Source organism: Watersipora subatra, unplaced genomic scaffold, assembly GCF_963576615.1.
Source record: "Watersipora subatra unplaced genomic scaffold, tzWatSuba1.1 SCAFFOLD_135, whole genome shotgun sequence".
Taxonomy (NCBI): Eukaryota; Metazoa; Bryozoa; class Gymnolaemata; order Cheilostomatida; family Watersiporidae; genus Watersipora; species Watersipora subatra.
This window is the reverse complement of record NW_027045387.1, coordinates 100,765-172,853: the sequence shown is the minus strand read 5'-3', so window position 1 is coordinate 172,853 and position 72,089 is coordinate 100,765. Positions and strand designations below refer to the sequence as shown.

Sequence of the window (72,089 nt, the reverse complement as noted above, 5' to 3'; positions counted from 1 at the left end):
ACCGGATACATGTATGTACAAGTAAATGCAACGGATTTGATTCGTTTACCAATCAATGTTCTATTGAGAGTTCACAATAGCAGCTTGAGAGAGGTCCCAAATATTGACAGCTTGATAGTTCCAACTGTACCTTCAAATTTCGAGTTAAAAAGCCGTCCTTGAAGATTTTAGTAACCTCTTGACAGACTTTGAAGATCTTGTTGTGATTCAACAGAATTAACCTTGGCAAACCTGCAATATTTGGAGCAAAGTTTGAAGAAAAATGATGATAATTCCGAAGACAGTCACGCAGACACGGACAGACACACATCCAAAATCATGCTAACAACTGCGAAGACACATACACATAGCACGAGGACAGGTGCGCAGACTCGCATAGACACACACATACATGTTCACACATACAAACAAAACGCATACACATCCAGGCGCACACACACACACGCATAGAAACACACGGATTTACACATGTATACACACATGCACACACACACACGCACACATACGTGTATGCAAACACACATTAAATGGTTTTAAATGTATGTTTTACTTTCAGGTATAAAACTTGTTTATAAAATGCACTGTAACTTCTTGACAGATTAAAACAGCTTGGCGTGATAGAATAAAGTTCCACACATTAAACCTCGCGATATTGCGCCATTTGAAAAGATGTTTGCAGAACATTGATGGTAATTCTAATAATGGCCACGCAGACACAGAGACGGACAAATACATTCATATACTTGCTCAGAACAGACAACTGCCGTAAACGTGCAAAGGCATACATACAGACACGGACAGCGACACACACACACGCGCGCACACCCAAAATCAGATAGACAAACATACAAAGATGTACAGACACAGCTGTGCACAGAAATACACAAGCTCACACGCAGAGACACACACAGAAACACACTTGGGCGATTAAACAGACACACACTTGCACACACACATAGTCAGACTCACATACGGTCACACACACACAGTCATGCGCAAACACGCTTGCACACACCAAACTCCCACCAACATGCATGCACAAACAAACACACTTATGTAACAGGATACATGTATGTACCACTAAATGCATCGGATTTGATTCGTTTATCAATCGCCAAATGTTCTATTGATAGTTCACCGTAGCAGCTTGAAAACGGTCCCAAATAGTGACAGTTTGATAGTTCCAACTGTACCTTCAACCTTCGAGTTGAAAGGCCGTCCTTGAAGATTATGGTAACATCTTGACAAACTTGAAAATCTTGTTGTTATTGAACAAAATTCACCTTGGCGTACCTGCAACATTTGGAGCAAATTTTGAAAAAAAATAATGATAATTCCGATGACAGTCACCCAGACACAGACAGACACACAATCAAAAACCTGCTAAAAACTGCGAAAACACATACACATAGCACGGGGACAGGTGCGCAGACTTGCATAGACACACACATACATGTTCACACATACAAACAAAACGCATACACATCCAGGCGCACACACACACGCATAGAAACACACGGATACACACATGTATACACACATGCACACACACACGCACACATACGTGTATGCAAACACACATTAAATGGTTTTAAATGTATGTTTTACTTTCAGGTATAAAACTTGTTTATAAAACGCACTGTAACTTCTTGACAGATTAAAACAGCTTGGCGTGATAGAATAAAGTTCCACACATTAAACCTCGCGATATTGCGCCATTTGAAAAGATGTTTGCAGAACATTGATGGTAATTCTAATAATGGCCACGCAGACACAGAGACGGACAAATACATTCATATACTTGCTCAGAACAGACAACTGCCATAAACGTGCAAAGGCATACATACAGACACGGACAGCGACACACACACACACACGCGCGCACACCCAAAATCAGATACACAAACATACAAAGATGTACAGACACAGCTGTGCACAGAAATACACAAGCTCACACGCAGAGACACACACAGAAACACACTTGGGCGATTAAACAGACACACACTTGCACACACACATAGTCAGACTCACATACGGTCACGCACACACAGTCATGCGCAAACACGCTTGCACACACCAAACTCCCACCAACATGCATGCACAAACAAACACACTTATGTAACAGGATACATGTATGTACCACTAAATGCATCGGATTTGATTCGTTTATCAATCGCCAAATGTTCTATTGATAGTTCACCGTAGCAGCTTGAAAACGGTCCCAAATAGTGACAGTTTGATAGTTCCAACTGTACCTTCAACCTTCGAGTTGAAAGGCCGTCCTTGAAGATTATGGTAACATCTTGACAAACTTGAAAATCTTGTTGTTATTGAACAAAATTCACCTTGGCGTACCTGCAACATTTGGAGCAAATTTTGAAAAAAAATAATGATAATTCCGATGACAGTCACCCAGACACAGACAGACACACAATCAAAAACCTGCTAAAAACTGCGAAAACACATACACATAGCACGGGGACAGGTGCGCAGACTTGCATAGACACACACATACATGTTCACACATACAAACAAAACGCATACACATCCAGGCGCACACACACACGCATAGAAACACATGGATACACACATGTATACACACATGCACACACACACGCACACATACGTGTATGCAAACACACATTAAATGGTTTTAAATGTATGTTTTTCTTTCAGGTATAAAACTTGTTTATAAAGTGCACTGTAACTTCTTGACAAACAGCTTGGCGTGATAGAATAAAGTTCCCCACATTAAACCTCGCGATATTGCGCCATTTGAAAAGATGTTTGCAGAACATTGATGGTAATTCTAATAATAGCCACGCAGACACAGAGACGGACAAATACATTCATATACTTGCTCAGAACAGACACCTGCCATAAACGTGCAAAGGCATACACACAGACACGGACAGCGACACACACACACACACGCGCAAACACACCCAAACTCAGATACACAAGCATAGAAAAATGTACAGACACGGCTGTGCACAGAAATACACAAACTCACACGCCGAGACACACACAGAAACACACTTGGGCGATTAAACGAACACACACTTGCACACACACATAGTCAGACTCACATACGGTCACGCATAGCAGTCATGCGCAAACACGCTTGCACACACCAAACTCCCACCAACATGCATGCACATACAAACACACTTATGTAACCGGATACATGTATGTACAAGTAAATGCAACGGATTTGATTCGTTTACCAATCAATGTTCTATTGAGAGTTCACAATAGCAGCTTGAGAGAGGTCCCAAATATTGACAGCTTGATAGTTCCAACTGTAACTTCAAATTTCGAGTTAAAAAGCCATCCTTGAAGATTTTAGTAACCTCTTGACAGACTTTGAAGATCTTGTTGTGATTCAACAAAATTAACCTTGGCAAACCTGCAATATTTGGAGCAAAGTTTGAAGAAAAATGATGATAATTCCGAAGACAGTCACGCAGACACGGACAGACACACATCCAAAATCATGCTAACAACTGCAAAGACACATACACATAGCACGAGGACAGATGCGCAGACCTGCATAGACGCATGTATACATGTTCAAACACACGAACAAAACGCATACACATACAAGCGCACACACACACGTGGACGCACATGCATACACACACGCACACACACAGGTATTCAAACACACATTAAATAGTGTTAAATGTATCTTTTACTTGCGGGTATAAAACTTGTTTTTAAAGTGCACGGTAACCTCTTGACAGATTAAAACAGCTTCGCGTGATTGAATAAAGTTCCCCACATTAAATCTCGCGAAATTGCCGCATTTCGAAAAATGTTTGCAGAGCTTTGATGGTAACTCTAATAATAGTCACGCAGACACAGAGACGGACAAATACATTCATATACTTGCTCAGAACAGACACAGACATAAACGTGCAAAGGCATACATACAGACACGGACAGCGACACACACACACACACGCGTGCACACCCAAACTCAGATACACAAACATACAAAGATGTACAGACACAGCTGTGCACAGAAATACACAAGCTCACACGCAGAGACACACACACAGAAACACACTTGGGCGATTAAACAGACACACACTTGCACACACACATAGTCAGACTCACATACGGTCACGCACACACAGTCATGCGCAAACACGCTTGCACACACCAAACTCCCACCAACATGCATGCACAAACAAACACACTTATGTAACAGGATACATGTATGTACCACTAAATGCATCGGATTTGATTCGTTTATCAATCGCCAAATGTTCTATTGATAGTTCACCGTAGCAGCTTGATAACGGTCCCAAATAGTGACAGTTTGATAGTTCCAACTGTACCTTCAACCTTCGAGTTGAAAGGCCGTCCTTGAAGATTATGGTAACATCTTGACAAACTTGAAAATCTTGTTGTTATTGAACAAAATTCACCTTGGCGTACCTGCAACATTTGGAGCAAATTTTGAAAAAAAATAATGATAATTCCGATGACAGTCACCCAGACAAAGACAGACACACATTCAAAAACCTGCTAACAACTGCGAAGACACATACACATAGCACGAGGACAGGTGCGCAGACTCGCATAGACACACACATACATGTTCACACATACAAACAAAACGCATACACATCCAGGCGCACAACCACACGCATAGAAACACATGGATACACACATGTATACACACATGCACACACACACACGCACACATACGTGTATGCAAACACACATTAAATGGTTTTAAATGTATGTTTTACTTTCAGGTATAAAACTTGTTTATAAAGTGCACTGTAACTTCTTGACAGATTAAAACAGCTTGGCGTGATAGAATAAAGTTCCCCACATTAAACCTCACGATATTGCGCCATTTGAAAAGATGTTTGCAGAACATTGATGGTAATTCTAATAATAGCCACGCAGACACAGAGACGGACAAATACATTCATATACTTATTCAGAACAGACACAGACATGAACGCGCAAAGATATACACACAGACACAGACAGCGACACACACACACACACACGCGTGCAAACACACCCAAACTCAGATACACAAACATACAAAGATGTACAGACACAGCTGTGCACAGAAATACACAAACTCACATGCAGAGACCCACACAGAAACACACTCAGGCGATCAAACAGACACTTGCACGCACGCATAGCCGCACACACATACAGTCACACACACGCAGTCTTGCGCAAACACACTTGCACACACCAAACTCTCACCAACACGCATGCACATACACACGCGCTTATGTAACCAGATACATGTATGTACCATTAAATTCAACGGATTTGATTTGATTATCAATCGCCAAATGTTCTTTTGAGAGTTCATTGTGGCAGCTTGATAGCTGTCCAAAATAGGAACAGTTTGATAGTTCCAACTGTACCTTCAACTTTCGAGTGAGAAGCCGTCCTTGAAGATTATAGTAACCTCTTGACACACTTTGAAATTCTTGTTGTTAATGAACAAAATTCACCTTGGCGTACCTGCAACATTTGGAGCAAAGTTTTACAAAAAATAATGATAATTCTGATGACAGTCACGCAGACACAGACAGACACACATCCAAAAGAATGCTAACAACTGCGAAGACACATATGCATAGCACAAGGACAGATGCGCAGACTTGCATAGACACACACATGCATGTTCACACATACAAACAAAACTCATACACATACAGGCGCGCACACACACACACACGTGGACACACATGCATACACGCATGCACACACACAGGTCTTCAAACACACATTAAATAGTGTTAAATGTATCTTTTACTTGCACGTATAAAACTTGTTTTTAAAGTGCACGGTAACCTCTTGACAGATTAAAACAGCTTGGCGTGATTGAATAAAGTTCCCCATATTAAATCTCGTGATATTGCACCATTTGGAAAAATGTTTCCAGAGCTTTGATGGTAACTCTAATAATAGTCACGCAGACACAGAGACGGACAAATACATTCATATACTTGCTCAGAACAGACACCTGCCATAAACGTGCAAAGGCATACACACAGACACGGACAGCGACACACACACACACGCGCGCAAACACACCCAAACTCAGATACACAAGCATAGAAAAATGTACAGACACGGCTGTGCACAGAAATACACAAACTCACACGCAGAGACACACACAGAAACACACTTGGGCGATTAAACGAACACACACTTGCACACACACATAGTCAGACTCACATACGGTCACGCATAGCAGTCATGCGCAAACACGCTTGCACACACCAAACTCCCACCAACATGCATGCACATACAAACACACTTATGTAACCGGATACATGTATGTACAAGTAAATGCAACGGATTTGATTCGTTTACCAATCAATGTTCTATTGAGAGTTCACAATAGCAGCTTGAGAGAGGTCCCAAATATTGACAGCTTGATAGTTCCAACTGTACCTTCAAATTTCGAGTTAAAAAGCCGTCCTTGAAGATTTTAGTAACCTCTTGACAGACTTTGAAGATCTTGTTGTGATTCAACAGAATTAACCTTGGCAAACCTGCAATATTTGGAGCAAAGTTTGAAGAAAAATGATGATAATTCCGAAGACAGTCACGCAGACACGGACAGACACACATCCAAAATCATGCTAACAACTGCGAAGACACATACACATAGCACGAGGACAGGTGCGCAGACTCGCATAGACACACACATACATGTTCACACATACAAACAAAACGCATACACATCCAGGCGCACACACACACACGCATAGAAACACACGGATTTACACATGTATACACACATGCACACACACACGCACACATACGTGTATGCAAACACACATTAAATGGTTTTAAATGTATGTTTTACTTTCAGGTATAAAACTTGTTTATAAAATGCACTGTAACTTCTTGACAGATTAAAACAGCTTGGCGTGATAGAATAAAGTTCCACACATTAAACCTCGCGATATTGCGCCATTTGAAAAGATGTTTGCAGAACATTGATGGTAATTCTAATAATAGCCACGCAGACACAGAGACGGACAAATACATTCATATACTTGCTCAGAACAGACACCTGCCATAAACGTGCAAAGGCATACACACAGACACGGACAGCGACACACACACACACACGCGCAAACACACCCAAACTCAGATACACAAGCATAGAAAAATGTACAGACACGGCTGTGCACAGAAATACACAAACTCACACGCCGAGACACACACAGAAACACACTTGGGCGATTAAACGAACACACACTTGCACACACACATAGTCAGACTCACATACGGTCACGCATAGCAGTCATGCGCAAACACGCTTGCACACACCAAACTCCCACCAACATGCATGCACATACAAACACACTTATGTAACCGGATACATGTATGTACAAGTAAATGCAACGGATTTGATTCGTTTACCAATCAATGTTCTATTGAGAGTTCACAATAGCAGCTTGAGAGAGGTCCCAAATATTGACAGCTTGATAGTTCCAACTGTAACTTCAAATTTCGAGTTAAAAAGCCATCCTTGAAGATTTTAGTAACCTCTTGACAGACTTTGAAGATCTTGTTGTGATTCAACAAAATTAACCTTGGCAAACCTGCAATATTTGGAGCAAAGTTTGAAGAAAAATGATGATAATTCCGAAGACAGTCACGCAGACACGGACAGACACACATCCATAATCATGCTAACAACTGCAAAGACACATACACATAGCACGAGGACAGATGCGCAGACCTGCATAGACGCATGTATACATGTTCAAACACACGAACAAAACGCATACACATACAAGCGCACACACACACGTGGACGCACATGCATACACACACGCACACACACAGGTATTCAAACACACATTAAATAGTGTTAAATGTATCTTTTACTTGCGGGTATAAAACTTGTTTTTAAAGTGCACGGTAACCTCTTGACAGATTAAAACAGCTTCGCGTGATTGAATAAAGTTCCCCACATTAAATCTCGCGAAATTGCCGCATTTCGAAAAATGTTTGCAGAGCTTTGATGGTAACTCTAATAATAGTCACGCAGACACAGAGACGGACAAATACATTCATATACTTGCTCAGAACAGACACAGACATAAACGTGCAAAGGCATACATACAGACACGGACAGCGACACACACACACACACGCGTGCACACCCAAACTCAGATACACAAACATACAAAGATGTACAGACACAGCTGTGCACAGAAATACACAAGCTCACACGCAGAGACACACACACAGAAACACACTTGGGCGATTAAACAGACACACACTTGCACACACACATAGTCAGACTCACATACGGTCACGCACACACAGTCATGCGCAAACACGCTTGCACACACCAAACTCCCACCAACATGCATGCACAAACAAACACACTTATGTAACAGGATACATGTATGTACCACTAAATGCATCGGATTTGATTCGTTTATCAATCGCCAAATGTTCTATTGATAGTTCACCGTAGCAGCTTGATAACGGTCCCAAATAGTGACAGTTTGATAGTTCCAACTGTACCTTCAACCTTCGAGTTGAAAGGCCGTCCTTGAAGATTATGGTAACATCTTGACAAACTTGAAAATCTTGTTGTTATTGAACAAAATTCACCTTGGCGTACCTGCAACATTTGGAGCAAATTTTGAAAAAAAATAATGATAATTCCGATGACAGTCACCCAGACACAGACAGACACACATTCAAAAACCTGCTAACAACTGCGAAGACACATACACATAGCACGAGGACAGGTGCGCAGACTCGCATAGACACACACATACATGTTCACACATACAAACAAAACGCATACACATCCAGGCGCACACACACACGCATAGAAACACATGGATACACACATGTATACACACATGCACACACACACACGCACACATACGTGTATGCAAACACACATTAAATGGTTTTAAATGTATGTTTTACTTTCAGGTATAAAACTTGTTTATAAAGTGCACTGTAACTTCTTGACAGATTAAAACAGCTTGGCGTGATAGAATAAAGTTCCCCACATTAAACCTCACGATATTGCGCCATTTGAAAAGATGTTTGCAGAACATTGATGGTAATTCTAATAATAGCCACGCAGACACAGAGACGGACAAATACATTCATATACTTATTCAGAACAGACACAGACATGAACGCGCAAAGATATACACACAGACACAGACAGCGACACACACACACACACACACACACACACACACACACACACACACACACACACACACACGCGTGCAAACACACCCAAACTCAGATACACAAACATACAAAGATGTACAGACACAGCTGTGCACAGAAATACACAAACTCACATGCAGAGACCCACACAGAAACACACTCAGGCGATCAAACAGACACTTGCACGCACGCATAGCCGCACACACATACAGTCACACACACGCAGTCTTGCGCAAACACACTTGCACACACCAAACTCTCACCAACACGCATGCACATACACACGCGCTTATGTAACCAGATACATGTATGTACCATTAAATTCAACGGATTTGATTTGATTATCAATCGCCAAATGTTCTTTTGAGAGTTCATTGTGGCAGCTTGATAGCTGTCCAAAATAGGAACAGTTTGATAGTTCCAACTGTACCTTCAACTTTCGAGTGAGAAGCCGTCCTTGAAGATTATAGTAACCTCTTGACACACTTTGAAATTCTTGTTGTTAATGAACAAAATTCACCTTGGCGTACCTGCAACATTTGGAGCAAAGTTTTACAAAAAATAATGATAATTCTGATGACAGTCACGCAGACACAGACAGACACACATCCAAAAGAATGCTAACAACTGCGAAGACACATATGCATAGCACAAGGACAGATGCGCAGACTTGCATAGACACACACATGCATGTTCACACATACAAACAAAACTCATACACATACAGGCGCGCACACACACACACACGTGGACACACATGCATACACGCATGCACACACACAGGTCTTCAAACACACATTAAATAGTGTTAAATGTATCTTTTACTTGCACGTATAAAACTTGTTTTTAAAGTGCACGGTAACCTCTTGACAGATTAAAACAGCTTGGCGTGATTGAATAAAGTTCCCCATATTAAATCTCGTGATATTGCACCATTTGGAAAAATGTTTCCAGAGCTTTGATGGTAACTCTAATAATAGTCACGCAGACACAGAGACGGACAAATACATTCATATACTTGCTCAGAACAGACACCTGCCATAAACGTGCAAAGGCATACACACAGACACGGACAGCGACACACACACACACGCGCGCAAACACACCCAAACTCAGATACACAAGCATAGAAAAATGTACAGACACGGCTGTGCACAGAAATACACAAACTCACACGCAGAGACACACACAGAAACACACTTGGGCGATTAAACGAACACACACTTGCACACACACATAGTCAGACTCACATACGGTCACGCATAGCAGTCATGCGCAAACACGCTTGCACACACCAAACTCCCACCAACATGCATGCACATACAAACACACTTATGTAACCGGATACATGTATGTACAAGTAAATGCAACGGATTTGATTCGTTTACCAATCAATGTTCTATTGAGAGTTCACAATAGCAGCTTGAGAGAGGTCCCAAATATTGACAGCTTGATAGTTCCAACTGTACCTTCAAATTTCGAGTTAAAAAGCCGTCCTTGAAGATTTTAGTAACCTCTTGACAGACTTTGAAGATCTTGTTGTGATTCAACAGAATTAACCTTGGCAAACCTGCAATATTTGGAGCAAAGTTTGAAGAAAAATGATGATAATTCCGAAGACAGTCACGCAGACACGGACAGACACACATCCAAAATCATGCTAACAACTGCGAAGACACATACACATAGCACGAGGACAGGTGCGCAGACTCGCATAGACACACACATACATGTTCACACATACAAACAAAACGCATACACATCCAGGCGCACACACACACACGCATAGAAACACACGGATTTACACATGTATACACACATGCACACACACACACGCACACATACGTGTATGCAAACACACATTAAATGGTTTTAAATGTATGTTTTACTTTCAGGTATAAAACTTGTTTATAAAATGCACTGTAACTTCTTGACAGATTAAAACAGCTTGGCGTGATAGAATAAAGTTCCACACATTAAACCTCGCGATATTGCGCCATTTGAAAAGATGTTTGCAGAACATTGATGGTAATTCTAATAATGGCCACGCAGACACAGAGACGGACAAATACATTCATATACTTGCTCAGAACAGACAACTGCCGTAAACGTGCAAAGGCATACATACAGACACGGACAGCGACACACACACACGCGCGCACACCCAAAATCAGATAGACAAACATACAAAGATGTACAGACACAGCTGTGCACAGAAATACACAAGCTCACACGCAGAGACACACACAGAAACACACTTGGGCGATTAAACAGACACACACTTGCACACACACATAGTCAGACTCACATACGGTCACACACACACAGTCATGCGCAAACACGCTTGCACACACCAAACTCCCACCAACATGCATGCACAAACAAACACACTTATGTAACAGGATACATGTATGTACCACTAAATGCATCGGATTTGATTCGTTTATCAATCGCCAAATGTTCTATTGATAGTTCACCGTAGCAGCTTGAAAACGGTCCCAAATAGTGACAGTTTGATAGTTCCAACTGTACCTTCAACCTTCGAGTTGAAAGGCCGTCCTTGAAGATTATGGTAACATCTTGACAAACTTGAAAATCTTGTTGTTATTGAACAAAATTCACCTTGGCGTACCTGCAACATTTGGAGCAAATTTTGAAAAAAAATAATGATAATTCCGATGACAGTCACCCAGACACAGACAGACACACAATCAAAAACCTGCTAAAAACTGCGAAAACACATACACATAGCACGGGGACAGGTGCGCAGACTTGCATAGACACACACATACATGTTCACACATACAAACAAAACGCATACACATCCAGGCGCACACACACACGCATAGAAACACATGGATACACACATGTATACACACATGCACACACACACGCACACATACGTGTATGCAAACACACATTAAATGGTTTTAAATGTATGTTTTTCTTTCAGGTATAAAACTTGTTTATAAAGTGCACTGTAACTTCTTGACAGATTAAAACAGCTTGGCGTGATAGAATAAAGTTCCCCACATTAAACCTCGCGATATTGCGCCATTTGAAAAGATGTTTGCAGAACATTGATGGTAATTCTAATAATAGCCACGCAGACACAGAGACGGACAAATACATTCATATACTTGCTCAGAACAGACACCTGCCATAAACGTGCAAAGGCATACACACAGACACGGACAGCGACACACACACACACGCGCAAACACACCCAAACTCAGATACACAAGCATAGAAAAATGTACAGACACGGCTGTGCACAGAAATACACAAACTCACACGCCGAGACACACACAGAAACACACTTGGGCGATTAAACGAACACACACTTGCACACACACATAGTCAGACTCACATACGGTCACGCATAGCAGTCATGCGCAAACACGCTTGCACACACCAAACTCCCACCAACATGCATGCACATATAAACACACTTATGTAACCGGATACATGTATGTACAAGTAAATGCAACGGATTTGATTCGTTTACCAATCAATGTTCTATTGAGAGTTCACAATAGCAGCTTGAGAGAGGTCCCAAATATTGACAGCTTGATAGTTCCAACTGTAACTTCAAATTTCGAGTTAAAAAGCCATCCTTGAAGATTTTAGTAACCTCTTGACAGACTTTGAAGATCTTGTTGTGATTCAACAAAATTAACCTTGGCAAACCTGCAATATTTGGAGCAAAGTTTGAAGAAAAATGATGATAATTCCGAAGACAGTCACGCAGACACGGACAGACACACATCCAAAATCATGCTAACAACTGCAAAGACACATACACATAGCACGAGGACAGATGCGCAGACCTGCATAGACGCATGTATACATGTTCAAACACACGAACAAAACGCATACACATACAAGCGCACACACACACGTGGACGCACATCCATACACACACGCACACACACAGGTATTCAAACACACATTAAATAGTGTTAAATGTATCTTTTACTTGCGGGTATAAAACTTGTTTTTAAAGTGCACGGTAACCTCTTGACAGATTAAAACAGCTTCGCGTGATTGAATAAAGTTCCCCACATTAAATCTCGCGAAATTGCCGCATTTCGAAAAATGTTTGCAGAGCTTTGATGGTAACTCTAATAATAGTCACGCAGACACAGAGACGGACAAATACATTCATATACTTGCTCAGAACAGACACAGACATAAACGTGCAAAGGCATACATACAGACACGGACAGCGACACACACACACACACGCGTGCACACCCAAACTCAGATACACAAACATACAAAGATGTACAGACACAGCTGTGCACAGAAATACACAAGCTCACACGCAGAGACACACACACAGAAACACACTTGGGCGATTAAACAGACACACACTTGCACACACACATAGTCAGACTCACATACGGTCACGCACACACAGTCATGCGCAAACACGCTTGCACACACCAAACTCCCACCAACATGCATGCACAAACAAACACACTTATGTAACAGGATACATGTATGTACCACTAAATGCATCGGATTTGATTCGTTTATCAATCGCCAAATGTTCTATTGATAGTTCACCGTAGCAGCTTGATAACGGTCCCAAATAGTGACAGTTTGATAGTTCCAACTGTACCTTCAACCTTCGAGTTGAAAGGCCGTCCTTGAAGATTATGGTAACATCTTGACAAACTTGAAAATCTTGTTGTTATTGAACAAAATTCACCTTGGCGTACCTGCAACATTTGGAGCAAATTTTGAAAAAAAATAATGATAATTCCGATGACAGTCACCCAGACACAGACAGACACACATTCAAAAACCTGCTAACAACTGCGAAGACACATACACATAGCACGAGGACAGGTGCGCAGACTCGCATAGACACACACATACATGTTCACACATACAAACAAAACGCATACACATCCAGGCGCACACACACACGCATAGAAACACATGGATACACACATGTATACACACATGCACACACACACACGCACACATACGTGTATGCAAACACACATTAAATGGTTTTAAATGTATGTTTTACTTTCAGGTATAAAACTTGTTTATAAAGTGCACTGTAACTTCTTGACAGATTAAAACAGCTTGGCGTGATAGAATAAAGTTCCCCACATTAAACCTCACGATATTGCGCCATTTGAAAAGATGTTTGCAGAACATTGATGGTAATTCTAATAATAGCCACGCAGACACAGAGACGGACAAATACATTCATATACTTATTCAGAACAGACACAGACATGAACGCGCAAAGATATACACACAGACACAGACAGCGACACACACACACACACACACACACACACACACACACACACACACACACACACGCGTGCAAACACACCCAAACTCAGATACACAAACATACAAAGATGTACAGACACAGCTGTGCACAGAAATACACAAACTCACATGCAGAGACCCACACAGAAACACACTCAGGCGATCAAACAGACACTTGCACGCACGCATAGCCGCACACACATACAGTCACACACACGCAGTCTTGCGCAAACACACTTGCACACACCAAACTCTCACCAACACGCATGCACATACACACGCGCTTATGTAACCAGATACATGTATGTACCATTAAATTCAACGGATTTGATTTGATTATCAATCGCCAAATGTTCTTTTGAGAGTTCATTGTGGCAGCTTGATAGCTGTCCAAAATAGGAACAGTTTGATAGTTCCAACTGTACCTTCAACTTTCGAGTGAGAAGCCGTCCTTGAAGATTATAGTAACCTCTTGACACACTTTGAAATTCTTGTTGTTAATGAACAAAATTCACCTTGGCGTACCTGCAACATTTGGAGCAAAGTTTTACAAAAAATAATGATAATTCTGATGACAGTCACGCAGACACAGACAGACACACATCCAAAAGAATGCTAACAACTGCGAAGACACATATGCATAGCACAAGGACAGATGCGCAGACTTGCATAGACACACACATGCATGTTCACACATACAAACAAAACTCATACACATACAGGCGCGCACACACACACACACGTGGACACACATGCATACACGCATGCACACACACAGGTCTTCAAACACACATTAAATAGTGTTAAATGTATCTTTTACTTGCACGTATAAAACTTGTTTTTAAAGTGCACGGTAACCTCTTGACAGATTAAAACAGCTTGGCGTGATTGAATAAAGTTCCCCATATTAAATCTCGTGATATTGCACCATTTGGAAAAATGTTTCCAGAGCTTTGATGGTAACTCTAATAATAGTCACGCAGACACAGAGACGGACAAATACATTCATATACTTGCTCAGAACAGACACCTGCCATAAACGTGCAAAGGCATACACACAGACACGGACAGCGACACACACACACACGCGCGCAAACACACCCAAACTCAGATACACAAGCATAGAAAAATGTACAGACACGGCTGTGCACAGAAATACACAAACTCACACGCAGAGACACACACAGAAACACACTTGGGCGATTAAACGAACACACACTTGCACACACACATAGTCAGACTCACATACGGTCACGCATAGCAGTCATGCGCAAACACGCTTGCACACACCAAACTCCCACCAACATGCATGCACATACAAACACACTTATGTAACCGGATACATGTATGTACAAGTAAATGCAACGGATTTGATTCGTTTACCAATCAATGTTCTATTGAGAGTTCACAATAGCAGCTTGAGAGAGGTCCCAAATATTGACAGCTTGATAGTTCCAACTGTACCTTCAAATTTCGAGTTAAAAAGCCGTCCTTGAAGATTTTAGTAACCTCTTGACAGACTTTGAAGATCTTGTTGTGATTCAACAGAATTAACCTTGGCAAACCTGCAATATTTGGAGCAAAGTTTGAAGAAAAATGATGATAATTCCGAAGACAGTCACGCAGACACGGACAGACACACATCCAAAATCATGCTAACAACTGCGAAGACACATACACATAGCACGAGGACAGGTGCGCAGACTCGCATAGACACACACATACATGTTCACACATACAAACAAAACGCATACACATCCAGGCGCACACACACACACGCATAGAAACACACGGATTTACACATGTATACACACATGCACACACACACACGCACACATACGTGTATGCAAACACACATTAAATGGTTTTAAATGTATGTTTTACTTTCAGGTATAAAACTTGTTTATAAAATGCACTGTAACTTCTTGACAGATTAAAACAGCTTGGCGTGATAGAATAAAGTTCCACACATTAAACCTCGCGATATTGCGCCATTTGAAAAGATGTTTGCAGAACATTGATGGTAATTCTAATAATGGCCACGCAGACACAGAGACGGACAAATACATTCATATACTTGCTCAGAACAGACAACTGCCGTAAACGTGCAAAGGCATACATACAGACACGGACAGCGACACACACACACGCGCGCACACCCAAAATCAGATACACAAACATACAAAGATGTACAGACACAGCTGTGCACAGAAATACACAAGCTCACACGCAGAGACACACACAGAAACACACTTGGGCGATTAAACAGACACACACTTGCACACACACATAGTCAGACTCACATACGGTCACACACACACAGTCATGCGCAAACACGCTTGCACACACCAAACTCCCACCAACATGCATGCACAAACAAACACACTTATGTAACAGGATACATGTATGTACCACTAAATGCATCGGATTTGATTCGTTTATCAATCGCCAAATGTTCTATTGATAGTTCACCGTAGCAGCTTGAAAACGGTCCCAAATAGTGACAGTTTGATAGTTCCAACTGTACCTTCAACCTTCGAGTTGAAAGGCCGTCCTTGAAGATTATGGTAACATCTTGACAAACTTGAAAATCTTGTTGTTATTGAACAAAATTCACCTTGGCGTACCTGCAACATTTGGAGCAAATTTTGAAAAAAAATAATGATAATTCCGATGACAGTCACCCAGACACAGACAGACACACAATCAAAAACCTGCTAAAAACTGCGAAAACACATACACATAGCACGGGGACAGGTGCGCAGACTTGCATAGACACACACATACATGTTCACACATACAAACAAAACGCATACACATCCAGGCGCACACACACACGCATAGAAACACATGGATACACACATGTATACACACATGCACACACACACGCACACATACGTGTATGCAAACACACATTAAATGGTTTTAAATGTATGTTTTTCTTTCAGGTATAAAACTTGTTTATAAAGTGCACTGTAACTTCTTGACAGATTAAAACAGCTTGGCGTGATAGAATAAAGTTCCCCACATTAAACCTCGCGATATTGCGCCATTTGAAAAGATGTTTGCAGAACATTGATGGTAATTCTAATAATAGCCACGCAGACACAGAGACGGACAAATACATTCATATACTTGCTCAGAACAGACACCTGCCATAAACGTGCAAAGGCATACACACAGACACGGACAGCGACACACACACACACGCGCAAACACACCCAAACTCAGATACACAAGCATAGAAAAATGTACAGACACGGCTGTGCACAGAAATACACAAACTCACACGCCGAGACACACACAGAAACACACTTGGGCGATTAAACGAACACACACTTGCACACACACATAGTCAGACTCACATACGGTCACGCATAGCAGTCATGCGCAAACACGCTTGCACACACCAAACTCCCACCAACATGCATGCACATACAAACACACTTATGTAACCGGATACATGTATGTACAAGTAAATGCAACGGATTTGATTCGTTTACCAATCAATGTTCTATTGAGAGTTCACAATAGCAGCTTGAGAGAGGTCCCAAATATTGACAGCTTGATAGTTCCAACTGTAACTTCAAATTTCGAGTTAAAAAGCCATCCTTGAAGATTTTAGTAACCTCTTGACAGACTTTGAAGATCTTGTTGTGATTCAACAAAATTAACCTTGGCAAACCTGCAATATTTGGAGCAAAGTTTGAAGAAAAATGATGATAATTCCGAAGACAGTCACGCAGACACGGACAGACACACATCCAAAATCATGCTAACAACTGCAAAGACACATACACATAGCACGAGGACAGATGCGCAGACCTGCATAGACGCATGTATACATGTTCAAACACACGAACAAAACGCATACACATACAAGCGCACACACACACGTGGACGCACATGCATACACACACGCACACACACAGGTATTCAAACACACATTAAATAGTGTTAAATGTATCTTTTACTTGCGGGTATAAAACTTGTTTTTAAAGTGCACGGTAACCTCTTGACAGATTAAAACAGCTTCGCGTGATTGAATAAAGTTCCCCACATTAAATCTCGCGAAATTGCCGCATTTCGAAAAATGTTTGCAGAGCTTTGATGGTAACTCTAATAATAGTCACGCAGACACAGAGACGGACAAATACATTCATATACTTGCTCAGAACAGACACAGACATAAACGTGCAAAGGCATACATACAGACACGGACAGCGACACACACACACACACGCGTGCACACCCAAACTCAGATACACAAACATACAAAGATGTACAGACACAGCTGTGCACAAAAATACACAAGCTCACACGCAGAGACACACACACAGAAACACACTTGGGCGATTAAACAGACACACACTTGCACACACACATAGTCAGACTCACATACGGTCACGCACACACAGTCATGCGCAAACACGCTTGCACACACCAAACTCCCACCAACATGCATGCACAAACAAACACACTTATGTAACAGGATACATGTATGTACCACTAAATGCATCGGATTTGATTCGTTTATCAATCGCCAAATGTTCTATTGATAGTTCACCGTAGCAGCTTGATAACGGTCCCAAATAGTGACAGTTTGATAGTTCCAACTGTACCTTCAACCTTCGAGTTGAAAGGCCGTCCTTGAAGATTATGGTAACATCTTGACAAACTTGAAAATCTTGTTGTTATTGAACAAAATTCACCTTGGCGTACCTGCAACATTTGGAGCAAATTTTGAAAAAAAATAATGATAATTCCGATGACAGTCACCCAGACACAGACAGACACACATTCAAAAACCTGCTAACAACTGCGAAGACACATACACATAGCACGAGGACAGGTGCGCAGACTCGCATAGACACACACATACATGTTCACACATACAAACAAAACGCATACACATCCAGGCGCACACACACACGCATAGAAACACATGGATACACACATGTATACACACATGCACACACACACACGCACACATACGTGTATGCAAACACACATTAAATGGTTTTAAATGTATGTTTTACTTTCAGGTATAAAACTTGTTTATAAAGTGCACTGTAACTTCTTGACAGATTAAAACAGCTTGGCGTGATAGAATAAAGTTCCCCACATTAAACCTCACGATATTGCGCCATTTGAAAAGATGTTTGCAGAACATTGATGGTAATTCTAATAATAGCCACGCAGACACAGAGACGGACAAATACATTCATATACTTATTCAGAACAGACACAGACATGAACGCGCAAAGATATACACACAGACACAGACAGCGACACACACACACACACACACACACACACACACACACACACACACACACACACACACACACACACACACACACACACACACACACACACACACACACACACACACACACACACACACACACGCGTGCAAACACACCCAAACTCAGATACACAAACATACAAAGATGTACAGACACAGCTGTGCACAGAAATACACAAACTCACATGCAGAGACCCACACAGAAACACACTCAGGCGATCAAACAGACACTTGCACGCACGCATAGCCGCACACACATACAGTCACACACACGCAGTCTTGCGCAAACACACTTGCACACACCAAACTCTCACCAACACGCATGCACATACACACGCGCTTATGTAACCAGATACATGTATGTACCATTAAATTCAACGGATTTGATTTGATTATCAATCGCCAAATGTTCTTTTGAGAGTTCATTGTGGCAGCTTGATAGCTGTCCAAAATAGGAACAGTTTGATAGTTCCAACTGTACCTTCAACTTTCGAGTGAGAAGCCGTCCTTGAAGATTATAGTAACCTCTTGACACACTTTGAAATTCTTGTTGTTAATGAACAAAATTCACCTTGGCGTACCTGCAACATTTGGAGCAAAGTTTTACAAAAAATAATGATAATTCTGATGACAGTCACGCAGACACAGACAGACACACATCCAAAAGAATGCTAACAACTGCGAAGACACATATGCATAGCACAAGGACAGATGCGCAGACTTGCATAGACACACACATGCATGTTCACACATACAAACAAAACTCATACACATACAGGCGCGCACACACACACACACGTGGACACACATGCATACACGCATGCACACACACAGGTCTTCAAACACACATTAAATAGTGTTAAATGTATCTTTTACTTGCACGTATAAAACTTGTTTTTAAAGTGCACGGTAACCTCTTGACAGATTAAAACAGCTTGGCGTGATTGAATAAAGTTCCCCATATTAAATCTCGTGATATTGCACCATTTGGAAAAATGTTTCCAGAGCTTTGATGGTAACTCTAATAATAGTCACGCAGACACAGAGACGGACAAATACATTCATATACTTGCTCAGAACAGACACCTGCCATAAACGTGCAAAGGCATACACACAGACACGGACAGCGACACACACACACACGCGCGCAAACACACCCAAACTCAGATACACAAGCATAGAAAAATGTACAGACACGGCTGTGCACAGAAATACACAAACTCACACGCAGAGACACACACAGAAACACACTTGGGCGATTAAACGAACACACACTTGCACACACACATAGTCAGACTCACATACGGTCACGCATAGCAGTCATGCGCAAACACGCTTGCACACACCAAACTCCCACCAACATGCATGCACATACAAACACACTTATGTAACCGGATACATGTATGTACAAGTAAATGCAACGGATTTGATTCGTTTACCAATCAATGTTCTATTGAGAGTTCACAATAGCAGCTTGAGAGAGGTCCCAAATATTGACAGCTTGATAGTTCCAACTGTACCTTCAAATTTCGAGTTAAAAAGCCGTCCTTGAAGATTTTAGTAACCTCTTGACAGACTTTGAAGATCTTGTTGTGATTCAACAGAATTAACCTTGGCAAACCTGCAATATTTGGAGCAAAGTTTGAAGAAAAATGATGATAATTCCGAAGACAGTCACGCAGACACGGACAGACACACATCCAAAATCATGCTAACAACTGCGAAGACACATACACATAGCACGAGGACAGGTGCGCAGACTCGCATAGACACACACATACATGTTCACACATACAAACAAAACGCATACACATCCAGGCGCACACACACACACGCATAGAAACACACGGATTTACACATGTATACACACATGCACACACACACACGCACACATACGTGTATGCAAACACACATTAAATGGTTTTAAATGTATGTTTTACTTTCAGGTATAAAACTTGTTTATAAAATGCACTGTAACTTCTTGACAGATTAAAACAGCTTGGCGTGATAGAATAAAGTTCCACACATTAAACCTCGCGATATTGCGCCATTTGAAAAGATGTTTGCAGAACATTGATGGTAATTCTAATAATGGCCACGCAGACACAGAGACGGACAAATACATTCATATACTTGCTCAGAACAGACAACTGCCGTAAACGTGCAAAGGCATACATACAGACACGGACAGCGACACACACACACGCGCGCACACCCAAAATCAGATACACAAACATACAAAGATGTACAGACACAGCTGTGCACAGAAATACACAAGCTCACACGCAGAGACACACACAGAAACACACTTGGGCGATTAAACAGACACACACTTGCACACACACATAGTCAGACTCACATACGGTCACACACACACAGTCATGCGCAAACACGCTTGCACACACCAAACTCCCACCAACATGCATGCACAAACAAACACACTTATGTAACAGGATACATGTATGTACCACTAAATGCATCGGATTTGATTTGTTTATCAATCGCCAAATGTTCTATTGATAGTTCACCGTAGCAGCTTGAAAACGGTCCCAAATAGTGACAGTTTGATAGTTCCAACTGTACCTTCAACCTTCGAGTTGAAAGGCCGTCCTTGAAGATTATGGTAACATCTTGACAAACTTGAAAATCTTGTTGTTATTGAACAAAATTCACCTTGGCGTACCTGCAACATTTGGAGCAAATTTTGAAAAAAAATAATGATAATTCCGATGACAGTCACCCAGACACAGACAGACACACAATCAAAAACCTGCTAAAAACTGCGAAAACACATACACATAGCACGGGGACAGGTGCGCAGACTTGCATAGACACACACATACATGTTCACACATACAAACAAAACGCATACACATCCAGGCGCACACACACACGCATAGAAACACATGGATACACACATGTATACACACATGCACACACACACGCACACATACGTGTATGCAAACACACATTAAATGGTTTTAAATGTATGTTTTTCTTTCAGGTATAAAACTTGTTTATAAAGTGCACTGTAACTTCTTGACAGATTAAAACAGCTTGGCGTGATAGAATAAAGTTCCCCACATTAAACCTCGCGATATTGCGCCATTTGAAAAGATGTTTGCAGAACATTGATGGTAATTCTAATAATAGCCACGCAGACACAGAGACGGACAAATACATTCATATACTTGCTCAGAACAGACACCTGCCATAAACGTGCAAAGGCATACACACAGACACGGACAGCGACACACACACACACGCGCAAACACACCCAAACTCAGATACACAAGCATAGAAAAATGTACAGACACGGCTGTGCACAGAAATACACAAACTCACACGCCGAGACACACACAGAAACACACTTGGGCGATTAAACGAACACACACTTGCACACACACATAGTCAGACTCACATACGGTCACGCATAGCAGTCATGCGCAAACACGCTTGCACACACCAAACTCCCACCAACATGCATGCACATACAAACACACTTATGTAACCGGATACATGTATGTACAAGTAAATGCAACGGATTTGATTCGTTTACCAATCAATGTTCTATTGAGAGTTCACAATAGCAGCTTGAGAGAGGTCCCAAATATTGACAGCTTGATAGTTCCAACTGTAACTTCAAATTTCGAGTTAAAAAGCCATCCTTGAAGATTTTAGTAACCTCTTGACAGACTTTGAAGATCTTGTTGTGATTCAACAAAATTAACCTTGGCAAACCTGCAATATTTGGAGCAAAGTTTGAAGAAAAATGATGATAATTCCGAAGACAGTCACGCAGACACGGACAGACACACATCCAAAATCATGCTAACAACTGCAAAGACACATACACATAGCACGAGGACAGATGCGCAGACCTGCATAGACGCATGTATACATGTTCAAACACACGAACAAAACGCATACACATACAAGCGCACACACACACGTGGACGCACATGCATACACACACGCACACACACAGGTATTCAAACACACATTAAATAGTGTTAAATGTATCTTTTACTTGCGGGTATAAAACTTGTTTTTAAAGTGCACGGTAACCTCTTGACAGATTAAAACAGCTTCGCGTGATTGAATAAAGTTCCCCACATTAAATCTCGCGAAATTGCCGCATTTCGAAAAATGTTTGCAGAGCTTTGATGGTAACTCTAATAATAGTCACGCAGACACAGAGACGGACAAATACATTCATATACTTGCTCAGAACAGACACAGACATAAACGTGCAAAGGCATACATACAGACACGGACAGCGACACACACACACACACGCGTGCACACCCAAACTCAGATACACAAACATACAAAGATGTACAGACACAGCTGTGCACAAAAATACACAAGCTCACACGCAGAGACACACACACAGAAACACACTTGGGCGATTAAACAGACACACACTTGCACACACACATAGTCAGACTCACATACGGTCACGCACACACAGTCATGCGCAAACACGCTTGCACACACCAAACTCCCACCAACATGCATGCACAAACAAACACACTTATGTAACAGGATACATGTATGTACCACTAAATGCATCGGATTTGATTCGTTTATCAATCGCCAAATGTTCTATTGATAGTTCACCGTAGCAGCTTGATAACGGTCCCAAATAGTGACAGTTTGATAGTTCCAACTGTACCTTCAACCTTCGAGTTGAAAGGCCGTCCTTGAAGATTATGGTAACATCTTGACAAACTTGAAAATCTTGTTGTTATTGAACAAAATTCACCTTGGCGTACCTGCAACATTTGGAGCAAATTTTGAAAAAAAATAATGATAATTCCGATGACAGTCACCCAGACACAGACAGACACACATTCAAAAACCTGCTAACAACTGCGAAGACACATACACATAGCACGAGGACAGGTGCGCAGACTCGCATAGACACACACATACATGTTCACACATACAAACAAAACGCATACACATCCAGGCGCACACACACACGCATAGAAACACATGGATACACACATGTATACACACATGCACACACACACACGCACACATACGTGTATGCAAACACACATTAAATGGTTTTAAATGTATGTTTTACTTTCAGGTATAAAACTTGTTTATAAAGTGCACTGTAACTTCTTGACAGATTAAAACAGCTTGGCGTGATAGAATAAAGTTCCCCACATTAAACCTCACGATATTGCGCCATTTGAAAAGATGTTTGCAGAACATTGATGGTAATTCTAATAATAGCCACGCAGACACAGAGACGGACAAATACATTCATATACTTATTCAGAACAGACACAGACATGAACGCGCAAAGATATACACACAGACACAGACAGCGACACACACACACACACACACACACACACACACGCGTGCAAACACACCCAAACTCAGATACACAAACATACAAAGATGTACAGACACAGCTGTGCACAAAAATACACAAACTCACATGCAGAGACCCACACAGAAACACACTCAGGCGATCAAACAGACACTTGCACGCACGCATAGCCGCACACACATACAGTCACACACACGCAGTCTTGCGCAAACACACTTGCACACACCAAACTCTCACCAACACGCATGCACATACACACGCGCTTATGTAACCAGATACATGTATGTACCATTAAATTCAACGGATTTGATTTGATTATCAATCGCCAAATGTTCTTTTGAGAGTTCATTGTGGCAGCTTGATAGCTGTCCAAAATAGGAACAGTTTGATAGTTCCAACTGTACCTTCAACTTTCGAGTGAGAAGCCGTCCTTGAAGATTATAGTAACCTCTTGACACACTTTGAAATTCTTGCTGTTAATGAACAAAATTCACCTTGGCGTACCTGCAACATTTGGAGCAAAGTTTTACAAAAAATAATGATAATTCTGATGACAGTCACGCAGACACAGACAGACACACATCCAAAAGAATGCTAACAACTGCGAAGACACATATGCATAGCACAAGGACAGATGCGCAGACTTGCATAGACACACACATGCATGTTCACACATACAAACAAAACTCATACACATACAGGCGCGCACACACACACACACGTGGACACACATGCATACACGCATGCACACACACAGGTCTTCAAACACACATTAAATAGTGTTAAATGTATCTTTTACTTGCACGTATAAAACTTGTTTTTAAAGTGCACGGTAACCTCTTGACAGATTAAAACAGCTTGGCGTGATTGAATAAAGTTCCCCATATTAAATCTCGTGATATTGCACCATTTGGAAAAATGTTTCCAGAGCTTTGATGGTAACTCTAATAATAGTCACGCAGACACAGAGACGGACAAATACATTCATATACTTGCTCAGAACAGACACCTGCCATAAACGTGCAAAGGCATACACACAGACACGGACAGCGACACACACACACACGCGCGCAAACACACCCAAACTCAGATACACAAGCATAGAAAAATGTACAGACACGGCTGTGCACAGAAATACACAAACTCACACGCAGAGACACACACAGAAACACACTTGGGCGATTAAACGAACACACACTTGCACACACACATAGTCAGACTCACATACGGTCACGCATAGCAGTCATGCGCAAACACGCTTGCACACACCAAACTCCCACCAACATGCATGCACATACAAACACACTTATGTAACCGGATACATGTATGTACAAGTAAATGCAACGGATTTGATTCGTTTACCAATCAATGTTCTATTGAGAGTTCACAATAGCAGCTTGAGAGAGGTCCCAAATATTGACAGCTTGATAGTTCCAACTGTACCTTCAAATTTCGAGTTAAAAAGCCGTCCTTGAAGATTTTAGTAACTTCTTGACAGACTTTGAAGATCTTGTTGTGATTCAACAAAATTAACCTTGACAAACCTGCAATATTTGGAGCAAAGTTTGAAGAAAAATGATGATAATTCCGAAGACAGTCACGCAGACACGGACAGACACACATCCAAAATCATGCTAACAACTGCGAAGACACATACACATAGCACGAGGACAGATGCGCAGACCTGCATAGACGCATGTATACATGTTCAAACACACGAACAAAACGCATACACATACAAGCGCACACACACACACACGTGGACGCACATGCATACACACACGCACACACACAGGTATTCAAACACACATCACAGTTGTAGCTTTCATCGCAATGGAAGCTACAAGTAGAATAGGTATGACATAATCCACAGCGGTAGTTTTCATTGCAATGGAAACTACGAGTACAATAGGTATGACATGACCCACAGTTGTAACTTTCAATGCAAGGGAAGCTACAAGTAGAATAGGTATGACATGATCTACGGTTGTAGCTTTCATTGCAATCGAAGCTACGTGTACAATGGTTATGACACGACCCACAGCTGTAGCTTTCACTGCTATGGAAGCTACAAATACAATAGATATGACATGACCCACAGTTGTAACTTTCCTTGCAACGGAACCAACGAGTACAATAGGTATGACATAGTCCACAGTTGGCGAATTCATTGCAATGGAAGGTACTAATACCATTAACTAGTCTGAAAACTGACCTATAGCTAGCAGGTTAACTAGTCTGAAAACTGACCTTTAGTGAGCAGGTTAACTAGTCCGAAAACTGACCTTTAGTGAGCTGGTTAACTAGTCTGAAAACTGACCTTTAATGAGCAGGTTAACTAGTCTGACAACTGACCTTTAGTGAGCAGGCTAACTAGTCTAAAAACTGACCTTTAGCGAGCAGGTTAACTAGTCTGAAAACTGACCTTTAGTGAGCAGGCTAACTAGTCTAAAAACTGACCTTTAGCGAGCAGGTTAACTAGTCTGAAAACTGACCTTTAGCAAGCAGGTTAACTAGTCTAAAAACTGACCTTTAGCGAGCAGGTTAACTAGTCTGAAAACTGACTTTTAGTGAGCAGGTTAATTAGTCTGAAAACTGACATATAGTGAACAGATTAACTAGTCTGAAAACTGACCTTTAGCAAGCAGGTTAACTAGTCTGTCGTGTTTAGCTGATGAATTGCTCGGTGCTGCCTTTTCAAGCCCGATGAACCTGCTGACCAGTGGGTATAGCTGAAAGAACAGAGACAATATTGACAGCAAAATAAGAACATAAAACCTTCTCAAACATCGTGTTTAAACATTCCCTACATCCATGATTTGTAATATACTGTACAGGTTGTAGTTATTGCTGGTAGGGCTAAAAACCTCCTCGCCAAGCAATGGTTTTGATAAATTTACCATCATGGTAAAAATGTTGTTCAATTGTATCATTAGGCTATGTGTGATCAAAACTTCACTAAGGTCTAAGGTTGTATCTATCATTTAGCACAGCCAAAGTTAATGGAACTCATGCTATCTATACTAACTGTGTACATGGAATATTCAAGTACAGTTGATATAAGGTTGTCAAGGGGAACCGGCGTCCCAGTGATAAGTGAAAATTTGCTAAACAAAAGCTTATGTTTTAAAGTATATGTAAGAGCCAAAATTTTAACACCAAAACACTTACACTGCTTTCTAAACATATTGTATTGCTTTCTTATATAATAAGTAATTTGAAGTTATATTGATTGACCTACAGTTTATATTTCAACCCCAGTCCCAGTATTTAAAACCACAGAATACACTTACATAGTATGAACGTAGTTTGGACTTCATCTGACCTGAATATTCATACTTGTGTTAACTCGGTTCGTTGTGAGAAGGAAGTCACATGTTTATAATTCATGAGATTGATGTGTCTTATGTATTTTACTTTTTAAATGGTTTTTAATTAATTTTCTCTCGATTTTAACAAAAATTTTCTACTGTGAAGTACTGAATCCGTGAATGGTGAGCCAGGAAGTAGTGATGGATTACTGTATAGTTACAAATGTTAGTACTGAAGTGTAATTGTGCAAAGCAAGGAGTGTAAATGATAACCCAACTGACTAAGTAACCCCATGCAATAAGAACATGGAAAGCATGTAATTGTGCAAAGCAAGGAGTGTGGATGATAACCCTACTGACTAAGTAACCCCATGCAATAAGAACATGGAGAGCATGTAACTGTACAAAGCAAGGAGTGTAGATGATAACCCTACTGACTAAGTAACCCCATGCAATAAGAACATGGAGAGCATGTAATTGTACAAAGCAAGGAGTGTAGATGATAACCCCACTGACTAAGTAACCCCATACAATAAGAACATGGAGAGCATGTAACTGTACAGAGCAAGGAGTGTAGATGATAACCCCACTGACTAAGTAACCCCATGCAATAAGACCATGGAGAGCATGTAATTGTACAAAGTAAGGAGTGTAGATGATAACCCCACTGACTAAGTAACCCCATGCAATAAGAACATGGAGAGCATGTAATTGTACAAAGCAAGGAGTGTAGATGATAACCCCACTGACTAAGTAACCCCATGCAATAAGAACATGGAGAGCATGTAACTGTACAAAGCAAGGAGTGTAGATGATAACCCCACTGACTAAGTAACCCCATGCAATAAGAACATGGAAAGCATCTAACTGTACAAAGCAAGGAGTGAAGATGATAACCCTACTGACTAAGTAACCCCATGCAATAAGAACATGGAGATCATGTAACTGTACAAAGCAAGGAGTGTAGATGATAACCCCACTGACTAAGTAACCCCATGCAATAAGAACATGGAGAGCATGTAACTGTACAAAGCAAGGAGTGTAGATAATAACCCCACTGACTAAGTAACCCCATGCAATAAAACAACATGGAGAGCCGACCTCATTAAAGCAGTTGATACGGGCGCTGGAAGGGTTCCAATTCTTGTAGGCCTGATCAGAGGAAATGGAGGGAAGAGTCAATAGAAAGCACAAGTTGTCATACTCCTTACTATCAGAACAAAGATGCTCTAACTCAGTGAGGCAGCTGACGACCTCGTCCAATGTGGAGTCATGGTTCTGTATGAACAAAATGAAAAAATAATGATTGCTAGCCAACCACAGGGATGATGATGGAATGACAGCCAAGGAAGACATTAGCCAATCACAGATGTCAGAAACAGACTGTGTTTAATCGAAAATACAAAAACTGAAGAAACTAAACATCCAAACAAAGTAGCATCAGAACTAAAAGTGTTTTTTAGAAAACAGTGAGTCAATGAGTGACAACTTCATGGCACGTGTAGTTGTAACTATAATTATATGTATTCTCACATGTAATGGCCTGTCAAACACACTCACATGTAATGTGAGTGTCAGACAAACTCACATGTATTGGCCTGTCAAACACTCCCACATGTAATGGCCTGTCAGACACCCTCACATGTAATGGCCTGTCAGACACACTCACATGTAATGGCCTGTCAGACAAACTCACGTGTAATGGCCTGTCAGACACTCCCACGTGAAATGGCCTGTCAGACACTCTCACATGTAATGGCCTGTCAGACACACTCACATTTAATGGCCTGTCAGACACACTCACATGTAATGGCCTGTCAGATACTCTCACATGTAATGGCCTGTCAGACACTCTCACATGTAATGACCTGTCAGATACTATCACATGTAATGGCCTGTCAGGACAACTTACCTGTAACGGTCCAGGATCCAACTTTATGCAAAGGAGTTCCAGGAATTTATGCTTGTAAATGAGGTAAAGGCAGCGTTTTTGTCAAAGCCCTCCACCCCATGGAGCGGCAGAAGGAACTCAAGCACGTCATCCCAGTGACCATCAAGAATCAGCTGCCGGAGAAAAAGTCCATCTTTTGAGAAAACACCTACAAATATCACAAATTAATATGAGAGCAGAATCAAAGCACCTGAGAATCAGAGCGTTTCCATGATTTGAATAGATTTGGAGTTGCTTCCACTCCAAATCACAAGAACAGACGAATCCAAACCTATTCCAGACCATTTCGCTTCGATAAATTTATGTGAAGGTATTTGCCGTGGGAGTACTATTCAGTATCACAGAAATGCTGACTGCTGATGGATCGGATTTGATAATACTCAGCTAAGCTCTCCCCAGTAGAGGTAAAAAATATTTCAGCGTACTTCACACAGCTATGCGGGTATCGGCTACAAAAACATTCTACTGCTTCTCCATACTATTTCATCTGGACCTGTTACTTTCATATTAATATTTACATGCGAATGATGGGTTGCTCATATGAAGATGATGAAATAATTTCTTATTTTGATCTGGCGATTGGCTACTCATGAATTGAAAAGTGACCCTGATATGAAAAAAGTTAGAAAAACTCTAACAAGTTTTATTTTGAGGAATACATCGCTCATCTTGGAATGATCTAAATAGTGCAACTCCGAATTGATGAAATGGTAGGGCAATTCCTAACCCATTCAAAGCATGAAAACACAGAAGAATCGTGAATGAGACATCTCATTCCTGTTCAAAGAGATGGTCACCTAGACGATGAAAAATCAGTAACAATAAAAACAACCTCCTTAGTTATGCGAAAGATTTACACTAACATAGTCAAACATAGGACATAAAAGGTTAACTTGTTCTGATAATTTCTTGAAAACTAAATAAACTGAAGTATTGTTACAACTTTTCTTGCCCACAAATCAACTTACTAGTGGTACGTCTACTAGTATGCGCATGAAAGTTCAACATGAATTTCATAATTAGAAATTCCCTGTCATACAGCCCACGACCAAAATGATATTGGAAAAAAGAAAGGGTACTGATGGTTGAGAAATGCAATATTGGCAATCAAATGGCACTGCAGTGCAATAGGATAACTGCAATGGTAGCTGTAATGTACTGGGCATTATTATGTACAACAGACAACAACAATAAAAGGAAAATATTATATATATCTCTCCTCTGCAATAGGAGAAATGCAATATTAGAAGTAAAATGCACTGATATTATTAGAATAACCAATATTATTAATATAGTAATACAGTAATAATAGAAAACCAATGCACGATTTTGTTTACATTTCAAAACGTCATAGCAACCAATATCAAGAAGTTGTGATATTTATCTAGATTTTTAGAATATCTATTTAACAAAATTATTTAGAAAAAATAATAACAGTAACATACTGCCCAACATCGGTCACTATACACTTCGATCTTGTAAATTCGAATGATTATTCTTATAATTAAATCTTATAAAATCGAATAATTATTTTTATAATTAAATATTGTAATAATCTTATAAGAATCGTTAGAGAAATATCATTGTCATTTCCTTTACTTTCACTGCTTCGAACATCAGTTGGAATACCAAAGTAATCATTGTAAGTGTCCAAAATGTCAGTTACTTTGAAATCGGCAAAAAAACTATTACTTTTCAGTACTTCTACGTTAGTTATAGAAACCTTCAGCAATTGGACAATGCCATAGACTGGTGAAATGTGCACGTTTTTCTCGTAAAATGCACACGACTTAATAGTTCTACTCTCTATCGCGCGGCCTTGTCGGCGTTTCGTTGTCCGGTCTTAACTTTGATGAAAAAAAGCTTGTCAAAGTTTTAATGACGATTTTAGGCTAAATTAATCTGTCCATTTATGTATAATCCGATCAGATGGGTTAGTTTTAGGATATTGTCTACAAATTTCAAAGACTTGGCAATATATTTAAAAAGGTTTATACGTGTTTTGTATCGTTATTATACTTAATCGACTCCTTTGAAAAATGGTTAAATTGTTGATGAGATTTCGGTACAAAGGTTTGCGGCGGCTGTTCATAAATAATTTTCGTGAGTTGTGTGCACATACGCATTTATCATAAAGCTCTCAAACAATCGCTTCGCTCGTGGTTGGTCGTGGGATAAGTGGTATTGATACAGTGGCTGGGTTGCCTTCCGCACAATGTGCAGTGCTAGATGTTATGAGAGTGTTGCTAAGGTGTATTTCGCAGTGCAAGGTGTAGTAGGAATGTTAGTAGTACACCATACATACATCCTAAGCACAATTTTTGTGAAAACTCATCACAAAATCAAATATTGAGTTGACTTTGACACAACCACAGCACGATGGCGAGATGTGAATGCTGTCAAAGTTGAGTACGAGTGGGCAAACAAATTGATCACAATTAGCTATATGGTTGAAATGCAAAAATCTATTTCGTTTTTAACATATTATGTTATAGAGAATACAACACAAAAACCTCAATTGCATCGATCAGAATTGTGATAATGCCAGACTGACTTCCTATTATGAAAGGATGTGAGAGTAGGAGTATCCTACATGAACTGGCTAAACACAGTATGTGAAAAATGGTACACAATGCAGTATAGAGGCTTGGAAAGTCAGGATTGTCAGCTGGTCCACAGTATCAACTTCATACTAATCAGCAGTTGCAGTACACAAGCAGTTTCATGTTATGAAGAATGTGCATTCAGAGCATGCGTGCGTGAAGTGGTGGTTGTCAGGTAATGCTTCATAAAAGTGAATGCCCAATATATAGCAATGGGCAATGTGAAACAGGAGCACAGTAGCAGTGGATGTCTACTGTGAATTAGAAAGTTGTAATGTATTGCAAAATTATTGCGTACTGCACTTCGTTGACGCAGTTCCGTTCTAATGCATCGTAACCCTGTACTCTGGTGTACAAGAGAGTTTGTGATAAATTTCCTTCTCACACTGTAATGTACGATAAACTGGGTTGACAAAACTACCTTTCAACCTCAAGAGAAGAATGCACCACATTTTCTTTTCTCATCCAAGGCTAGCTAATCGCTTGGTGCACATCAAGGATATTCCAGAAAAAGTATTTTTTCCACATGACAGGACAAGCAGATGCCCAAGTGTTCTATGTACCCTGTTTAATTTATAGATATAATTTAAATTATTTGTGACCATGTTCTATGAGCTTGGCATCTAACCAAGCTAATCTTACATTTAACTAAAAAGTTGTTTAAGTTACTGCATTATTGTACAACATCGTCTAAGTGACCGTCTCTTCGCGCAGGAATGAGAGATCTCGTGGATCTCAGGTGTTGCATGAGAAGTAAGAAGAGTTGGCTAGCCATTTAAAAAATCTAGACAACAGATTTTAAGATTTATCTACTGAAAAAGTATGTGAACTAGCTTACAAATACAGCATGGCTAATGACTTGAGTATTCCACCAAGCTGGTCAAGAAACAAGAAAGCAGGTGAGCCGGTGTTTAAAATGTAGCAACATGTGTCTACTTGGATTAGATCTACGCTAAAAACATCCAAAGTAACTGTGACTAAGAACAAGACAAAGAAAAACTAAGAAAAAAGAGCAAACAGATTCTTCATCAGAGGAAGAAGAGTTAGCCCAATAATTATTGTGTTCTGATGAAGAAAGTCCAGATAAAGATGAAAGTAAAGATGTACCTCCTACTAGGGACAATATTAACATCAATAATCATGTTTTAGTTTGGTACGGAATTGGCTAAGGTTGACTTGCAACAAAATTCACATTACAGTTATTTGGTATCAAAAGACCGTATCAAATATAGATGATCGCTACTTTAGAGTTTTGTTTCGACTTGAACTAATCATCTAGTCGTAATCTGATCATGTGACCCATACTTCGTGAATAATTTTTGCAACATATTTTGATTATCACAGGTGACCAACAGGCTCGTCATGTTTACCAGACAATGATATGTACTCCTTCGAGCTAAGGTTAAAAAATTAAATAAATTCTCACGGTAGGTTATAAGTTATCAGTGCTGAAAGTGACGGCATTACAATGACGATGAAATAGACATGTGAGGACAATAGACATGGTTTCATTGAATGCATGAAGTATATTTGTGAAAATATTTCGACGAATGAGGTTGCGTGAAAGTGTAAACAGAAGCCATCTGGTACAACTACGTCCCATTTGAGCCGTTTTGGAAAGAGATTCTAATTTATGGCGGTCTCGTAATGACCGCGATTAACTGTTCGTTTTTGAGCTTTTAAGAGTTTGTAAATCCATTTCCACCTATTTTGCAACTACAACACAGCAGAGTAAGACATGGTGAATGTTTTGATAGCAAATAACTGTAATGTGAATTTTGCTGCAAGTCAATCTTTAATGTTTATTATGCAGGAAGAGTCATGAAATGTAATGAAAACTCAGTTACCATCAGTTTCATAAGAAAAGCTGGAAACTGCTTTGTTTATCCAGAGGAGGAAGACGTGTAGGATGTTGACTTTGAATCTATAGTTATATTTTTTGGGCAGCCAGTAAACACTGGTGGGACTCTGAGGGTTAGAAATCGAACTACATTCAGAGTAGATTTATCTGCTTACACTGTAAGATAAACTATTCTCAATAACACTGCTGATAGAGACTGTAGGCGACACACTTTTTACTACATTATTTCACGATAATGCTCATACGACTTGCTCCCACATTTTATGTTATAAACTATGTATAATTAGTTCACCATGTTCTGTCTTAGTCATAAGTCAAATTTAGTTAGCCAATTGTCACACTCAATGTTTTAAAACAGTTAAAAGATATCAAATATATATTATGTGCAATCAAATCACATATTTATTGCTATGGCTCACTTTGCCCCATTGGGTGGCTCACCTTGCCTCGGTAGTGGAGCAAAGTGAGCCAGGTGTAAAATGTTGCAAAAACAATAAAATCTCGCGATTGATCCAAAGTGAATCATTACAATTCAAATACAATAATAACAACATGTTAAATTTTTATAGACCAAGTTTAAGCTCAATTCAAGCAGTCACTTATATTTTATTTGAGAAACAAACCGAAATTGGCTTACTGTGCCCCGTCTTCCCCTACAAAACGATAGTGATGAGTGATTACGTTATCTCACGGTGCACAAGACCAAAAACTGTACTAGTTATTGTGTAATAAGCCAAAACGGTCAAATGGTGTAGATGTTGGAGTGTCTGTCTACTGAGCTAAATGTGGTGAGTTCAAATCCCATCTGGTGAAATCCTTTTTTCATAATCTACCTGTCTCTTCAGACAGCCAGACAAGGCTTTGATCATACCGCATTAAGATTATACGGCATACAATTATTATACAATATTATGTAATTATCATACAAGTATTATATAATATTGTGTAATTATCATACAATTATTGTACAATATTATTTATATATTATATAATATTATGTAATTATCATACAACTATTATATAATATTATTCAATTATCATACAATTATTATATAATAGTTACATTATTATACAATTATTACATAATATTACTCAATTATCATACGACTATTATAAAATAATGTAATTATCGTACAATTATAATATAATATTATGTAATTATCGTATAATTATTATATAATACTATGCGATTATCATACAATTATTATATAATATTATGTCATTATCATACAATTATTATATAATACTATGTAATTATCATACAATTATTATATAATTACCACACTGTAATAGCGCGAAGGTCAGAAAAGAATACTATTACTTGAATTTTAACTTAGTTTTCAGCAAACTTGTTGGTGGAAGGTCTGACGGAGAGACAAGCCTATGAATGGTTTTAGACATGGTTTATGACAACGAGGTATCCCTTTCAACCAGAACCATATTCAGGACATACCATTAATGATTCCCGACTCTCTCTCTCCAAACATATGAGGGCAATATCAACCTGTTTATTTGCTAGGTACTCCTCTATTATCTTGATGATTTCCTTGTCGCCGAGCTCAACCGTATGAGAGAGTGTCATGATGAGGGAAGATTAAACTCTCACGAATCGGAAAATTAAAAAATTAGCGCTGTTTCTACATCGAGGCAGCACCATCCTGTAGAGATAGAAGTAACAGTCTGTGTAATAATTTAGTGAGAAGACACTCAGACTTTAGAAAGTCAAGGTAGAAACACTGAAGAAAGATTGTCAGAGGTCGATAACACCTAGGAAAAAATGTTTTTAAATATTTCAGTGTCTTTGGCTGTCATTCATACTCTGTGTAAAACTGCTAGTAGCTTGACTTCACCAACTTACACGTGGTTTGTGCGTATATTTTTTATATGGCTGTTGAATGCAAGAAATATAAGAATTTCTCAAACTAAAACATGTAGACTATTACAATCAACAAGCAACAGACATATCTTTCAAAATAGGAGGTAGATGCTACCTATTCAGACTTGAGATTGGCAAAAATTGTAGCCGAGCCCTTTCAAGTCAGTACCTGAGCCTGTTTCATACTTTGTATCGAACAGATGTCACAGCAAACATAGTACCGTGTATCAAGCCCTTTGCAAAACCAAGCTGAGTTTCAGTAAAGCGATTAAAACTTGTACATGAAAATGTTTCACCCTCGTACATCGTACAGAACTAACGCAAAGGAGATACCAGATATAGAGAAAAACACTGATTCTGGAAAGTGAGAGAATGACCACTATATAGAGTGAATAGAAGATATGAGCTACGAGATCGTACAACAAAAGCGGATGACAAATTATATTTATGATGATGAGAGAGAGTACGAATAAAAATAGCTTACAGCGCCCAGCTTAACATGAATATATATATCAAAACATAAAACAATCAAAAAACTTGATAACATAAAACCTACAAAAAGAATGTTTGGATCCTTAATAATTATAAGCAACTTACATGAAATAATAAGCAAATATATAAATAATTATACTCAATACAGTTGACTATCGCAATGATACAGCAACCACAATATATTTCCTGAATGACCTTCTACTAACTTAATGTAAATTATGTAAATTTACATATACATATATACATGTACTTTACAGCTTGATCTTATGGCATATATACAGCTAGATAAACGACTATGAATATACGGATTCCGAATAATTATAAGCAACTTACATGAATTAATAAGCAAATATATATAATTATATTCAATACAGTTGACTATCGCAATGATACAGCAACCACAATATATTTCCCGAACGACCTTCTAATAACTTTACATATACATATATACATGTACTTTACAGCTTGATGCTATGGCATATACAAGGCTAGATATTTAAAAGTGACTATGAATATACGGATTCCGAATGATTATAGGCAACTTACATGAAAGGACAAACAAGCCAGTATGCAATCCAGCTAAATACTGTTAAAATGAAATGATTCAACTCCAGCACCATGGTGACCATTGCACGAGTATATAACTATAGAAACCTACGAGAATACGATTATGAACCCCGGGGTGACTAGATCACAACTGATCGAGGGATAATTGACATTCCTCAAACTGGGACAAATTTGCCAAACGATGGAAAGCCATCCAATAACTGTCGCACAATAAGACTAGCTACTAACTAGCCGCGACGAGACACTGCATTAAGAGACCGCCACACAAAATGTACTCAGTGGAAAAACCAAAAACATGACACAGAGGCGTGTAACCAATGTTATTGAACTGAGATGAGGATCACTGCTGGGAAAAACTGATAAAGACCGAGGGCTACGCACAAAGCAACCAATAAATGGCAGATTATTAGGACGGATTCGGCATGAATTTTTAAGCTAGGGTCTGGCTTCACCTGACGGCTAATATGTGTCAGGGTTTAAAACGATATATGACCAATCAGCAAATATGAAAACCTAGAGCAATTGCTATGCTGCCGGAAATATCAAGTATGGGATTTGTCCAACCATCACAGCTGATGCGATGTGAATGTATGGGACATCAATTGAATTGGGAATTCTCTGGCCATTGTAATGAAGAGCTTAGGAATGAAAACATAAAATTACAACTAAATAATGGATATTATTTATCAACACCACTTAATATAAAAGAGAGTAACTGGCTACAACAAATACTAACAGGTATTCAACGAAGTCAGCAACTCTACAGAGTGTCAAGCACAAGGAGAGGGATATCAACAATATAACAGGAGGCAGCCAGAATTAGGACTGTTGAAACATTGTAGCAGTCAGCATACACCAGATCAGCAACAAATAACATCTGTCAATTTATTTTAGCTTCAATTATATTAAGTTTATATGTTTTTCTGCCCTGTACTTCAGTCTCTTACAGCTAGGAGCCTTAACTGTCAAAAAAAGACTCTCTTTGGCATGTTCTCCATCTGGTGTTGACGCAATTTCTATGATTGATTTCTTCCAATTCTGAAGTTCATAATTTTCAATTGACATTTTCTAATTATCGAATCTTTTAATGTCCTTTGGCGTCTTGCTGCTTGTACGTATTATATGCTTATCCTGTGGTCTGGCTACATTCCCTATCGGTATCTTGTTTTCACAGTATTTCCATACAACAACCTTCTCTAGTACTTGAACCAGTAATGATCAATTCAGTTCCCACAAGCTAAGCAAAAGTGTGTAAACTGAATAATATAGTCAAAATAGATTAAAATGACAAAGCACATTCAACACTGATGTCGTGTGTGGATTTGTGTTAGTTTTTAGTTATACATAACGTAAATTCTCCATATCCACCCATGGGTTTTTAAGCAAGAGTTGCATAAATCAGTTATGTAGGCTAAGTATCGGTATCGGTATCGGTATAAATAGATCCTGCAGATATTCATATGAATATATTGTGCAGGCCTCAAGTTTGTACAATCAAAAGTATAGACTAAAATTACAACCTCAAAAACAAAAAATAATAAAGCTTATTGTATGACATATATATCTCCGAGTTTCATATCTCGTATAGTTCTCGGAAGGAAGCTATTATGGTACTTGTTGTTATTTGCGGTTAAATTCATGGGCTGCGAGTAAGGCTACAAAGCTCAAATAAAAATAAGTGTTTTTTATTTGAGCTTTGTAGAAACATGGTTACTCTACAGTCAATGTGATGGAAATAAATACATAGTCGCAGATTACCTGCTTTTTCCTGTACTATGGTGGTACTTTTCGGTTGTAAACAACAATTGCAAACGAAATGCGCGCTTCAGCGACCAATCCATTGGTCATGACCCTAGCATTAAGCTATTCTAGGCGTAAGGTGCCGGTGCGTATATCGATATATCATTGATATTCGTACGTTATTGGCTAATAGCCTATAAGCTGCCACGATTACTTATGTTTACGGTGAAAATAACTACATGTATGGACGATTGTTTGCATGAGTGTAAGGATATTACGCTATGCGTTAAAGTCTATCAAAACAATTATTTATTGGAAGGGGTCAGGTATAATTGCAGTGGCTCAAAACCTGGTCAGTTTCTGGGTCGTTTTGTAGGGGTGGAGCTTAATCCGGAAATACAAAAGCTTTAAAGTTAGTCGAACCACTGCAAACGTTTAGTTGTTGATAAATCGAGTAGTTATCTATTTGTTTAACAAAATATCACGTAAGCATCTTTTCCAAGCAAATTTTTAATTACAAATATGAGTTCTTTTAGCAAAATAACATAGAGTATTTACATAGCTGTTTATCGTAGTTTTTTCTTGTTAAGAATGTTGTATAATCGAGCTGGTGGGCCGCGGGCTACGCTAATGCCCGAGGTCATGGTAGTTACAGGTAGTTACGAGGTTACGGGAAGTACGAGAGGTTACAGGAAGTACGAGAGGTTACAGGAGTATAAAGGCGTGGGGAGATTGGGAGAGGCTTCCTTCTTTACATCAACCGCATGTGAGTACACACCGTTTATATAACATGGCGCAGTTGACGAAGCTCTGATTTTTTTTCCTTTTTTGTTGTCATTAGCGATAATTTTTCTGGTTGCGGGTAAGTTAAACGGTTGTATAGACCCTTTCACGGGCGTGTAGGTGAGGTAACGTGAGGTAGGGTAGTGTTGTGAGGTGTAGTAGCAGTGTTGTTGAGGTGCAATTATTTATTAGGGTAGTGTTGTGAGGTGTAGTAGCAGTGTTGTTGAGGTGCAATTATTTATTAGGGTAGTGTTGTGAGGTGTAGTAGCAGTGTTGTTGAGGTGCAATTATTTATTACATATTCGGAGGTGGGAGTTACACTAATTATACGAGTGGGGTAGAGTGTATTCGTGGCGAGGGAGATATTGTATCGGGTAGAGATGGAGAGTGGGTTTCCGAAGCTGGTGTTTGGAGAGCACGGTGATGGGTCGTGGGAGAGATTCATAGAGGAGATGAATTTATGTATAGAGAGTGCTGTAGAGAGAAGAGGTTACGAAGGTGAAGGTGAAAATAGGCGCCCTATTATGAGAGGTAGAGCTAGGTTAGTGCCACTATTGAGAGCTATTGGGCACAGTGGTAGAGAAGTATTGAGAGGTGCAGGGTTTGACGTAGATGGCGTTAATTCTACTTATGAAGAGGCAGTGGAGGTTTTACAGGGTTATTATGGTAGACAGGAGAGTATGTTCGTAAAGGGGCATAAGTTCCTTACGGCTAGGCAGACACTTGGGGAAAGTGATAGAGAGTTTTTACAACGGGTAGAGAGTTTGAGCAGATATGCAGAGGTGACTAACGATAATGATAGGGTAAGGTTTGCCCTTATTGTGGCGGTTAACGGGTTGAGAAATAGAGAAGTAAGCAGAGAGTTAATGAAGAATGCCAATCTTACTTGGGCGTTATTGCAGGAGGCATTGAGGGCTCGAGAAATGGCCGACAGCTCTGATAGATTTTTGAGAGGTGAGGGTAGAAGTACCGATTTAAAGAGTGAGGTTAAGAGAGAAGTAGCAAAGATATCAGAGTTTGATAGCCGAGGGCAGTACAGGAGTAATGATAGAGATAGAAGTTATGATTCAGCAGGTAGATCTTCCCCTAGGGGTAGCCCGAGGAGTAGTAGAGAGTATTATGGTAGTGAAGAGCAAGGTGCTAGTAGATATGGGACAAGAGGCAGGGAGTATAACAAGGACGGTGACAGTAGAAAGTATAGAGACAATAGCAGGGAGAGGCATGTCTCTAGATCTAGAGCAAGCAGTAGAGAAGGCAGTGGAGGTAGAGTATGCTACAATTGTAAACGTAGTGGGCATGAGATGAGGAGTTGTCCCTCCATTAAATGTTTTTGTTGTGGACAGCGAGGACATGTATCCCGTTATTGTAGGGATAGGAGAGAAGTAGGTTATGACAGGCGAGGTAGTAGCAGGAGGTCAGGAGGTAGCCGAGATAATAGCTACGAGCGATATGGTAGCAGGGACAGTAGTAGGGAGAAGTACAGGGGCCGAGAAAGCCCCCGCGAGATTATAGACAAATTTGGCAGGTACAGGGACAACAGTATGGATAGGTTTGAGGGGGAGAAGTATAAGGAGAGGTACCAAGATAGTGGTAAGGGCAGAAGTGTTAGGTTCTCTGGTTCTAGGGATAAGTATGAGGATGACAGTTGACTAGAAAGGAGAATTGTACAGGTTTTGAAGGTCAATGGGAAGAACGTTGAATTTACGTTTGATACTGGGGCAGAGGTGTCGACTGTAACCGAGGGGACGGCCGAAAGGCTGAACCTACGGCTAGAGGAGCCATCTACTGTTTTGGCGGGAATAGATGGTCGTAAGCTAAGAGTAGTCGGTAAAGCAGGCGTTCAGTTGGAAAGTAAATATAGAGATATGGAGACAGAGGTATATGTGGTGAAAGGATTGAGAACGAACTTCTTGGGCATAACTGAGTTAAGGCAGCTTCAATTATTTGCTGTTGTAAACGCGGTTTGCGAAAGTAAGTTTGAGGCTGTTAAGGAGTGTAGAAGTATTAAGCCGGTTAAGCTGTTTTCGTCAAGAACCATTATTGCTGGGTCAAGTTATGTTTCAGATGATGTCGAGTTGCAAAACCTGACAAAGAAGTCTGACAGAGAGAGCGAAGTTAAGAGAGGTCACACAGGTCAAGATTGGTGGACTTGTAAAACCAAGGGAGTGAAGAGTAGCGAATACGTGGAAATTGGTAGCCAACAGGGGACAGCCCAAGGCACCAAAGATGTGCAAGGGTCTATGGGGTGTGATGGAGAACAGAGTCACGATGAGGTAAGGGAAGGTGCTGAGAAAGTAGCTGAACCAGTGTCTGTAATGGAAAAGGTTTGCTCTTTTTTAGCCGAGGTATCCAGCAATGGAATGTTAGACAGAGAAGGTCATGAGAAAAAGGTAGCAGAGATTGAAAGAGAGGAAAGGGAGGTGCGGAGGAAGTCGAAGGAGAAATTGGCTAAGCTGAAAGCCAAACGGGAGGCAGCAGTCATGGAGTTGGAAAATGTCAAGGCTTTCAGGGTAGTGGTGCAGGAGTTAGCCGAGGTTCAGAGGAGAATTGCTGGTAGCAGACCTGCACTGGTTGCAGGTGAGGTCGAGCTAGATAGGTCTGGGCCTATGCCAACTCCCAGCTCTGTGGTGCCATCCCCTGTGCAGCCGGTTACGGCCCAGGTGGAGACCTCCCACAGGAAGCCTGTTGAGCCTGCCTCTTATTGGGGAGAGCGAGGTAAAGACGGAAGAGACGGAGATGAGGTTGAGGAGTCATTACTGACCCAACCAAAAGACTCCGGGCTTGTCAGGGTTGGTGGAAGTAGTGTTGGAGATGTTGGTGGGAGGAGTGTTGGTAGTGACAGTGGTCACGGTAAAAGTATTGGTAGCGGCGGAGGTCAGAGTGATGGAAAAGCCAGTGCAGACTGGCAATGGAGCTGGCAGTAGCGAGAAGAGTACACTGATTTATACAACAGTGAGAGTGGAGGATCAGGAGAGTGAGGAGAGTAGTGCGGCCGGGTACGACAGCAGCCCCGGGTTGCTGGGGAGTGATGGTACGCAGGAGGAGTCGATGGAGGAAGACCTGGGTTAAAGCGTAAGGTAAACTTCACCAGCAAGGTGAGTTGATGAATGAGTCCCAATGTATTTCTGGAAGGTTAGTGGCCCATACAAAAAAGAAAAGAAAAAGGGCATGTTGTATAATCGAGCTGGTGGGCCGCGGGCTACGCTAATGCCCGAGGTCATGGTAGTTACAGGTAGTTACGAGGTTACGGGAAGTACGAGAGGTTACAGGAAGTACGAGAGGTTACAGGAGTATAAAGGCGTGGGGAGATTGGGAGAGGCTTCCTTCTTTACATCAACCGCATGTGAGTACACACCGTTTATATAACAAAGAATAAATGGTAACACGCTCACAAAACGGAAAAAATCTTCTCAAAAATACACCATTAGTTATTCTGTATTCGTTTATATTTGAAAAATAGTTATATATTTTTTTAATATGAATACACTTTTGTAAAGCGGTATTACATAAAATATTGAAAAGTTACGATTATGTTCTGAACAAAGAAAATGCATATTAAAACGGTTGTCCACTTTGTTACCATTCTGAGAGCCTAAAATGATTCTATTTTAATTCACTGTAAATATTAGTATTAGCATCTCGTTAGGCATTGATTGTAAAAATGAAGGCAACAGAAGACATCAGTTTTTTATCTTTACTGTATTTGCTGCAAGCACACACTTTTTTAACAACTAACTTTATATTACTACCAAGTCTCAACTGTAGGACATTTTGAAGCAACGACAGTATGTAGCTACCTAAGGAACAACCATTTAATTGTGTATCTCAAATTTTATTTGAACTTGTTACTACAATGGTGCGCTGTCAGGAGCACCTCCAGGCCTAGGCTGTATCTCATCTGTTTGGTTCACAAAAAGTGTAGGAGAGGAGGCAAGGTAAAGCAAGTTTTTGTAGTCTTCTGCAATGCAGGGCAGTTATATTTTTGGACTAGACAGCCTGCCTGTGATCAGTAGTCCTCAGTAGTCAGAGTCGTTTACTGCTTGCAATTTGTCTTAAAAAATTAATTGAAATGCACTGCATATTCATATTGCTTCAAGACCTCAGTGGGTCATCATGTATTCATAACTGACTTTTTGTATTCATCATTTCATCTTCTATATAGACCTACCTACAGGCCTCCCGTGCCTGTAGTCGGCAATCATGTCGGTAGGTTATCGAAGCCTCGATAGCTGAATGACATGATCGCTGACGACAGTCAACTTCTACGAGGAGCCTGAGGGCCTACCAAATATATATTTTTAATTGCAGTGCATTTAAGCATTATGCCGCTCCTGCTTGCCTCATTGTTAGACGAGTCTGAGCAAGCTATCAAAGCCCATGAAATCGAATATGGCAACAAGTTTTACACACACCATGAGGACGGCATATTCAACAAGCATGAAAGACTTTTTGAAGGTAATCTCATATCCTTAAAGCACTTTTTCTTCCCTGCCTAATTTGTGATCTTGCGTTAAAAATGAACATTTTATACCTCGGATATTTTAGTGTAATATTGATGTTGAAGTGTAACCTTGATTGTAAAATGTAGGCCTATGCTTGGTTGTTGTGCAATAGAAGTACATGTCAATAGTAGCTTATATGTTTTTATGCTGCAGTTTGATGGAGCCCTTTTTGGTTTATTTTTGTACCATGTGATCTATGACGTCACAGGCCCTACTTGAAGCAGAGTTGACACAATTTTCATCAGTTCACTAGCAACTCACACTGGATACACACCATCTAAGTCTCAGCAATAAAGGATTACTCTCTATAGACACTCAACTTTTAAGCTTAATTTGACGAAGTGGATATTCGGGTATATACAGACATGCAGTGGATTACGATCAAGCTTATAGTGCAGCCTTGATTAGAAGATATACATGGACTTCAGTGTACAAGCATTGGCATGCAATTGAGATGACATTAAAAATCATTGTATATATTAATAACTACAATCAAGCAAGCAATAAATGTATCAAGCATCATATACATGCAGCAGTTAGTTCCCAATTGAGTGTTAGCAATCAAGTAAGGCTAAAAACCTACAACGTCTTCAGCTAATGAATCTAAAAAATCTGTACCATGTTTCTTAATTTTAAAATTTTATCTGCTCTAATTTAGCAAGGTGAAGATATTTGGAGAGGTAAGAACGTCATCCATGACAGTCAAAGCTATTTATGTATGTATGGCGAAGAAAAAGAGTATGGCGAAGAAAAAGAGTATGGCTGCATGTACGGCCCTGAAAGACAGCAAACCCAGAAGGAAAAGTACAAAGAACAGCGGAGGGTAAGTTACCGGTACACCAAGAATATTTTACTCAGCCTATTATAAGGGATATTTTTGGACAGCAAAACTCGGTCATTGTATGTCCAATATATTTAGACAGGGCTATCCTTCCATGTCTTTGCAAATGCACAGATAGTATAGTATGGATTTTACATAGAGATGATGAATAATATTTATTACTTTTATGGATTTTAAATTGTTTTATTTCTGAAATAGCTATCTTGTAACAAAAGCATGCGTGCACATTTATATTCTTGTAAGCCAAAATCAGAGAATGCAGTAAATCTAAGTCTACACTACTGTGAGGGTTGCGACATGTCTAAGCTGTATTCGATACTTTGCTTTCGGTCTCACAGTACATCAAAGTTCAAAAACATTTTCTCTTCTTTTATTCATCTACACTCTCATAGAAATTTGGTAGAATTGCAAAGAAACACAGACTTGATTGGAATGCTCAGATACCATATCCTTGACCCAATAGCCAGTGAAGTTTACGGCAATCTGTCTCATTTTTCTTGAGAATTTCTCATCGTGAGGCCTCACACATGCGCCAGATAGTATTATATCGCAGTTCACACCTTTGGTTAAACTTGGACGTAATATTTTATTTTACATTGAATATTTCACACCTAAAATTTGCAAAAACAATCATTAAAAGCAAGATAGAATGAAAGCTTATTTTGGAGCTCTGGCAACAAGGCCTTTGTTTGGACTCTTTTGCCAATTTAAATTTAGTTAGATTGTGCCCACAAATATAAATATGCTATACATGTGCATAAATTCATATATGTTGTCACATGGTGTCGATATACATAATTTACGTATTGTTTATATTTTTAGTCACAGAATCCAACAAAGAGACCGCATCCTCAAGACAATACATCTGATAGTAACACGGAGGTACTCACTCACATAACCAGCAATAAAATTTTAGGCAAATCGTGCAATATTAATTATGGTTAAATGTGGAATTTCATTGGTAGGCGAATCTTCAATCCATTTATAGCCCTAGATTAGTAGCTAGAAAAACGTGAAGTTATAGTAGGATAATGCAGAAGAACCCCTTGTGTAGGCAGGATTAGGTTTCAGAAACAAATTATTTGCTGCCAACTGCGATATTTGTTAAGTTGCCTGTTCACACCCAGCCAAACGTTCAATGCCTCGAGCATTCTGATTTATAGCTCAAGATAAGGAGGAAACGCAGTGCTTGCTCAGGATGGGTAGGAGTCAGAGCAGAGGCTATGTGAGCTTCCATAGATGTGGGGAGCATCTACGAAACGCCACAAACGACAGCATTATAGATGTAACTCAGACACCTGATGTTACTTTCATACCTAACAGTCCGGTGAGTGGTAATATTCAGTAACTCAGTTTTAAAATTAGAACCCTGTTGCATGATGCTTTTGTGTCACTTTAGTGTAAGTGCTCAGTGTCTGAATTGGAGAAAGTTGTGCAGCGATGCTCCCAAGTCTTTGATTCCAGATTTGTAAAGCATATCAAATCGCTGGCATGCGTTTTGCTCCAAATCAAATCACTTAGAAGGGTGACTGCTCAGCTTTCAAATAAAATGAAATTAAAACCATCATCCACTATGTAATTGATGGTTTTAATTTGATTTAATTTACAAACTGGGTAATCCATTTTTATGGTGCTTTAATGCCAATCTCATGATTGGTGATTTGATGTAATGTGCAAATCTCTAATCAGGATTTGGGAGCGTCTCTGGAGTTGTTATCAACTCTTTGAGAGATTGATAACAAGGTGCCACAACACCATCCGATTCATAGACTGAGTACTTGGACTAATTTCGCTGTTGTCTTGTACAAGTCAACTCTATGGGCTAAGTCAGTTGAGCAATGTAGGATTGGAGAAGATATATGAAGTCAGGAAATAATTGTGAAATAAAACTACTGTAAAAACAGTAATAAAGTCAGGAACTAGCAAAAGCAGATTTGTCCGGTTCTTTGAGATCGCCAAATTACCTTCCAGCTAATCACAATGTCCAATGTAACTTTCCAATCTACTTCATTAAATTAACAAATAGTATTCTTGTCAAAGTCAAAAATTGTCGCAAATAATGCCACTTGAATACTGCATTCACAGTACTTTACAAGTTCAAGGAGATGTAAATACACATGCTATGATTGTTTTTATTTTAGATCAAGGATCTCCAAGAGGAGTTTGCAGGGAGTAAGAAATGGCAGAGCAAAAATGCTTCCTGAGGCTTTCTAATACAAGCAATATCTAGATAGGCATAGAGCAAGGTTGTTCCCCATAGCTGTGGGTGAACTGGCAATGAAGGGAAGTCACGCCAGATGGCATCTGGCGTGCCCTCTACCTCATTGCCAATTCATCTGCAGCTATAGAGAACAAACTTGTTCTAGATAGGAATACTTTTATATTCAAAATCTCGAACTGTTTCAGCTTGTACTGTGCTCAATTTTGAGTGAATATATTGATCAAATTAAAACATACCTACATACATAAAACATTCAGGATTTTCAACACTGATTTTTTTTTACATAAACCATACTTATATTCACTTATTTTCACATATCTACATGTAGTATATGTAGCCCTTTTCTACTCTGTTATTCTGTTCTCATTTGTGCTTGTTAAAGGCCTTTTATGGCTTTGGTGCTGATGTGGTAGTAATTAAGTTATGTGCAACATTTTCTTTTTATATCAAATAAAGTAAAATTATTAAACTTTACGATTTATCATGATAGATTCGTCCGATAACTAAAACAACCTACTTCCCATCATTGTTCCAGTGGTCCATCACCAGACATTTTGTCATTGCGCATCGACTTTTCAAACAATGTATGTTGTACAACATCAGCAATGCCAATAGACATACATCATGCTGAAGGTTTTGTGTGTGCTGCCCTCTGATTTTCCAGAATTGGCTACATTGTGCTTGTGGAGGTAACGGGAAAGCTGCTAACAATGATGCACAACAATTGCCACATGCATTATTTATATTGGAGCAAGAAAATACATCATCATGCCAACAAAAAGAAAATATTTTTTGCTCAACAAATCAAGAAAATTTTTTTGGTCACACAATGCTGTACATAAATAATAAATATATAAGCAAATTGACAAATGAATACCTACAGAGTGCGGTCATGTTCAAAATCTAAACAAAGTTAGTTGTTGGAGAAGTCGGTGTTTGTAGTAAAGATAAGATAGACTAATGTCTTCTGTTGCCTTTTCACAATCTTTGTCTTACGATACGCTAACATAAATAGTTACACTAAAATGAAATAGAATCTTCTTTAGCTCTCAGAATGGTAGCAAAGTAGACAATTGTTTCAATGTGCATTTTATTTGGTTAGAACATAATCACAAATATTCAATAACTTATATAATACCACGTTACATACATGTAAGTGCAATCATATTACAACGTATGTAAGACATTTTTCATACACACTGTATAAACGAATACAGAATAATTAATGATGTATTTTTGAGAAGATTTTTTTCCGTTTCGTGAGCATGTTACTATTTCGTCTTAACACGACAAAACTACGATAAACAACTATGTGAATACGTTATGCTAGTTTGATGAAAGATCTCATATTTTTAATTAAAGATTTGTCTAAAACGATGTTTATGCTTTATTTTGGTACAAAAAAATAATAAGATTACAGACTCAATTTCTAACCGACTAAACATTGGCACTTGCTTAAAACCTTGTTGCTTAGTGCCGACAAAACATTTGCATTTCCGGATTAAGCTCCACCTCTACAAAACGACCCAGAAACTGACCAGGTTTTGAGCCACTGCAATTATACTTGACCATTGGAAGGCATGATAAATGCATAGACCGAGATAGTGACAGGGCTAACAGCAGATGTTGATTGATAAGCATTACATGCCAACAGTCCCGTATTGAAGAAAACTCGCAAGAGTAGGGTGGGGACAACCCCTAGCTCTAGATCTCTGCGCTTTAACCAACGCTACAACCTGCTGAATCCAACAGGAGGGAGCTGAAACCAACTCATTTATGCTCTGCTGAACCCAACAGAGTGCGCTGAACCTAACGCTGCTGACTGTACAACCTGCTGAAACCAACAGGAGGGAGCTGAACCCAACTCGCTTCCGTTCTGCTGAAACCAACAGAGTGCGCTGAAACCAACGCCGTAACCTGTTGAAACCAACAGGAGAGAACACAACTCTTGTAAGGATAATTATTTAATTATCCTATTTATTTGTAGTCATTTTTTGTGAGCTTGCTGTTAGTGCCGATTATAAACGATATTTCTCCAACAATAACGACTTTATTATAGTAATACTAATCATGCATCCAATTCAAGAGTCACACCCAAGCTGAACTGCCTAAAAATTAGTGGCAGTATTTATATTACATAAGCGATTGGCCTAGAGATTGACGGTTATCGTTCAAACCGACCAATCATATCGTCTTGCTGACTGCCGAGTTTCTAAGAATTTTCACATACAGAACAATAAAAAATTATCCCTAGACAATGAGCCATTATAGCATAACAATCTAAACACTAACAAAAAGCCCAGGAAATTCTACATATACTGGGTAGCGAACAGTAAGTGTAAAAAAACATTAAGACATATTTCGATAACGAAAAGGGCTAATTACAAAATCTTATCTCGAGAAAACGTAGAACAAAAACGGAAACAATATTGTTTAAGTAATCTTAAACCACTAACAATTAATTATAACAGAAACTTAGAATATTTTGACATGTAACCATGAACATAAAAAATGTCTTCCAATGAGTGAACGGTAAGAAATAAATTATAGAAGATTGTTCACTGCGTAAAAGCCTTAATAAATGGCGTCTGTTATCTTTTCTAGGTCATTCACTATCCCAGAAGTCTCTTCTCTATATATATATTGGCTACGTCACCTTTTCCCTTTGATCAGTTCACCATGTTTTTCTGCGCCGGGTGTCCAGAGCGCCTTGATGAGCCTGACGTCCATGGGACCGATAGCATCCAAATAAGACAACTCTTCGGAGTTATTCCTCCACGGTCTTTTTCATGGCCACCACTCCTTTCATAGAGTTTGTTCTTTAGAATATCTCGCTTTATTTTTACGTTTACAACACTATCCTCCCCTAAAACTTCATTCTGTCCCAGAATGGCATTACTTCTATGGCAGACATCTAAGCGGTAGTCCGGTAGGTGCTGACATAAATTAGTAGGCTGGGTTGGCGGAATAGTGTGATCCCCCAGCTTGGATATCTCTGTGTGATCCTGGAGCAGAGGGACGGGTTGCTCCATCACCTCTGAATCAGGAGGGCGATCCGTTGGCTTAGGCAGTTTTTTCTGCATATTCTGGTGGTGCTTAGTCTAATATCACTTTCATATTGAATAGGGTTTCCCCCCTTGCACTCCATTTTAAATTTCTGGTTTGTCAGATACTTGCTGATGGTGCAGAGATTAGCATCTCTTGGTTTAAGTTTAGTACTGCATCCTTTCTCCGTGAAGAATGATTTCAATGAAGCTTTGGTTCCGACAGAAAAGGTGGTGGGTTCATCTTTCATATCATCTTGGATTCTCCACTTTTGTAGATAGAGCCTTGTACCTCCTTTATACAAATTGTGCGGCTTTAACTCCTCTACTGGCTTTTCAACCTCAGCTTTCTGTATCGGCCCCAGCCGATATGCTAGCTGATTAATAAGCGGTCTATCTTTCATAACCGAGACTTAATGTTTTACTACTTGGTGGCCACCAACATCACCTTTGCTGGAGCTGAACATTTTCTGATGCTTTATCAGCGGTGTGTTGACTTGCTTTGGTTCCATTTCTGGCAGAGATTGCGCCCAACTGGGTAAATGTTCATTGAAGTGTTTGGGGCATTTAGTTCTATTGCAGTCCTTCTGAAACTGTTCTTGTCTTTCCACAGGCATACAGACGGCTACCTTTCTTCCAGAAGGTAGATGAATAAGTTTATTGCTTGTGTTCATCACACGAATATTGACCTCTTGCTCTGTAGGTTCACACAGCGATGTGACAACCTTAAAGCCCAAAACCTTGTGTAAAGTTTTAATGCAAGCTGGCCCTGACGTCCACTTTCGACTAAGCCTCGCCAACAATAAGCATTCAGTATTTGGCGAAACAACTATGTTCCTTTTGACCTGCACATTCACCGAAAGGGGTTCTCCGTCCTCGGCGCAGCAGGCAACTTCAGTGCCCTTACAACGTAGCTGCGAATGACGGAAATCCATCTGACATTCTTGATCCTCCAAGAAGTCTAACCCTAGCAGAATGTGATTGTCCACATCAGATACTACAAACTGATGTTGCAGTTGTATCGGTCTCAGTCGAAATTTTAAATTCGTCATGCCTTCAAGCAAAATCTGCTGCCCATTTGCCAATATCCCGCTACCTCGCACAGGTAACAACTTCGAGTAACATGAGCTAAGCAATGTCTCCAGCAATTTCTTCGGAAGTACGGACTTTGTACAACCACTGTCAAGTAACATGACAAATCTTTGTTGGTGAATCCGTACAGGAATGTAGTATGCACTGGTGAGCCAACATGCCTGTATCCTAAGTTTGCCCACATCACAAAGTTCAGGCAGTACGAGCATTAGTTTGCCTGAACTTGGTCGTTTCCCGATGGCTTTGGCTTATCACAGTAACGAGCAACTTGGCCTCTGCCATTGCAGTTGTAGCATCGAACTTCTCTCTGAGGCTGTTGGCTTCTCATTGTCGTCGATGTTAGCTGTGTCATCATTGCTTGCTGTGATGCCGCCATTTGCTTTTGCGTGTCCAACATCTGCTGCATAAACTTACTCTGCATTTCTGCAAAATGTTTGAGCAAAGCTGTTTGACTCATTTGCATTTGCTCTGTCAGTTCTTATTTTAATTGTTGGACATCTTCTAGCTCTACTCGGTGGACATTTGTATCATATTCTACCATATCCTGATACTTCTGATTAGTTTCTACAGCATCAGTCATGGTGCTGGGAGGAGATAAGCGTAGTGTCCAGGCCAGCTGTGAATTAGGCCGAATTGCTGCAATCAACTCACGCTTGGCTTGCTGGTCATGCTGATAGCTATCTAGCTCGAGGAAAGCCTTTTGAACTAACTTCTGTACCTTTTCAGCATAATGATATATGTTGTCCTTTGGCTTTAATTTCATAGATTTTAATATGGCGCTAGCTGTGTCTGTCCTGAGCCCATATTGTGCCTTAAGTTTATGGCAAACTTTTTCATAGGTATTGCCACCAACACCTCTGGTAGCTGGGCCTTTCAATGCCAATGTTAACCGTAGCCTACATTCTTCTTCACTCCACTGATTATGTTTTGCCACTGCTTCAAAACAATGCAAAAACTCTTCCACATCACTTGTGCCATCAAATGAAGGAGCAGGAATAGGCAGCATGGCTACTTTTGCAGGTATGTGCCCTCTTTCCATCATATTAGTGCATAAATCATATGGGCCGTCCTTACTTCTACTCTTGCGCACCATGTTTGAATTTAAAAGGGTTTGAGAGAATTGCTTCACTATTATCCCACCGCTGCCACCAGTGAAGAAAACTCGCAAGAGTAGGGTGGGGACAACCCCTAGCTCTAGATCTCTGCGCTTTAACCAACGCTACAACCTGCTGAATCCAACAGGAGGGAGCTGAAACCAACTCATTTATGCTCTGCTGAACCCAACAGAGTGCGCTGAACCCAACGCTGCTGACTGTACAACCTGCTGAAACCAACAGGAGGGAGCTGAACCCAACTCGCTTCCGTTCTGCTGAAACCAACAGAGTGCGCTGAAACCAACGCCGTAACCTGTTGAAACCAACAGGAGAGAACACAACTCTTGTAAGGATAATTATTTAATTATCCTATTTATTTGTAGTCATTTTGTGTGAGCTTGCTGTTAGTGCCGATTATAAACGATATTTCTCCAACAATAACGACTTTATTATAGTAATACTAATCATGCATCCAATTCAAGAGTCACACCCAAGCTGAACTGCCTAAAAATTAGTGGCAGTATTTATATTACATAAGCGATTGGCCTAGAGATTGACGGTTATCGTTCAAACCGACCAATCATATCGTCTTGCTGACTGCCGAGTTTCTAAGAATTTTCACATACAGAACAATAAAAAATTATCCCTAGACAATGAGCCATTATAGCATAACAATAAAAACACTAACAAAAAGCCCAGGAAATTCTACATATACTGGGTAGCGAACAGTAAGTGTAAAAAAACATTAAGACATATTTCGATAACGAAAAGGGCTAATTACAAAATCTTATCTCGAGAAAACGTAGAACAAAAACGGAAACAATATTGTTTAAGTAATCTTAAACCACTAACAATTAATTATAACAGAAACTTAGAATATTTTGACATGTAACCATGAACATAAAAAATGTCTTCCAATGAGTGAACGGTAAGAAATAAATTATAGAAGATTGTTCACTGCGTAAAAGCCTTAATAAATGGCGTCTGTTATCTTTTCTAGGTCAACCACTATCCCAGAAGTCTCTTCTCTATATATATATATATTGGCTACGTCACCTTTTCCCTTTGATCAGTTCACCATGTTTTTCTGCGCCGGGTGTCCAGGGCGCCTTGATGAGCCTGACGTCCATGGGACCGATAGCATCCAAATAAGACAACTCTTCGGAGTTATTCCTCCACGGTCTTTTTCATGGCCACCACTCCTTTCATAGAGTTTGTTCTTTAGAATATCTCGCTTTATTTTTACGTTTACAACAGTATTGACACCAGTAGACAGGATGAATGGTTTTGCTCTATGTAAGCCCATGAGGTTTAGACCTGCCATGAAATTGCCTCTATACTTTTACGTGTGCTTTTAGAAGAACAACGTGATGCAAAATTATTTTGCACCCAATCATACATCACTGTTGAATCTGCCAGTTTATTTTAGTTTCAATTATGTTCAGTTTATGTTTTTCTCAGCCCTGTGGCCTGCACTTCATACAGCTAGGAGCCTTGACTGTCAAAATAAAGAGTCGGTGGACCTGTTGATCTTGTAGATGTCTCCATTGGAGTGTGCGATGATGTTGATGATGAGTGATGAGGTACTCAGGTTGTTTGATTAGTGCAGGTGTTAGAGTGTTTGACTACTAAACTGAGTGTCACAAGTGTGAATCCAGTATGAAGCAATATTTTATCCCAACTTCTAACTGTGACTTCAGATAGATGGACATACACACTTTCATTATAACAAAAGCTAGTGGTACCTCGGCAGTCTAGTTTGGTTTGAGAGCATGACAGGAGTGTCAAATAAAAGGGCAGATAATAAGCATATGCACAATAGTTCTAACACATGGAAGGCAATTGGGTTACGCAGTAATTGGTGGGTTGGTCTTGCGGGCTGACAATCACGAGTTCAAATCATTTATGCTGCATTATTTTTTATAGGTCTTATAACCAATATAAATATGTTGACCCCAACATTTGGTGGGATATCAATATCTATTAAGCCCGGTTCCAATATATGCCGCAAAGCACCGGCAACAGCACCGGCAACAGCACTGCAGGCTATCAGAGATGAATTGTGAACCTACACGCCGGGTACCGCCGGTAGTTGCCGGCAGTCAACGCAAGAGTTTAGAGCTATTCAAATTTTGCGAGAGCCGCAGGCAAAACCTTCTCAAAGTGCACTGTACAGGTAAAGGTCAGCATTATTGAAACAGCATAGCGAGCGAACATTCTTTATTCGGTTATTAGCGATGCAGCTTTATGTGAACAGAAGCCACCGGAGCCTAGCGTCGCAAACGATTTGCTGCACATTATTACCGCCGGAGTCTCGCAGCCGATATGGGAAGCAGGCTTTAGGAGCACATGCTTTCTGCAGGCTCGTAATGTAAACATTATTTTAAAGCTAGTTGATTTTCTAAGTTTTGGCAAAGATAAGCAGGTAACAATAGCAAAGCAAATACTTATTAACCAGAGCATATAATAGAGGTGAGTGCTTACAATACGGGCTGTTCTTGCTACTCAACAAGGGTTTCTATATACATGAAGCATCATCAAATTTATCAACAACAATGTGACTGATGGGTATTACTTGTAATATTTACTATAATAAGAACCATGTCTGTCTGTATAAAAGCGCAGGGTTACATTTGAAAAAAGATTATATCACGCAGGATATGAACTCGCAGCGTTCTGCATCAATACCATGTGTGCTTCTTGTTCACCTTCCATTAGTTTAGAATTATTGAGTATAGATGGTAGAGTAATTGTTTGTATTTTATTGGCACACATGATGATCTCTCATAGCTTACTAGACTGCCAGAGCCCTAGTTATTAATAAGGTAACAAGTTAGTCGGTGTGATCTCCTCCTGAATCCAAGTGACTAACTCTGGAGCTCATTGGTAAGATCTGTTGACTAGGTTTCCAGAATTATTCAATACATTGAAATTGGTAGCTATTCAAATTGATATTGAAATTCAATCATTTTGGTAAACATCTAATATTTAAAGGAACATATGGCAGTTTATGAATTTCTGCATGTGAACCGCAGCTGAACATGACAAGGTCGAATGTATGAACACATGCCAGACACAGTAGGAGAATAGTTGGGTCACCACATTTTTCTTGTAGCAGTGAATGAAAACCAGCTGTTAGTAACTAAAACAGTAGAAATAATTTTATGTCACTTTGGGTTTTCCTATCAATTAATAGTATTCAAGCACTGACTCATTGCAACAGGCTCTAGCCGTGCCCTTTTTGAGGCTAGCAAAACATTAATAACTAAATAAGTAACGTTTTTGTTTTTATAACGATACAGCATCCTGATGGAGTCATCTACTCCTTTTATAAAGAAATTTCAAGGTGAGTGTATGAAATCATAAAGTGCACCTAGTTACCATTTTATTTTTAGTTATAATATTTATATCATCTCCAGTAACTGTTACCATTTGTGTCCATTCACTAATTCTGGTACTCTCTGGAGCCAGAGGTTTTAGCTAATAGCTAAATACTATACCGTCTTATGGTATATTTTATTTTGTTATATTTCTTGTGCATGCTGTATTATTGTTTTATCAGATAAATTATGTATAAAGTTTTCACCATATTCTTGAATATTAATGTAAGTCATTTTACTTATTTATTTCATTCATTTTATTTATATTAAAGTCTCAGCTCAGAGTATGTTGAATAGTTAAATCCTGATAAATTGTAGTTACATGGTAATCTATAAATATGCTGAATTTCTGACGCCAGAGCAAAGAGGGGCAGTGGGAATACTCCTCATGCATTACTCTCACATGGTATGGAAAAACTCAGTCTAAGTGTAGGGCCATGCAAGCTGCTCACAGGTTTAAATACTTGCCTTCCTTTATAAAGCCGCTGACAGTTACCCTATCAGCTGCTACACCTAGTCTGATGTCAAGGTCAAAGATTAAACATAATATTTTTTTATGTAATTCAAAATTCTTTACAGCAGTCAGCATGCAAAGATCCTGGTCAGCTGTGTGATGTCGGCAGCAGTTCAGCTCTAACCTGAGTCATTGTTAATAACTTATGCTGACCCAGTGACTCTTTTTTAGTTGATTAGCAACCCATTCGTATGTTTGAATAGCAAAATTGTTCAGCCTGTTCAGCTATTGATAGCCTGTTTTCTTTACCCGAGCTATTGAGGGTCTAAATATCTAGTAGTCAGGTGCTGATGATATATAGAGCAAATCTTGGCTAACATTTGAACAAGCAAGTACCATGTCAAAGTTATACTGCAACATATAGACAAGAGAGTGAGAGATGTAGTAAGAACTTCAACAACACAGTTTAATGGTAGACTTATAGTTGAGGTAAATAATATATTACTTACTCTTTATTCATAGGAATATATGAAAAAAACTGAGCTAGTAATAATATTAGTCACTTTTCTTACATGCATAGAGTTCACTTTTATTATGTTCTACAATCCTTTATATACAGTAGTTCTGTTAAATAAGGAACATTCCAGAAGGAAAGTCATGTGATCAATAAATATTATCATTATATAACTCTGTTGGCTCTTTTATACTACAGTTGAATTGTGAAACCACGCCATGAATATTTACAGTGCGTTTAAATCCTATATTTACATACCAAGATACATACCAAGATAATCTATAGAAACACTAAAATTAATACTACTTGTTTATGTGTATAATACAAAAACAATATATTGTTTTAAGACAGTTTCCGGTATTGGCAATAATATGTTATTACATAATTGTTGCAGATGTGCAGATCATGTACAATGATATATGATCATTAAAGATGTGTGTATCATGGGTATAAATGTATTTTTATAATATATTTTGGATGTTGGAGTCGTTAACATTGAATATTTCACAAAGAATATTTCCATATTTACTATTTACCATTTTTAATATCACCACACGCTCTCAGTATGGAGTGCCTTGGAACGGAAGGATTCTCCAATGAACTAGTAATGAGAGTGCCATCAGTGCTGTTTGATGACACTGATGATTCATCTTTCACTTTTTCTAAAAAAAATGATTGGATTTATTTGTGCTTTCAAGCTACATTACTTATGTTTTCTGGTGAAAGTGAAAGCAGAGGAAAGTCTGGAGGTAAATAATGAAAGTGTTCATAAAAGTAAAAACTAATAAACATGCAAAACTTCAGATTATTTTTTTTGCTGATGGTTACATCATTTCCATCTTTTCCATACACACCTCGGCCTTTCATCTCCTCACTACCATGTGTATTCTCAGCATATTGCATATCTATTGCAAGGTCATCACAGCTTTTTACTTGAGCCTGCGTGGTTTCAGATTCAGAAACTTTCTGGGTATTACGTGCTTTGTCCCTCATTGCATAAGCATCGGCACTTGCTGTGCATGAGCTGTTAGACTCTGCCTGATTAGTGTCGCTAGCTTTCACAACAGAGTCAGTATTATCCCTAGAAGTGAGAACGTTTGATGGTGAGCTCCCCTCTGCATAATTTGATGAGGTTAACTGAGGAATAGCTACATCCCTAGCTAGGCTAGAAAAATCTTCAGAGGCTATAGTATCAGAATTGTCTAGAGTAACCCCTCCATTTATATCATCCTGATCATGACATCCTTGGACACTCCTGGCTGTTTGGATGTCAACATCCCCCTCCTCTAACTGGTAAATAGCAAACGGATCTGAGAAAGACCGAGTAATGTCTAACTCATCAGAATCAACAGATGACAGCGCATGTGGTGTAGACTCGACTGCTTCAATCTGTATTTTTCCTCGATTTTCAACAGTGTGAGGAGGTGATTCACTGAGATTAACCGCCACCTGAAACGAATTGGCAATACACACTGTCAGCAACAGTCAAATTTCATGTTTGAGATATTTCTTGGCGATCTTATTCCTCTTGCTATGACTACACACAGTGAGCACTGAAGAGAGTACTGGTCAATGAGTGTCAGGTTCATAACTTCCGACTTTTTAGGAAAAAAAACAAACTGCTATCACTTCTAGGGCGCTTTCAGATTCCCTACACGTTGTGGGTATGTGTACATGTATATGGCACATGGGTGGCATTTTATTCCAATTGAATACTCCTTACGACTGCAGAAAAAATATGGTAGTTTTTTCACTTGATTAAGGTACAAAATGTTACGTTACAACCAAGTTGCGTAGCCTCATCAGCATGTGGAATGCATTTATCTCTACGGCCAATTATTGAAAAATATAGCTCAAGATATTCATCAATAGTTTAATGTTTATAGGCTATGCTAACTGGTCTGGTGTAACATCAGGGCAAGCCAGGACTTTCTTTTCAAACAAAGCCTCCACATCAAGCATCTTAATAGGTAAATTTCAGTAGTTTGAACATTCTATTTTGTGCTGCATTTAGTTCGATTTAGATGAATTTTTGTTAGCTGTGAAACAAAAAGCTCTCACAACTATGATATGTAGCATTTGTTAGACTCAATGGAGGCTTCACATTAAAGGTTCATGTCAAGTTTTTAAAGATTTTATTACAATGTGAGGATACTGTTCTATCTTGAGATTTCATTTACTGTCTCAAGTGATCTGACTTTCAGGATGTTTAAAGATATTTAAAGGCGAAAAAACTTGATCGCAGTTCAAATGCTCAGAAAGAAAAAACGCACCCAGATTTCCTCAAAATGGCATTAATAGTCGTGCATATTTTTTATATGTGATATGTATACGTTCACACCAGCATTGGGTAATCATACGTTCACACCAGCATTGGGTACTCATATGTTTACACAGCATTTAGAGGAAAACAATGGGACAAATTCTAACCAAAATATCTTTAAATCATTTGAAATATCTATAGCAGTGTACGTATCTGGGACTATACTTGAAGTTTTATTTAAACAATCCTGAGCAAATACAAAATAAAACATATGTCACTATATATAGAGATGTGTAACACTGCAGATTGAATGAACAGCCAATGTCACAACGAGAGGGACAAACATGAAGTGCGACTATTGACGTCATTTTTGAAAAAGTGATTTTCTTCTGAGCATTTTAAATGCGATCAAATTTATCAAGTTATGTTAATTTTAATCTTGAAACATCCTGGCAGTCAGATCACCTAAAACGGTACAGAGAATCTCAAATGATAAAAGATATCTAGACTTTCTAATAAAATATTTTGAAATATGATGCTAGTAAGCGATCAATGAAAGTAATCTAGACTTGCACACTACGCTTACTGCTTCTAGCGAGCTGCTATTCCTTGTGTTAGTCTAGCAAAACATTATCGAATTAATTGTTACATGATATACCTTACCCGCCTTAGCTTATTATGGCATAGACTTATTATGGCAATAACTTACTTAACAAGTTGTATACCATTACTGTTAACAAACTGTAGATTTCACCTTAGTTGGTGGTCTTTAATACTTCTGAAAAACTCAGATTTTGCCCCCAAGTGAACAATAGTCTAGAGACACCTCATTTAATACTCTAACATAGAATTCAATTCTTTTTTAAAAATTACAGATAAATAATTTATAGATAGGCTAACTTTCAATATTATTTGCGTTCAACAAAGTTTACATAAGTTGGTAAAGCACAATGTTCAAATACTATTTGACTAAGAAAAATGTAACTAGCAGTTGTGACAGAGCTAAAACATAAGTTAATCATGTAAAATGTATCAAATAGTTTGTAGCTCTGAAAGTTTCAAGTTAATTACAAAAGATACATGAACGCTACGTTTTTTGTGGCGTTAAGAAGAAAAGCAACAAATGACAGCCACTGACTTACATTTAAAAAATGTGTCAAAATGTGTAAGAGTTGAGGCTGTTGTGGCTAGACACACGAAATAACGCGTCACATTGACAAATAAATGGACGAGTGCGAATTAGCCTTTACCAGGCGAAGGCCATGACATTCTTGTTAGATTTTTTATTATCATTAGTTGTTATTATTAGCGTTTTTAAGGAAATTTTGTTGTGTAAGTTTTACTGTTGGTTTGGAAAGAGAATAAATTGATTGGTTAAAAAAGGTCAGACTTTACAGAATCCAGCTAGTTTTTTTCTGCCTTAACAACAACAACTTAAAAGCATACTATATAAAACATGTAATATAATTATTAGGTTAACAAAACTGTGTTTTGCCAAATAAACAACGACATTGATTCAAATTGTCTTTGTAATTTATTCAAATATCCATTCGCATCTTACTGACACTTAACAATGACTGAACAATGCGTGCAGAGTTATTGAAATTAATAATAAATGCCTGTTCAATAAATCAATAAAGGTCAGTATTACCTGAGGTATTGAAGAAACGGAATTGTTATCCATTTCAGTAGGAAGTGTTTGCACAGAACTATCACCACTAGTGCCACTGCTATACCGTTCTAGATCTCCGCAGGCAGAAAAAGTAGATTAAGGCCGGTCATACGGAGCAAGTTAAGGCCTGTCATACAGAGTAAGTTAAAGCCTGTCATACGGAGTAAGTTAAGGCCTGTCATACGGAGTAAGTTAAGGGCTGTCATACAGAGTAAGTTAAAGCCTGTCATACAGAGTAAGTTAAAGCCTGTCATACAGAGTAAGTTAAGGCCGGTCATACAGAGTGAGTTAAAGCCCGTCATACGGTGTAAGTTAAGGCCTGTCATACGGAGCAAGTTAAGGGCTGTCATACAGAGTAAGTTAAAGCCTGTCATACAAAGTAAGTTAAAGCCTGTCATACAGAGTAAGTTAAGGCCGGTCATACAGAGTGAGTTAAAGCCTGTCATACAGAGTAAGTTAAAGCCTGTCATACAGAGTAAGTTAAAGCCTGTCATACAGAGTAAGTTAAGGCCGGTCATACAGAGTGAGTTAAAGCCTGTCATACAGAGTAAGTTAAAGCCTGTCATACAGAGTAAGTTAAAGCCTGTCATACAGAGTAAGTTAAAGCCTGTCATACAGAGTAAGTTAAAGCCTGTCATACGGAGTAAGTTAAGGCCTGTCATACGGAGCAAGTTAAGGGCTGTCGTACAGAGTAAGTTAAGGCCTGTCATACAGAGTAAGTTAAGGCCTGTCATACAGAGTGAGTTAAAGCCTGTCATACAGAGTAAGTTAAAGCCTGTCATACAGAGTAAGTTAAAGCCTGTCATACAGAGTAAGTTAAAGCCTGTCATACAGAGTAAGTTAAAGCCTGTCATACAGAGTAAGTTAAGACCGGTCATACAGAGTGAGTTAAAGCCTGTCATACAGAGTAGGTTAAAGCCTGTCATACAGAGTAAGTTAAAGCCTGTCATACAGAGTAAGTTAAAGCCTGCCATACAGAGTAAGTTAAGGCCGGTCATACAGAGTAAGTTAAAGCCTGTCATACAGAGTAAGTTAAAGCCTGTCATACAGAGTAAGTTAAAGCCTGTCATACAGAGTAAGTTAAGGGCTGTCATACAGAGTAAGTTAAGGCCTGTCATACAGAGTGAGTTAAGGCCTGTCATACAGAATGAGTTAAGGCCTGTCATACAGAGTGAGTTAAGGCCTGTCATACAGAGAGCTAAAAGCTACTAAAACTGATAGTAGCTATTTACTATAAATACTATTTACTGTGTGTGTGAACTTGTAGCTGTCATAGATAGATTTGCTGGAGCTCACCCTATAAAATTTTACTTGCATTCACAAACATGATTTAATGCAATGTCCGTAGTCATGTATTTTAATAGTCATTTTATTGCACTAGTGCTTTAAAAAAATTTCGAAAAAGATTAAATGTCCAGTAAACTGATGCAAATAGAAACAATCACATTAACTATTTGCAACTGTAATTACATCGCCAAGCTACTTCATTCTTTTTGCTGAATTACGATGATCTTAAACATTCCAAGTAGATAAGGAGGTCAGGCTGACAAAGTTGCTCATGCTCACCGCATTGCTGGAGTTTCAGCCGTGTCAGTAAGTTCAACATCACTGTTCCCAGAGGAATCGGAGAGAATATCGGCAGAAGATCTATCTACAGCGTTCTCTACTGCACTGTCTGTGATGGCGCAGCAGCCTACGCGTGTTTCTCCAAGATGGTTCCTATCCATTGAATGCCTGCTCGCTACAGTGCATATAAATAGTTATCAGTATCTGCAGAATTAAGCCGTTCTATAAACTTTAAAGTCCAATTATACTGCAGAGTATATTATTGAAGTTTCCAAGGCATTGAAACCCAGAAAGAACGCAAAAGAAACTCTACTTTAAAATATTCTACTGCCCCAATATGATGTTTCCTCTCCATGCTGTTATTACATTGACAATAAATGAATATGTATTCTGTGCTGTAATATCTACGGACAAAATGAAGTAACTTATTAGCTTCCACTTCTTATTTCATTATAATTTATTATTAACACAGAATTCAAATAAACACCTAACTTTACCCGATAATAAGTAACTTAAAACTCAAGTAAGCACCAAACTACCACATAATAATTAACATAACACTCAAGTAAACACCAAAATCTACCAGATAATCATTAACATAACATTCAAGTAAACACCACACTACCAGATAACAATTAACATAACATTCAAGTAAACACCAAACTCTACCAGATAATAATTAACACACCTTTCAAGTAGACAAAAACCTGCCAGATTACGTTGCTTACCATCATAAGGAATGATTGTCGGTTTAAACATCAATGTACCACAGATGTGGTCATGTGGCGTTCGACCAATTAATTGACAGCTAACAGTCAGCCTGGAACAAACAGGAAAGCAGTTCATCAAATGACTTACCACGATATCACCTGAAGACTCAATGTACTACAGATGGTAAAAAGATGGCCTAGGAAAGGTTGCTCTCGTAAACCTTTACTAACCTTTGTCTGTTTGCTAAGGAATCAAAAGGGATTCTCTAGTTGCCTGGTGAATGGAATTCATACACTGAATGCAATTCAAATATTTACTACAATTGTGGTTATCTGAACGGACAAACTATAAGTCCGACTGCTCATCAACTGTACCGCCAACATGACATGAGATGAACTGTACTAGCTTTACGCTACAACTAGCATATTTGGATGTTGCTCCTTCTTTTCATGACTGAGAAGACTTGAAAGTCAACGTGTAATAACCCCACACGATGCTAGAAACTAGTTATGCTTGCATCAATGATCAGTAAAGATCTCCTGGAAGTCTCTTGTAAGTAAAAAAATCAGCCATACAGATGACTGGCTTGCTCTGGTCTACACATCAGGATAAGATCCTTGAGGCAGTAATTTTGAATAGTGACTAACATTCTATGTAGATTAGCAAGATACTATTCATGTGTTCCAATTAATAGCCGAATTTGTACCATTTGACAATTTATACCATGTGCGCTTTCGTGCTATATCATGTACATAATGCTATATCATGTATATAATGCTATGCATTATATTATAACCAGTGTAAACCAGAGTTTTTCAGTTTAGTAAAAACTAGTGGATAGTCATTTTAGGAAAGCAGATGGCTTGCAAGTCTGGAGGCAAAAAAGAAAACACAAGAATATTGAATGAAAAATTCCGGTTCTCTCTTTTATGATGAGCATCACAGACATTGAAAAGAAACGCATATTCAGCCTTTATGCATATTCTGTTTCAAAAATTAAATCCTTACGCTATAAAAAAATTATACAAGACACTCTCTGACCAAAACTGATGGATGATGCCGATAGATTTCTCAGGACAATTGCAGTAAATTGTTTAACAAGTTCACAGAAGCATTGTTTTAATATAATAATTTGGTAAAACATTGTGTACTCCAGCCATGTTACATACTAGTTGTATTCAATTTGGCAAGCATTTTTAGTGAACCTACTACTGCCATAAACTAAAATGTATAAACATGTTTAGACCGAATTATTTGCATAATAAAATGCTGTCACGAGAATTCATTATATTTAATATATGCTCAATTTCAAAATATATTCAGCGGAAACAACCCACAATAACTTTCAAAGTGCCTATTAAGGTTACCAACAGCAAAGGGCAGTGTGACAAACGGGACTACAAATCTTACCCGAGTTTAGCCTTCTCTATAACTTGCTTCATAGGAAGAGATAGTTGACCTAAGAACCGGAGAAGAGTGGGGCGAGCAGTGGTGAATCGATCCTTTACTTTCATAAAAAGAGTGTCTGATGGCAGCGCAGTAAAGTGGAATATCAAAAAGACAAGTAAAGTGTTAGCAGTAGTAACTAGTAACTTAATGCTAACTGACACTGCAGTCAGCATATACTCATTATTTTGAATTTCTTGCTGAACCAACATTGGATAGCCCACCTGCTCCATCATCGAATCAGTTATCGGAAAATCACTGCAACTTTAGAAGCAGGTTAGAGAGATGTTTTGAAATCCTCTACTATGTTGCATGGGACTGTCAACTGTAAAGCTACATTTAAGTTAATTAATGTTTCTAAATGCTCTATTGAGCTAGATGGAGTTGTCATTTAGGAAACTATGGTAAAACCTATATTATAACACCACATTGATTTAAACGCCACCTCTAATAGAAGCCAATATAAAAGGGTTGAAAAATACAACGTAACCGTCTATTTGAACATCACTTCTAATAAAATGCAACTGTAGTGGAATTGTTGAAAAATAGAGCGACATAGCATTCAAATAAAGGTATTACGGTATATTCATTTGAATATCATCATTTTTTTTAAATGCTCTACGGAGTTGGACAGTATTCAAATGCTATTTGACTGTAATCCAATTTGAAGAGAAATTTATATTTCTAACAGTAATAGTCTATTTCAAATACATGTACTACAAGAATGTACCTCATTGTGCCACCTTGGCTCAGTTGTATTGTCGCAAACAGATGTCCTAAAATCCTTGTAGTGGTAAGAGAGAGCAGGTTGAGACCTATCCTGTCCTAGCTCTACTCGTATTTTTACATAAGGGTCAGGATTGAAGAACATGCCCTTTCTCACATGAGTAGCCTCAATGTCTGCATACAATGGATCTTAGAGATTATGCATGATCTTGACAAGGTGTATTTTATGCCTTCAAACATGTTATCACTACGTTAGTGAAAACATTTTAAATGCTGAAGAACAACACCTGATAAACAAACAGTCCAATGACAGCAGTCAGAAAGTGACCACAACGACTTGACACGTGAGTAACATTATGACACTACATGTAAGCAAGCAGACAGCTTAGCAACAGTTAGCCTACCTTCGATTGCTAGATGCACTATTTCTGCCTCACTGTCCATGGATGTCTGACCCCATAGACCACTCTACAACAAAATTGTATGTAGCAACCTTGAAGGTGCTGGGTACATCCTCTTATCGCTATAGTGAGATCTCAACAATAGGTTAATGTAAACAGAAAACTTATCTCTTACACCAGAAGAAGAGGCCAAAGAATTCCTGACTAGAATTGGCTCTGTAACAGCTCTCAGATTTCCAGTGTTACCATGGTAATACCGAAAACATATTCTTGTTTCAGCTAAAAGATATAACACGAACGGAGTAAAATACTTAGTATCTATGTAATCTAGTGGTATAATGTAAAAGAAATCTACGTAATATTAAAAAATTAATTTGTGTACATAAAGATAAATATTTTATTCATGTTATGCTAAAGATCTATCTGTATTTTTAAAACAATTGTGTCAGATTGTGCAAAAGTTTGAAGAAAGCATAGGAGTAGGAAGCGGACTGAATATGAACATACGTTCTGTGAATACGGAGGCTATTCTATTAAAAGGCCAGACAAGATCTCCTTTTTTGCTGCCACTCACGCCACGATTCCTGTAGTCAAGTCATTTTCCAGGATGAGCTTGATCTAAATATAACAGAGGATATGCCAGTTTAACTGTGGATAAATGTTAGATGCATTTTATCATGAGTGGAAGGTTGCTGACATCAATTCCTAAATACTCAGGCTGCAATAACCTTCATAGCTTGGTCCTTTAAATTTAGATACATTGCTAGGTACTCGACAAAGACAATTTTAAAACACCCTGTTACAGAAAACATGACTATGACCTACAGATAAGCATTCAGGAAACATAATAGCAAAAGCTCAAGTTTCTGTAACCTCTTTCCAACCAGCAACATCAACCACAATAAGCTAATTAGCTCAATTGGAGCATTTCTAGCATGTTTGGTTGAAATTGGAAAATTACATTTTTCAGTTTTGTAAGACGTTTGTAATATTCTCACAATAAGCTAATTAGCTCAAATGGAGCATTTCTAGCATGTTTGGTTGAAATTGGAAATTTACATTTTTCACTTTTGTCAGACAATTGCAATATTCTCACGATAAGCTAATTAGCTCAATTGGAGCATTTCTAGCATGTTTGGTTGAAATTGGAAACTTACATTTTTCAGTTTTGTCAGACGTTTGTAATATTCTCACAATAAGCTAATTAGCTCAATTGGAGCATTTCTAGCATGTTTGGTTGAAATTGGAAATTTACATTTTTCAGTTTTGTCAGACGTTTGTACTATTCTCACAATAAGCTAATTAGCTCAATTGGAGCATTTCTAGCATGTTTGGTTGAAATTGGAAATTTACATTTTTCAGTGTTGTCAGACGTTTGTTAAATTCTAGCAATAAGCTAATTAGCTCAATTGGAGCATTTCTAGCATGTTTGGTTGAAATTGGAAATTTACATTTTTCAGTGTTGTCAGACGTTTGTAATATTCTCACAATAAGCTAACTAGCTCAATTGGAGCATTTCTAGCATGTTTGGTTGAAATTGAAAATTTACATTTTTCAGTTTTGTCAGACGTTTGTAATATTCTCACAATAAACTAATTAGCTCAATTGGAGCATTTCTAGCATGTTTAGTAGAAATTGGAAATTTACATTTTTCACTTTTGTCAGACAATTGCAATATTCTCTCAATAAGCTAATTAGCTCAATTGGAGCATTTCTAGCATGTTTGGTTGAAATTGGAAATTTACATTTTTCAGTTTTGTCAGACGTTTGTAAAATTTTTACAGTAAGCTTATTTTCGCAATTGGAGCATTTCTAGCATGTTTGGTTGAAATTGGAAATTTACATTTTTCAGTTTTGTCAGACGTTTGTAAAATTCTTACAGTAGGCTTATTTGCGCAATTTGAGCATTTCTAGCATGTTTGGTTGAAATTGGAATTTTACATTTTTCACTTTTGGCAGACGTTTGTAATATTCTCACAATAAGCTAATTAGCTCAATTGGAGCATTTCTAGCATGTTTGGTTGAAATTGGAAATTTACATTTTTCACTTTTGTCAGAAAATTGCAATATTCTCTCAATAAGCTAATTAGCTCAATTGGAGCATTTCTAGCATGTTTGGTTGAAATTGGAAATTTACATTTTTCAGTTTTGTCAGACGTTTGTAAAATTCTTACAGTAGGCTTATTTGCGAATTTGAGCATTTCTAGCATGTTTGGTTGAAATTGGAAATTTACATTTTTCACTTTTGTCAGACAATTGCAATATTCTCACAATAAGCTAATTAGCTCAATTGGAGCATTTCTAGCATGTTTGGTTGAAATTGGAAATTTACATTTTTCAGTTTTGTCAGACGTTTGTAAAATTCTTACAGTAGGCTTATTTGCGAATTTGAGCATTTCTAGCATGTTTGGTTGAAATTGGAAATTTACATTTTTCACTTTTGTCAGACAATTGCAATATACTCACAATAAGCTAATTAGCTCAATTGGAGCATTTCTAGCATGTTTGGTTGAAATTGGAAATTTACATTTTTCAGTTTTGTCAGACGTTTGTAATATTCTCACAATAAGCTAATTAGCTCAATTGGAGCATTTCTAGCATGTTTGGTTGAAATTGGAAATTTACATTTTTCACTTTTGTCAGACAATTGCAATATTCTCACAATAAGCTAATTAGCTCAATTGGAGCATTTCTAGCATGTTTGGTTGAAATTGGAAATTTACATTTTTCACTTTTGTCAGACAATTGCAATATTCTCTCAATAAGCTAATTGGCTCAATTGGAGCATTTCTAGCATGTTTGGTTGAAATTGGAAATTTACATTTTTCAGTTTTGTCAGACGTTTGTAAAATTCTTACAATATGCTTATTTGCGCAATTTGAGCATTTCTAGCATGTTTGGTTGAAATTGGAAATTTACATTTTTCAGTTTTGTCAGACGTTTATAATATTCTCACAATAAACTAATTAGCTCAGTTGGAGCATTTCTAGCATGTTTAGTTGAAATTGGAAATTTACATTTTTCACTTTTGTCAGACAATTGCAATATTCTCTCAATAAGCTAATTAGCTCAATTGGAGCATTTCTAGCATGTTTGGTTGAAAATGGAAATTTATATTTTTCAGTTTTGTCAGACGTTTGTAAAATTCTTACAGTAAGCTTATTTGCGCAATTTGAGCATTTCTAGCATGTTTGGTTGAAATTGGAAATTTACATTTTTCAGTTTTGTCAGACGTTTGTAAAATTCTTAAAATAGGCTTATTTGCGCAATTTGAGCATTTCTAGCATGTTTGGTTGAAATTGGAAATTTACATTTTTCACTTTTGTCAGACGTTTGTAATATTCTCACAATAAGCTAATTAGCTCAATTGGAGCATTTCTAGCATGTTTGGTTGAAATTGGAAATTTACATTTTTCACTTTTGTCAGACAATTGCAATATTCTCTCAATAAGCTAATTAGCTCAATTGGAGCATTTCTAGCATGTTTGGTTGAAATTGGAAATTTACATTTTTCAGTTTTGTCAGACGTTTGTAAAATTCTTACAATAGGCTTATTTGCGCAATTTGAGCATTTCTAGCATGTTTGGTTGAAATTGGAAATTTACATTTTTCACTTTTGTCAGACGTTTGTAATATTCTCACAATAAGCTAATTAGCTCAATTGGAGCATTTCTAGCATGTTTGGTTGAAATTGGAAATCTGCATTTTTCACTTTTGTCAGACATTTGCAATATTCTCACAATAAGCTAATTAGCTCAATTGGAGCATTTCTAGCATGTTTGGTTGAAATTGGAAATTTACATTTTTCACTTTTGTCAGACGTTTGTAATATTCTCACAATAAGCTAATTAGCTCAATTGGAGCATTTCTAGCATGTTTGGTTGAAATTAGAAATTGACATTTTTCACTTTTGTCAGACGTTTGTAATATTCGCACAATAAGCTAATTAGCTCAATTGGAGCATTTCTAGCATGTTTGGTTGAAATTGGAAATTTACATTTTTCACTTTTGTCAGACAATTGCAATATTCTCACAATAAGCTAATTAGCTCAATTGGAGCATTTCTAGCATGTTTGGTTAAAATTGGAAATTTACATTTTTCCCTTATGTCAGACGTTTGTAATATTCTCACAATAAGCTAATTAGCTCAATTGGAGCATTTCTAGCATGTTTGGTTGAAATTGGAAATTTACATTTTTCACTTTTGTCAGACGTTTGTAATATTCTCACAATAAGCTAATTAGCTCAATTGGAGCATTTCTAGCATGTTTGGTTGAAATTGGAAATTTACATTTTTCACTTTTGTCAGACAATTGCAATATTCTCACAATAAGCTAATTAGCTCAATTGGAGCATTTCTAGCATGTTTGGTTGAAATTGGAAATTTTCATTTTTCAGTTTTGTCAGACGTTTGTAATATTCTCACAATAAGCTAATTAGCTCAATTGGAGCATTTCTAGCATGTTTGGTTGAAATTGGAAATTTGCATTTTTCACTTCTGTCAGACATTTGCAATATTCTCACAATAAGCTAATTAGCTCAATTGGAGCATTTCTAGCATGTTTGGTTGAAATTGGAAATTTACATTTTTCACTTTTGTCAGACAATTGCAATATTCTCTCAATAAGCTAATTAGCTCAATTGGAGCATTTCTAGCATGTTTGGTTGAAATTGGAAATTTACATTTTTCAGTTTTGTCAGACGTTTGTAAAATTCTTACAGTAGGCTTATTTGCGAATTTGAGCATTTCTAGCATGTTTGGTTGAAATTGGAAATTTACATTTTTCACTTTTGTCAGACAATTGCAATATTCTCACAATAAGCTAATTAGCTCAATTGGAGCATTTCTAGCATGTTTGGTTGAAATTGGAAATTTACATTTTTCAGTTTTGTCAGACGTTTGTAAAATTCTTACAGTAGGCTTATTTGCGAATTTGAGCATTTCTAGCATGTTTGGTTGAAATTGGAAATTTACATTTTTCACTTTTGTCAGACAATTGCAATATTCTCACAATAAGCTAATTAGCTCAATTGGAGCATTTCTAGCATGTTTGGTTGAAATTGGAAATTTACATTTTTCAGTTTTGTCAGACGTTTGTAATATTCTCACAATAAGCTAATTAGCTCAATTGGAGCATTTCTAGCATGTTTGGTTGAAATTGGAAATTTACATTTTTCACTTTTGTCAGACGTTTGTAAAATTCTTACAATATGCTTATTTGCGCAATTTGAGCATTTCTAGCATGTTTGGTTGAAATTGGAAATTTACATTTTTCAGTTTTGTCAGACGTTTATAATATTCTCACAATAAACTAATTAGCTCAGTTGGAGCATTTCTAGCATGTTTAGTTGAAATTGGAAATTTACATTTTTCACTTTTGTCAGACAATTGCAATATTCTCTCAATAAGCTAATTAGCTCAATTGGAGCATTTCTAGCATGTTTGGTTGAAAATGGAAATTTATATTTTTCAGTTTTGTCAGACGTTTGTAAAATTCTTACAGTAAGCTTATTTGCGCAATTTGAGCATTTCTAGCATGTTTGGTTGAAATTGGAAATTTACATTTTTCAGTTTTGTCAGACGTTTGTAAAATTCTTAAAATAGGCTTATTTGCGCAATTTGAGCATTTCTAGCATGTTTGGTTGAAATTGGAAATTTACATTTTTCACTTTTGTCAGACGTTTGTAATATTCTCACAATAAGCTAATTAGCTCAATTGGAGCATTTCTAGCATGTTTGGTTGAAATTGGAAATTTACATTTTTCACTTTTGTCAGACAATTGCAATATT

At 38.6% G+C, this 72,089-nt stretch overlaps 1 protein-coding gene, 2 long non-coding RNA genes and 1 pseudogene across 3 annotated transcripts; 2 read left to right on the top strand and 2 right to left on the bottom strand.

Annotated features, from left to right (window-relative positions):
* Window positions 1-27,849: 27,849 nt before the first annotated feature.
* Window positions 27,850-30,545, bottom strand: LOC137410407 (uncharacterized). The gene is made up of 3 exons (XR_010981189.1): window positions 30,411-30,545; window positions 29,600-29,776; window positions 27,850-27,919 (listed from the first exon to the last, which is right to left on the bottom strand). It is a non-coding gene; the product is annotated as an uncharacterized lncRNA (long non-coding RNA).
* A 9,685-nt stretch (window positions 30,546-40,230) lies between these two features.
* Window positions 40,231-43,708, top strand: LOC137410403 (uncharacterized). Its single transcript, XM_068095827.1, has 2 exons — window positions 40,231-40,354; window positions 42,436-43,708. The coding sequence occupies exons 1-2, from the start codon at window positions 40,231-40,233 to the stop codon at window positions 43,293-43,295; spliced, it is 984 nt and encodes a 327-aa protein (XP_067951928.1). The 3' UTR covers window positions 43,296-43,708.
* Window positions 43,709-46,925: 3,217 nt separating this feature from the next.
* Window positions 46,926-48,409, top strand: LOC137410404 (uncharacterized). Its single transcript, XR_010981188.1, has 2 exons — window positions 46,926-47,041; window positions 47,856-48,409. It is a non-coding gene; the product is annotated as an uncharacterized lncRNA (long non-coding RNA).
* A 14,758-nt stretch (window positions 48,410-63,167) lies between these two features.
* On the bottom strand, window positions 63,168-67,133 carry LOC137410406 (E3 ubiquitin-protein ligase HECW1-like; annotated as a pseudogene).
* Window positions 67,134-72,089: the final 4,956 nt, after the last annotated feature.

Coding starts and splice junctions, on each gene's coding strand:
- LOC137410403 (XM_068095827.1), top strand. CDS start 40,231: ATGGTAGTTACAGGTAGTTACGAGGTTACGGGAAGTACGAGAGGTTAC. Junction 40,355..42,435: donor CTTCTTTACATCAACCGCAT/GTGAGTACACAC, acceptor GTTATGTTTCAG/ATGATGTCGAGTTGCAAAAC.